The sequence below is a fragment of the Vicia villosa genome, linkage group LG3, assembly GCF_029867415.1.
Source record: "Vicia villosa cultivar HV-30 ecotype Madison, WI linkage group LG3, Vvil1.0, whole genome shotgun sequence".
Taxonomy (NCBI): domain Eukaryota; kingdom Viridiplantae; phylum Streptophyta; class Magnoliopsida; order Fabales; family Fabaceae; genus Vicia; species Vicia villosa.
In genome coordinates, this window is record NC_081182.1 from 148,726,908 (window position 1) to 148,798,996 (window position 72,089).

Here is a 72,089-nt window from a genome sequence, read left to right on the forward strand (position 1 = left end):
CTTAGGGAGACTCTATTTGGGGAGATTATCTCCTAAGAGAATGAATCTTTGATTTTTTGAAAGACTGATTTTGGAGGCTAACCCTTTCCAGGGGTTTTGACTCAGCTGGAGAAATTGTCTGTTAAAATACTGACTTTATCATGTTTTTTGGAGGCTGACCCTTTCCAGGGGTCGTGGCTCTTTTTGATTAATTGACTTTGGAGGCTAACCCTTTCCAGGGGTTTTTATTGAAATGATGGATTGATTTGGAGGCTAACCCTTTCCAGGGGTTTTGACTCTTTTGGTGAATGGCAGAAAGATTATCTAGTGGAGACTTCTTGTTTAAAGCCCAAGATGAAGGCTGACACATGCTGAGGATGATCAAACGTGGATCCTAGACTCTGCTAAGGAAGATTGATGAAGATAAGGGTGACAGAGACTGTCCATGTCTCTCATTCCAAAAGGTGTACTCAATGCAAAATTGAGACAAACTTGGCTTGTTAAAAGTCTGGTTTAAATTGGAAGAAAACTCACCAGGGTAGGCTAAAAGGTGACTAAAGACCTGTTCCTATGTTTATAAGAAACCTGATGGGTCCTTGTATACAAGCTCAAGAGGAAGCTGGAAATGCTTTTAAGAAGCCTGTGGGTCCTTGTACAAAGCCCAAGAGGAGGCTAATCGAGGGTCCTTGTTATAGCACAAGAGAAAACTATGTAGTTTTGAACTTATTTTGGCTCTAAGCAAATGGGTAAGAGGTTTCACCGGGAATAATTCCTCTTTGGGTGGATGTGTCCTATATTTTTGGATTCTAAGGTTTTTGCCAAGATGTTTCACCGGGAATAATTCATCTTGGGGGTTTGAACTACAGATCTCTAATTAGGAAAGAGCCTTCACCAGGAAGACATTCTCAATCCTAGGTCATATTCCTATAATATATATATATAGTTAAACTGTCCTAGGGTTTATACTCAAACGTAGTTCTAAACTAATATATATGCACAGTTTATATTTGACAGTAATTTAAATAAAGACTGTAAATTGAAAGCTTGTAAAGCCTAACCTGGATGGAGTGGAGGCCTTTGAAGAAGTATGTACAAAGCTTTACCAGCAATTGATGGATAATAGTTGAATATATATATGATAAACAGTTAATGGTTTTTGAAAACAGAAGAAGTGAAGATGGACAAAGGTCACATAGGTACCTGAAGAGCTTCACCGGGAATAATGCCCTTCAAATACCAGAAGAATGTTTTGAAAACAGAAAGAAGATTTTGAAAATACAGTTTTGAAAACAAGCTAAGAAGAGAAGGTGTTTGGGACTTACACTCTATTAGAGGCCCAGTACTTTATAGTACTGGTGTAAAATTAGTTTTGAAAATGATTTGAAATAATATAAGGTTTTGTTGTTTGAAAACCTTAATTATTCGATTTATTCGGAGATTGAAAACAGTTTTGAAAATTGACAGAAAGTCAACTTAATTAAGGTAAAGAAAAAAGATCTATGCCTAATTAAGACCTGAATAATTAGGGTTTTATCATAAACTTTATTTATAAAAATAATTAGGTTAAAACAAAATGAATATATGCATTTAAAGTATTTAAGAAAACACTTAAAACATACTATTTTAAACCTAATAAAAATATATGAAATAAATAATATTTTTATGATTTTTTTGATTATTCATAAAATAGATATATTAAATAACAAGTGTGTGAAAAATGAAGTGAAAATGATTTAATTTGATAGGTTAATTAATTGTGTAAAGTTGTGAAGAAATCAAATGGGAAAAGTGATAAAAAATAAGGTTTTGTCACCTAGAGGGATTGAACTCACGCCCTCCAAGTCACACACCCAAAACCAAACCACTGGGCCAGCGCGCGCATGGTGATAGCAAACTGACTCCTTTGCAACTCATATGTTATTCAAGTGTATAGAAGCAAAAAGAAAATAAAATCAAAAGGTCTGGGGCGAGGGGGATTCGAACCCCAGACCTTGGGCACGCGCAACACACAAACACTCTTTACCACTGGGCTATCACGTTTTAGTCGTTTATGAAACAGGTATCATTCAAAATAAAATAAACTCAACCCTGAATTTGAAATTTGCGCGCCACCACCATTGTCATCTTCAACCTCAAGTTCTCAGATTTTGAATTTATGAACTTGCTCATTTCTCAACCATTTGCAAAGATGTAAAGATGAAACTTATTCTAAATTCACTCATGATTCTAAATATGTAACTAACATAAATTTATATCAACTATATCTAACTAATTTACCAGAAATCGTGAAGAACCCTAAATTTTGAAAATCAAATTAAATGACTATACTGAAAGATAAATGAATGATGATAGAGGGTTTTCAATCCTCTGATGATGCTTAACAAGATAGAATCGAGCTTTATCACAAAGAGTGCTTAAATTAAAGAGGTAGAGTTCAGAAACTTACCTCTGAAAATGGAGGTCGTGAGGATGATAGAGAGCACCTGGGCTTGTATGAATGATCCCAAAAGCTTCCTTGTGGTTCAGTGATGCTAACTGAATGCTTGTTGTAACCTCAATCCTCCTGAATTGTTCTATGGACCTCCCTCGATTTGAGCTTCAAGTGAACATGGAGGGTGATGATTCTTGAGTTACAGATGAGCTGCAGCCATCTGAACAGCTTCACTACCTCCTATGGAACATGCCTGGATGCTTAGCTTGATTGGAAACCTTCTGAATTGCACTATGGACCTCCAACTGCAACTGCTCCAAAGTGAGAGCAACAATGGTGTTCCTCCACTTACAGAAGTGATCCAGGTGCTTGGATCACCTCAAATGACCTCCCTTGAGATGTTAGAATGCTTACTTTCCAAAGATGAGCTCTGGTTTGAAGAAAACGATTCTTCTTGCCAAAGAACTTTGAAAAACAATAAGCATGAGAAGAGAAAGAGAAAGCAAGGAATTGAGTTGCTTTGGTGTGTTTTTCTACTGAAGTATGCTCCCCTATTTATAGGTAAATGGTTCAGTACTGATTGAGAGAGTGAGCTTGCTTAATGAGAGAGTTTTGGTTTCTTAGCCAAGAAGAAAATTTGAAAAGATCCTAAATGCAATGATGCATTTTCGGGCTAGCTTCCCCAACCATTGATCTTGTATGATCCAAGGGAACATTTCTGATTCAGAGGAGAGTTCTAATTGGCTTAGAACAAGATTCCTTGATGATTCATCATTTGCCATAAATTCAAAAATGCAATCATTACATAATCACATGCCTTTGTTTTTGGGAATCTTCTCTAATCCTTATGCAATGATGAATTTGGATGTGTGGTATGGTTTCAGATGTATTAGAGGTCGTGTAGCATCACTTAGTGAAGCAAAATGCACAAAATTGCAAAGTTTCAAATTGTACATGACCTATAATTTCACTTCATGAGGCCAACTTTGAACAAGCATAACTCTTAGCTCAAAATGAATTTGGAGAAGGTTGAACACAATTTGGAAAGCCCTAAACATCTACTTCAAATCATTAGTTTGGAGTTTCTTCAGAATCCTTTGGCAAATTTGTGAAAAATGAGGCCAAAGTTGGAAGAAAACTAGGTTAAAACACTTAGAAAAATTTCTAAGTGTTTATGACCTAAAACTCCAAAATTTCCAAAACTCTTAAACGATTGACCTTTTGAAAAAAGTTCCTTTGTAAGATGTTGTTTTATTTTGCAAGATCTACAACTTTCATGTTGGAAGTTTTTTGAGTTGTGTAGGTGAAATTTTGAGTTCTCACCATGCCTTAAAAAACCCTAATTCCCGACTTTTTGCTCCTTGATGAATTTCTTTGGTCAAATGACTTTAATATCCATATATTGATGATATTGATCCTTGAAAGTCATGGTTTGACCAAAAATCTCAAAAGTCAATGGTGATCCCATACAGTTGACTTTTTCCAAATAAGGTGAGATTTTGGACTTTTGTGTAGAAACAAGATCTTCTCCTTAAATGAATGATGTAAAGGGATTATATTGAGGTAATAGAGACTCTTGGATCATGTCTTGAGTTTTAGATCCATGCCCTGATTAAAAGTCAACTATCTTGGGGAATTAGGTCAAAAACCCTAATTGTCGACCAGAGGACAATGATGACTGTAGACTTTGAATTGAGGTGTAATGTCCAGTGGATCTTGTCATATGAGTTATTTGAAGATGATTGATGTCTTTGAATGGTCCCCTAGGGCTTTTTAGGGTTTCCCAAAAGTGTTCCCTGATTTTAGTCCTTGATAAGGCTCCAAACCCTGGTTTGTTGATCTGAGTAATTCTGTACTTAGATGACTGGGTGTCTAATCAATCATAGGTGAAATAATGAAGCTCTTGAGTCTCATGATTGTGTTAGAGACTAATCCTCCTATTGATTGATCCTTTGCCTGAGTTTTCTTGTCTTTGAACACCCTCGATTGAATGTCAGACTGCTCTGGGTACTTACTTTGACTTGATGAAAATCCTGAAGATATGTCATCTCAGGGGGGTCAAAAATTAGGGTATGACAATTAACTCCTAGTACCATCCCATGTTTGGTTCTTTGACCTCATGCTCGTGACGCTGGACCTTTGAACCTATGTGTACCATGTTTGTATTACCATGTTTGCAATACCATGTTTGCAATACCATGTTTGCGTTACCATGTTTGCATTACCATGTTTGCTTTTCCATGTTTGAATATGTGGCATCCATGCATCCATGCATTCATACATTCATTAAAAAACCCATCTTTTTCCATAAAAACATGATTTTTCCAAAAATTTAGAGAATTTTCTTTGCAAACTTTTAAGGATTAAGTTATGGAAGGGGTAAAAAGGCATACCAAAAAGTACGGTTTCAAAGCGCCTGATGTGGAAAAACTGAGAGAGTTAGCATCTTCTGTACAAGATCCTTCCGGTTTTAGGAAAAGTTATGGAAAGCTTTTGCCTATCTTGAACACTCATGTTGATGAAGGACTTCTCAAAACTCTGGTTCAGTTCTATGATCCCGTCTACCAATGTTTCACCTTTCCAGACTATCAGTTGGTACCAACCTTGGAAGAATATGCCAATCTTTTGGGTATTCCCGTGTCTGACAAAATACCTTTCAATGGTTTGGAAGCCATTCCTAAGTCACCAGTCATTGCAGCAGGTATCCACTTGAAGAAATCTGAAGTAGAGAGTAATTGGACTACCAAAGGAAACCTCCCGGGTTTAACTTCACACTTCCTAATGAAGAAAGCCTTTGATTTCGTCGAAACTGGTAGCATGATAGCTTTTGAAGCTATACTAGCCTTGCTCATCTATGGGTTGGTTCTGTTTCCCAATGTCAACGACTTTGTTGATATCAACGCCATAAAAATCTTTTTGAATGGAAATCCTGTTCCGACTTTGCTTGGTGACATGTATTTCTCTGTCCATCATAGGAATCGCCAAGGCGGTGGAATCATTGTATGTTGTGCACCTCTGTTGTTCAAATGGATTGTTTCACACTTACCTGAGTCTCCTATCTTCACGGAAAACCGAGAAGGTTTGCGTTGGCCTCGAAGACTTATGTCTCTTACTAATAATGATATTCATTGGTATACCTTGGCTCGCTGTGGTGCAGAAACCATTGATAATTGTGGAGAGTTCGCCAACGTACCCCTCATTGGTACATAAGGAGGAATTAACTACAATCCGGTCCTAGCCCGACGACAACTCGGGTATGCAAATCAGCTAAACCCATTGGTCTCGCAGTGGAATGCTACTTTTGCCGAGAAGGGGAGGATCCTCAAAGGTTGAAGACTAGAATGGTAAGAGCTTGGTATGACGTCCGAAGGAAAGAAAAAGGTGGGGCAAGAAATTGCATTGCCATGGACGCCTACACCTATTGGGTAAAGAAAAGAGCAAGGGAGTTTCAAATGCCTTATGATTATGAAAAACCCATGTTCCCTGTGATATCTCAACTACCCAACATTCCCATTGATACTATAGAGAAATACCAAGAGACTCTAGCCAAGATGAGGTTAGAAAAAGACGCTTGGGAAGAAAAGTTTCGTAAAACTGATGTGGAAAACAGAAAGTTGAAGAAGCGAGTGAAAGATCACGAAGAAACCCTCTACTGTCAAGATGGATGGCTCATGAGTAAAGATGAGAAGATCCGTCAGAAAGACGCTGCAATCAAGAGGTACATCAAAGAAAGCAAGAAAAAGCTTGAAGGCTCAACAAGCAACGCTCCAACTCCTGACGATTGGAAGAATGTTGTTGACAAGCTAAGGACCGAAAAGGCCGAATTGAAAGCTCACTATGGGAAAGAAATCCTAAAGCTCAAGCTGCACAACGCATTTGGTTCTTCGTCTGATGAAGATGCTTAGGATTGTTTAGCTTTTTACTTATCATTTGCTTCTGTAGGAGCTATGCTCCAATGTTGTAACATTTTCCCATAATTTCAATAAAATCACAGTTTGTGTTCCAATGTTTGCAAGAAAATAATCTTTAAAATATTTGGAAAAAATCATAAACTTCTTTTTTGCATACATCATTCTGCATATCGAGTCTGTTGTCTAGAGTTTTATCTTTTGGATTTTCCTCCATTAGATCGTCAAGCTGTCGCGTCTCAAAGTTTCTCGACCGCGCTCGCAATCAGATCACTGATACAATACTCGTTCAAGCAGAAGAAGAGTAATGGAACACTCTGAACAAGAGAATATTGAGCTCCGTGGTACAGTTGCCACCCTTCAAGAAAAGTTGGAAAGTCTCACTACTCTGGTTGACTCCTTAATGGCCGCACAGAATCAGCCGCCGCCACCCAACAGTCAAGCAACAGTGACATCTGAAGCCACTACTCCAGTCTCTACAGTTGCATTCAGCATTCCATCTTTCTCCATGCCAGAAGGTTGGGGCACGCCTTTCAGCTTTGGTACGGGTTTTCGCCATAATTTCTCTGGGATTCCAACATCCACAACTGAAGCACCCGCTGCACAAAGTTCACTGTTCACTCCAAATCAGGGGGTAGTTTTTTCTCAGATCACTATGGCACTCTCTCAACCCACTATGACAGTTGCGACTCCTATGGTTCACACTGTTCCTTATGAAGGCAATGAGATTTATCATGATCAAGGTGATAGCACAAATCAGCGAAACCTTATGGAAGATCTCCAAGAGCAGTTTAACAAGATACAGCTAGAAGTTAAAGCTATTCGTGGGAAAGACTTGTTCGGGAAGAATGCCCAGGAACTATGCTTAGTTCCCAGTGTACAAATACCTGCTAAATTCAAGGTCCCAGACTTTGAGAAGTACAAAGGTAGTTCTTGTCCACAAAGCCATCTTGTGATGTATGCTAGGAAGATGTCTACTTATGCAGATAATCATCAGTTGCTCATCCATTACTTTCAAGACAGTTTGACTGGTGCCGCACTGAAGTGGTACACAGGTTTGGATAGCACTAACATTCGAACTTTCAACGACCTAGATGAGGCCTTTGTCCGACAATACAAATACAACTCGGATATGGCTCCAGACAGAGATCAGCTTCGATCCATGACTCAGAAAGATCATGAAGCTTTCAAAGAATATGCCCAACGATGGAGAGAAACTGCTGCTCAGATTAATCCACCGTTTAAAGAGAAAGAGATGACAAAGATCTTCTTGAATACTCTCAGTCCATTTTATTATGAACGCATGATTGCTAGTGCTCCAAGTGATTTCACCGAAATGGTAAACATGGGGATGCGTCTAGAAGAAGGAGTCTAAACCGGACGTCTAACTAAAGAAGGTGGATCTTCAAGCGGAACCAAAAAGTTTGGAAGTGGTTTCCCAAAGAAGAAAGAAAAAAGTGTTGACATGGTATCCCAAGGAAAGCCAAGAGCAAATGTCAATCGTCAACGACAGATTGCTGCTATCGCACCAGCCGTTAATACAGCACCGAATCCGGGATTTATTCCGCAATTTCAACAACAACGGCCTCGACAACAGGCTCAACAGTTTAACAACAATCAGAATCGTGTGCAAAGAGCTCCACAGTTTGATCCAATTCCAATGACCTACACAGAGTTGTACCATGCTTTGATTGAAAGAGGTCTGGTTCAAACTAGAGCACCACCACCAGTACCTGAGAAACTACCATGGTGGTACAAAGCTGAGATCTCGTGCCCTTATCATCAAGGAGCACCTGGCCATGATCTCGAGCATTGCATAGCTTTGAAACATGAAGTTCAGAGGTTGGTTAGGTCAAATCATCTCTCTTTCAGAAATTGGAATCCTAATGTGCAAGCAAATACGCTCCCCAATCATGGAGGGCAGGTTGTAAACATGGTGTATGAATGTCCTGGTCCATACCGAATCTATGACATCAATTTCTCAAGAGCAGATTTGGTACAAATGCACGGTACTCTCTGTCAAGGGCAGAATTTTCGCCAGCATCACTACGGTTCCTGTAGCATATGTTGTGTAGATCCTCATGGATGTTCGATTGTGAGAAGAGATCTCCAAGTTCTGTTGGATAATGGTACTGTTCAGATCTACAGAAATAGGAATGAAGATGAAGTTAACATGATAGGATGTTATCCGCATGAGCATTTAGTCTCAGATATCAACTCGGAAATGCCTAAAGTTATCGTTCCTCATTTCAACATGCCTGAGCGCATAGAAGTTACTTACAACAAACCAAGGGTTCCTGTTGCTCCTTTGATCATTTGTCTACCTGGACCTGTTCCTTATGACTCTGACAAGGTAGTTCCATACAACTATAATGCAACAATGATAAAGAATGGACAAGAAGTTCCTTTACCTACTTTTTCATCTGTCGTAAACATCGCTGATGTGAGTCGCGTAACAAGAAGTGGACGTGTGTACACTCCACTACCTCCAAAGCAACCCGTTGCTCCTGCAACCAGGCAAAGTCCAGTTGATACACCGGTGGGGAATCCTGTGGAAACTTCTATCAGTAATACAAGCACTGATGTTGGCCAATCCAGTGGAACCAATGTCAATCCAGACTTTGATGAAATTTTGAAGCTTATCAAAAGAAGTGAATACAAGATTGTGGATCAGCTTATGCAGACTCCTTCAAAGATCTCAATACTTTCATTGCTGTTGAATTCAGTGGTGTAGTAGTCAAAGCATTTGATGGATCGCGAAAATCTGTTATCGGCAAAGTCAACCTTCCCATGACAATTGGTCCACATACATTTCAAATCACCTTCCAGGTCATGGACATTCAAGCTGCTTATAGCTGTCTGTTAGGACGACCATGAATCCATGAAGCAGGGGCAGTAACTTCTACGCTCCATCAAAAGTTAAAATTTGTAACAAATGGAAAATTGGTAAGAATAAGTGGGGAACAAGCCTTGATGGTGAGCCATTTATCCAACTTCTCTTTCATGAGTGCTGATAATGAGGAAGGAACGCAGTTCCAAGGTCTCTCTTTAGAAGAAGAATCTTCCAAAAAGAAAGCATCAATCTCTTCTTACAAAGAGGCAGTAAAAGTAGTGAAAGATGGAACTACCACTGGCTGGGGGCAAGTTGTGATCCCTACCAATAATGAAACCAGAACAGGACTCGGATGTTCACCAACGTTCTCAAACTGCACCAAGAAGGATGAAACCCTTCGTCCGATCAAAGAAACATTCATTAGTGGAGGGTTCCTTAACCCGATTCCTCAAGAGGTTAATGTCCTTATTGAAGAATGTATCGAAGTAGGTCTGCCCGATCCTGAAGAAGAATGGAAATGTTATCTTAATGACTCGGGATACATATCTCAGGAAGAACCGTATGCACCGTTCTATCCTCCTTCTGAGAAAACCAGAGGCAAAGTCAAAACAAGTGCCAAAGAAACTCCGCCTATTCCTGCAGAGGTCTGGGACACCTTGGGACAACCAAGTGGCAAATATGATTATATGGTGAAATATACTGCACCTGAAAGTTCAAAGATTGCGATTGAAGACATCCAACCAACTGGATGGGGAGATTCCTTTGAATATAATAGTCAACCAGAAGAGGCCTACAAATACTCTCAATTTTCTCAGCAGCCTGAAATTACTGAAGATTTCGGCTTCAACGGATCTACCAAGATTTATAATTCCGAAGATGGTTATTATCACATAAATGCAATTTTTGAAGATGAAGGGGAAGATGGCCCCGCAGTTGACTTGGAAAGTGTCTCTGACAATGAGTCTCTTCATCCTGAGGACTGGGAATTACATCCTGAAAATTCTGAAGATTGTGACTCATCTTATGCTCTTCAAGAAGTAGAAGAAGACCGTTTCAACTCTACAAAGAACAAGGGTGACAAACCAGGACCTTCAAATCCTGCTCGACCAGCGGTCAATATCAATACTGAAGATAATTCTGAGGAGAATTTTCCTTAATACATAATACACAGAGGAGTTCGTTGCTATTGGAAAGCTGTTGACGTTCCGAATGTTGTTCGCCGCTCAAAGTAATCACCTCGCTGTTATTTTGACCTCTTGCCTGGCCCAAAGCAGAGAGATGTTTTATAGGGCTTTGCTTTTAAATGTTCAGCCCAAATAACTTTGTGTATAGGGCTTTGTTTTAAAAGTTTCCCTCTTTGTCCTGCCCAAGACAAATGAGTTTGTGTTTAGGGCTTTGTTTCAAAAATGAATCATAAATAAAGTGTCATTTTGAATTCCCTACGCTATGTGTTTTATTTTTGCTTTTTTCTGGAAATGGTAATCCTAAAAAACCCAAACAAAAAAAAACTTTTTCAAAAAAAATCTGCATACACTCTTGCATTCATAAATTTTCTAAAACAAATATAAATCATATGTGCAGATTAACTATTGATAAACCCATTGAATGCAATAACCCCATGCCCTCTCCCAACTTTGAGTTTCTTGTGTTCGAAGCCGAAGAGGAGGAAGAAGAGGAGATCCCGGACGAGATCTCTCGATTACTTAAGCACGAGGAAAGAGCCATTCTGCCTCACAAAGAGCCTTTAGAAAAGATCAACTTGGGTTCTGAAGAAGACAAAAAAGAAGTGACCATTGGATCGCTGCTTGATGCTGATATCAAGAGTAAGTTGACAGACCTTCTCAAAGAATATGTTGACGTGTTTGCCTGGTCCTACCAAGACATGCCTGGGTTGGATACCAATATTGTTCAGCATTACTTGCCATTGAAGCCAGAATGTCCGCCAGTTAAGCAGAAATTGCGAAGGACTCACCCTGATATGGCTAACAAGATCAAAACAGAAGTTCAAAAGCAACTCGACACAGGTTTTCTTCTCACCTCCGAGTATCCTCAATGGTTGGCCAACATAGTGCCAGTTCCGAAGAAAGATGGCAAAGTTAGAATGTGTGTAAACTACCGTGACTTGAGCAAGGCCAGTCCAAAAGATGACTTTCCATTACCACATATTGACATGCTGGTTGATAACACCGCTAAGTTCAACGTCTTTTCTTTCATAGACGGGTTCTCTGGTTATAATCAGATCAAGATGGCTCCCGAAGACATGGAGAAGACATCTTTCATCACCCCATGGGGTACCTTTTTCTACAAAGTGATGCCGTTTGGATTAAAGAATGCAGGCGCAACTTACCAAAGGGCAATGACTACTCTCTTTCATGACATGATGCATAAAGAAATTGAAGTTTATGTGGACGACATGATAGCCAAGTCCAGCACAGAAGAAGAACATATTGAATACCTTTTGACGTTGTTTCAACGACTAAGGAAATATCAGCTTCGCTTGAATCCTAACACATGTACTTTTGGGGTTAGATCTGGAAAACTCTTGGGTTTCATTGTCAGCCAAAGAGGTATTGAAGTAGATCCCGACAAAGTCAGAGCTATTCAAGAGATGCCTGCACCAAAAACTGAAAAGCAAGTAAGAGGATTTCTCGGACGATTGAACTATATCTCCAGATTTATCTCTCAAATGACTGCTACTTGTGGGCCAATTTTCAAGCTTCTCCGCAAAGATCAAGGGGTTGTATGGACTGAAGATTGCCAGAAAGCGTTCGACAGTATTAAGGAATACCTGTTAGAACCACCAATATTGATTCCTCCGGTTGAAGGAAGACCACTAATCATGTACCTTACCGTGTTGGAAGAATCCATGGGTTGTATGCTTGGACAACAAGATGAAACCGGTAAGAAGGAGCATGCCATCTATTACCTGAGTAAGAAATTCACAGATTGTGAGTCTCGTTACTCCATGCTCGAAAAAAAATGTTGTGCTTTGGCTTGGGCTTCAAAATGTCTCCGCCAATACATGATCAATAATGGATCCAATCAAGTACGTCTTTGAAAAGCCTGCATCAACAGGAAGGATTTCCCGATGGCAAATGCTGTTATCCGAATATGACATCGAGTACCGTGCTCAAAAAGCCGTCAAAGGAAGCATTCTCGCCGATCACTTGGCGCATCAGCCAATTAATGAATATCAATCTCTCAAGTTTGACTTTCCTGATGAAGATGTCATGATGAAAGATTGTGACGAACCGTTACCTGAAGAAGGTCCTGATCCTGGATCAAGATGGGGCCTAATTTTCGATGGAGCAGTTAACGCTTTTGGCAATGGAATTGGGACAGTTATCATCACTCCCAAGGGTACTCATATCCCATTCTCCGCCAGATTACTATTTGATTGCACCAACAACATCGCAGAATATGAAGCTTGTATCATGGATCTCGAAGAAGCCATTGACTTAAGGATCAAGATCCTCGACATATATGGAGATTCAGCCCTTGTGATCAACCAAATCAAAGACAAGTGGGAAACTTACCACCCTGGCTTGATTCCTTACAGAGATTATGCAAGACGGCTGTTGACTTTCTTCAACAAGGTTGAATTGCATCATATACCTCGAGATCATAATCGAATGGCAGACGCCTTGGCTACTCTATCTTCCATGTTCAAAGTCAATCACTGGAACGATATGCCTAAAGTCAGAATTATGCGCCTTGAAAGGCCCGCTTATGTGTTTGCAACTGAAGCAGTCATCGATGATAAACTGTGGTTCCACGACATCAAACGCTTCCTTCAAACTCAAGAGTACCCACTTGGGGCATCAAACAAAGATAAGAAAACTCTAAGGAGACTTTCTAGCAGTTTCTTCCTGAACGGAGATGTGCTATACAAAAGAAACTTCGACATGGTTTTGCTCAGATGCGTGGACAGACACGAAGCAGACATGTTAATGCATGAAGTGCATGAAGGGTCCTTTGGAACTCATTCAAATGGGCATGCAATGTCCAAAAAGATCTTAAGAGCAGGATACTATTGGTTGACAATGGAATCTGACTGTTATAAACACGTGAAGAGATGTCACAAGTGCCAGATCTACGCAGATAAGATCCATGTGCCACCGAATCTACTCAACGTTCTCTCATCTCCGTGGCCTTTTTCCATGTGGGGTATCGACATGATCGGAATGATCGAACCGAAAGCTTCAAACGGCCATCGTTTCATCTTAGTGGCAATTGATTACTTCACCAAATGCGTCGAAGCAGCATCTTACGCCAACGTTACAAGACAAGTGGTTGTGAGGTTTATCAAGAACAACATCATTTGCCGATATGGTGTTCCCAGCAAGATCATTACTGACAATGGTTCAAACTTGAACAACAAGATGATGAAAGAATTGTGTGAGGAATTCAAGATTGAGCATCATAACTCTTCTCCTTACAGACCAAAAATGAACGGCGCTGTCGAAGCCGCCAACAAGAACATTAAGAAGATTGTCCAGAAAATGGTCGTCACTTACAAAGACTGGCACGAAATGCTGCCATTTGCTTTACATGGGTACCGTACTTCAGTGCGTACTTCAACAGGGGCAACCCCTTTCTCTCTAGTATACGGCATGGAAGTTGTGCTCCCCGTAGAAGTTGAAATCCCAATATCCCATCAATGAGAGTCCTCATGGAGACTAAGTTATCAGAGGCTGAATGGTGTCAAAGCAGATACGATCAGTTGAATTTAATCGAAGAAAAATGTATGACTGCTCTATGCCATGGACAGTTGTACCAAGCAAGGATGAAACAAGCTTTCAACAAAAAGGTTCGACCTCGTGAATTTCGAGAAGGCGACCTCGTGCTTAAAAAGATCTTGTCTTTTCAACCAGATTCTAGGGGCAAATGGTCTCCTAATTACGAAGGCCCATATGTTGTCAAAAGAACATTTTCTGGCGGCGCCATGACTCTTGCAACCATGGATGGTGATGAACTCCCGCATCCTGTGAATGCTGATGCAGTCAAGAAATAATTTGTCTAAAAAAGACAAAAGAACAGCTCGGTAAGTCGAAAACCCGCAAAGGGCGACTTAGGAAAAAATGAGCGTCTCGGTGGACTGAAAACCCGAAAGGGCGGTCCAGGAAAAAATTAGAGACAATAAACAGAAAAAAATTCATCCTGGTAGATTGAAAACCTGAAAGGGCAATCTAGGCAAAAATTAGGGATTCATGACAAAGTAACTGCATCAGTCCGTACTTCGTCACCTGAGGAGTCTTTTTCATCAAAGGATCTACAATCAAATCATCGCCAATCTGAAGCAACAAGCACAGTTGGAACTCAAAGTTGTTAGGGAGAATAGTGGTTATTGCTTTCAATGTAGCCTTTTCCGCATATTTACCATTTCCAACTTTTGTAAATACTCTATGGAATCACGCCTTTAGCTGGTTACCATCCTATTAAATAAATTTGAGCCTTGTGCCCATTTGTTTGCAATTCTTGATTTCTTCTAGCTTGCAAAATGACGCTTTAATTGTGTTATTCACTTTTGAAAGAAAAAGAAAAAATAAGTTTTAAATGAATTTACTTTTCTTTTTCAAAATAAAAGCGAAACTTTCCTTTGAGTTATGAACAACAGAAGGAACATCAACAACTATCTCCATAGGATGAACCAAAGATTATCCTTCAGAACTGTTCTTTTCCTCAAAAGAGATGATGAGACAATGGTATTCTTATCCCAGGAAAGAATTCTTAAGCCAATCGCCCCTTGAGGCAGGGAAGCTCTTTTATCCCTAGTGAAGAAGATCTTTCATCTCCAATGAAGAAGTTCTTCCATCCTAGTAAGAAAGATGCTTTTCTTCCCCGAAGAAGTTGAAAGCATGCAACACCATTCATCACCCGTGTTATCTACACCGTGTTGAAGAATATTTGCCAAGTATCTGGTTGTATTGCGACGTCGGTCCTTCTCCAGTACATGCTTCTTTGTATGTCAGTATCGTCAACATGCATGCAACACTCATGACATTCATCATTCATACATATTTGCATCATTTATGCATTCTTGCATTTTTCAATGTATGCTTTAAAATCACTTGTTTAGGATATATCTATCCTCAAAAAAAAAATAAAGGGAAAAAAGAAAAAAAGAAGAAGAGGTATGGGCGTGTCATCTCTCCAAGTAGGTCGTCACCCATAAGCAAAAAGAACATATTCTTTCTCCAGTTCCCCACTGAGATCATCCCTCGTGGAAGAAGGTTTCTTTAGTTTTTCCTCTCAAAACGAAGGAGAAAATCCCCAATTGAGTTCATCCCTCATTGGGTACAAAGTCTTGTTTGACTGTTTCTTTCCAATTCATTCTTTGATAGAACCTTGTCTTTACCAAAGATTCAAGTTCCGATTCCTCAAACAGAGTCGTGAAAAATAGAACCATAAGCAATAGCCTTATCATCTGAGCAGCTTATGTCTCTTTCAAAAGACTTTTCCTCTCTAGGAAATCAATCATGAAGACCATGTGACAATCAGGGCCTTATTACTGTTCACAAGGCTGAATATCCGGTAATTTCCCTAGCAAAGTCTCCAGAATCATTTTATCACTCGGCTGATAATTGATCTTGTCTTCAGAACCGCTATCACGAGGCTGGTAGTCGGTAACCTTTTTGTTCTGGTTATATTATTAAATATGTCTATCACCATGCTGATAGTCGGTAATATTAACCGAACCTTTGAAACTCTTTTTACCATGTCAAGTCTATCACCATGCTGGTAGTCGGTAATACAGTTTCATACCTTTCACCTTCGCATTATTAACAAGTCTATCCCTGTGCTGATAGTCGGTAATGTTGATAGGTAAGCTTTTCTTACAAAGCTATCATTCCCCGGTGAAGCATACACTTGCTTTCCCGAAAAGAAAAACGGATTCTCTTCCTAAGACGGATTGAGGCATCCTTCCCGATCTTTTGTCCCCAGTGGAGTCAGTTCTTGATATCCCCTCGGTAAAAATATCCTTGCATCATTCGCAATTTTGGTATCTTAGGTCCAAAATTTGCGTCTTCTGATATTTAAGTCTCTTCCACCCTATCAAAACGAAGATTTTCAATCTTCATATCTCAGGTTGAAGAAACTTAAATAGGGGCATCTGTCATACCCCAATTTTTGACCTAAGATACCACCTCATATCATCTGCATATGCATCATTTGCATCTCTAACAAATTGCATAGCTTGTGTTTGCTACTTGTGCTCAGCAGGGTTTAATCAAGAAATCACTCATCAGTACAAGCAACAATCAGTTAGGGTTTTGTTTTCCCTTCATCTCAAAAGAACCATCTTCCTCAACAATCAACATTTGGTCCTCAAAGATTCATTTCAAACAAGCTCAGAGACTTTGAATCAACCAGATTAGGGTTTTGACTGAAGATAGCACACCCCTGACTTTTGCTCAGGATTTGACCTAATGACTTGAGACATGACCTCAATACCCCAAGTACATCATTTTGACCTAATCTATTGGCTCAAGACATCCCCTACACAGGGACTGATCAATAGTGAAATTTCAAATCATCAGATTAGGGTTTTTGAACTATCAGGGACTGAAATCAGGGATTACATTTGAGAAACCCTAAAAAGCTCTAGGGGATCACTCAAAGGTTTTAATCATCTTCAAATAATACCTATGACAATATCCAATGGAAATTGTATCTCAATTCAAGATCCACAGTCATCAATTTCATCAGGTCGACAATTAGGGTTTTTGACCTAATTCACCTGAACAACTGACTTTTTAATCAGAACATGGTGCCACAACTTAAACCATGGCTCAAGGTCCTCCAATAAATCAACATGATCCATTCATACCATTCATTTGGTGAGGATAGTTTGGTTCATTTGAAATCTCCAGAAACACGATTCGTCTGAAAAAGTCAACTGTACAAGATCACCATTGAGTTTTTGGAAATTTTGGTCAACCATGACTTTTGAAGTTTCAAATCATCAATATATGATATATGAAGTCATTTGTTCAAGGAAAATCAAGAAAATCAATCAAGAATCAAAAAGTCAAAAGTTTGACTTTCATGCTTAGAAAATTTTCTAAGTGTTTTTCAATGGTTTTTTCCAAACTTTGGAAGGGAATAACTCAAAATTTCACCTTCAAACTGAAAAAAACTTCCCACATGAAAGTTGTAGATTTTGATCCAATAAACAACTTTGTCACATAAAATGTTTTTCCAAAAGATCAACCATTTAAGAGATATGGAGCTTCAAAGTTGGTATCTTTTGAAAAATACACTTAAAATCTCACTTTCTTCAAAGTTCATGGCTCTTTTTCACCCATTTCCTTAAAGGTCTTGAAGAAACTTTCAACAAGGGTTTTGAAGTACATAACATGAGCTTTCCAAAATGTCCAAGAGCATGAAAAAAATATTGAGTGGAGCCATGGTTTTGAATTTTCTCATTAGAGGTCATTATGCATGAAATTTCAAACCATTTTCACTAAGTTTCAACACTATATGACCTATAATGCAAGTAATGATGCATCAATGCAATAATTGAGAGATATTTTCTGATTTGAAGATCAGAATGGAAGGAGATAAGAAGCTTGGAAGTTTAACCATGGTTAAGTCATTTTAACCATTTTGCATTTAATGTAAAAGATTCCATTCTATCTCTTAAGCCAAATCATCACTCTTTGATCCACTTGCAAAGGCTTTGCATTCAGAAAGCTTGGCCTATAAATAGAGGTCATTTCCACTCTTCAAATCACACCAAAACCTCACAAATCATAGGTTTTCTCTTTCTTTCTTAGAATGCAAGTTTCTTAAGTTTTAAAGAGGTAGAATTTCCAACCTCTAAACCATTGAAGTTCTGGCCAAGATGGTGGTTCCAATAACTCATAAACATCATATGTGATGTGTTTGATCCACTCACACACCCCAAAAACACCTAAATTCCAAAATCACTACCTCACTTCCATATATGCATAAAGAGAGCCTTATCATGCCAAAATCAGTTCCAGACCAATTCTGTCCAAGCTAATCATCCAAACACATTCCATATACCATATGTGAGCTATCCCAACCATCATCCATGACCTGTAACCTCTGAATCTTCAAATTCGATTCACTCTTGAAGCTATTGCAGATCGGGTACCATGACTATGCTCAGATGAATTCAGGTTGTTCCAAGCATCCTGACACCTTCCATAATCATCATTGAAGCTATCCAGATCATTACAAAGCATCTGTAACACCTCCAACTCAGAATTCAATTCTCAGTTTGGCCGTTTTTGAGGTAGGTGCACTTGAACTTCAAACTCTATCATACATGCATCATAAATGAAATATTGCTTTGCCATCTTGTTTCTGCACCATCACTGAATAATAACCCTCAATCAATTGCATCATATCATGATCTTACACAATTTCAGATTGAATCATAGAATTAGGGTTCTTCACGATTTCCAGAAAATTAATGATCTTAGAGTGAAAATAAATGAAATTAAAGATCACCATCATGTTCCTTATGAAAAATCGAGCAAGATAGGCTATTCACTTGATCAAAACAATTCAGTTTTAAGAAAATTCAAATTCAAATTGGGGTTTGTGTTCTTGGCGCCATATTTTTGAAACTGAAGTTTGGAAATTGATTCAAAATATATTTAATTCGTTGCAAGTGTTAAACAGACCACGCGCGTGGTCCAGTTGGCTAAGCTTTTGAGTAGTAACCTCCAGGTCACGAGTTCAACACTCATAAGGACCAAAACCTCTTTTTTACCACTTATTTTCTTCATTTTCTTTACAACTTCATCTAATTAATTGACCAATCAAAATTAATCATTTTTACTTCATTTTTTTTACACTCTTTATTTAATATATATTTTATGAATATCCAAAAAAATCACAAAAAAAATATTTATTTAATGTGTTTTTATTAAGTTTAAAGTGACTTGTTTTTAAATGTTTTTAATAATTTAAAAATAGTTTTTTTTTCACTTAATTTTCAAAACTTAATCACTTGTAAATATTTTGTGATCAAACCCTAATCACTTAGGTCTTAATTAAGCATAAAATTTGTTTTTATCTTAATTAAGTTGACTTTTGTCAGAATTCAAACTGTTTTAAAACAAACGATCAAAGTTTTTCAAAACAATAAACCATTTCTTTTTGGTTTTCTTTTCAAAAAACTCTTGATCAAATCTTTTTGGATTGATCAATTGATTTTTAAAACAACTGGGCCTCTCGAATATTAGAGAGTATAAGTCCCATTCCTTTTTCTTTGTACAATTTTTCTTTAAAAACTTCTTTCAAAACTTTCAAACTGTTTTCAAACGACGAAACCTCGCGCTGTTAATAAAACAATCAACCATGTTTTGTACATACACCTTTTTGTACATACCTCGATCAATTTGATTTTTAACCTCGAATAACAAATCAAAAACGAAGGTTTTCTTTAAATCTTCCCAAAAATACGATGGGCCTCCATGTAGGTATAAGTCCCGAGCCCTTTTGTAAATACTTGTTTACATAGCTTTTGAATAAACTCAATGGGCCTCTCCCCGAGTATAAGTCCCGAGCCCCGTGTATACAAACGAATCATCCTTACAGGTATATTTCCTTCATAAACTCCATTGTATACACACACCTTGTCCTATATAATTGTTCATAACTGTTCATACTTGTTCATATTTGTTCATGTACTTGTTCATATTTGTTCGTACTTGTTCATATTTGTGATCGTGTTATATATACTTGTTCAACTTAGTACAACACTAGGTTCCCCATAGCCTCCTATTGGGCTTCGTGCAAAGAATCTCCCTTAGTTTAGGTTAGGACATAGAGTATGGTTTCCCGGTGAAATCTCTCTAAGAGCTCAAACCAACTATACCATGCCTCCTATTGGGCTTCGTACAAACGACTTGTCCCTCCCATAGCCTCCTCTTGGGCTTACAATGCAAGGACCCTCGATTGTCCCTCCCATAGCCTCCTCTTGGGCTTACAATGCAAGGACCCTCGGATAGCCTCCTCTTGGGCTTCGTACAAGGACCCACGGGCTTCTTATAAGCATCCCCATAATCCAAAACAAATACCCTAGGAGATTAGACATTTATCATCTCTATGATAGGAGTATCTCATCTATATCATCACAAACAATCAATCAATCAAATTTCTTTTTTGCCTAAAGGCTGGCTAATCAATCAAACCTTTTGCCACCAGGCTGGCTGATTAATTAATGTTTTTGCCACAAGGTTGGCTTCGTCGAAACTTTTGCCACAAGGCTGGCTGATCAAAACTTTTTGTCACAAGGCTGACTTCATTGAAAGTTTTAGCCACAAGGCTGGCTAAACAAAAAATCATCTTTATCATTCTAAGCGCCATAAGTGGCACAGCCCAGGGCTTATAATGAAAAGATTTCAAACAAAATCAAACAGATGTATGTGATGATATAGATTAGATACATCGAACATTGAGATGACATTTGTCTCTTTTCCTTTGCTTCCACTAGCATAAGTGGGAACTACGATTGCTCTGACTTTCTCAACATCCCTTTGAGAATACGTAGGCACAAGGTCGTATCCTTGGCGAGCAAAACTTCTCCCTCAAACCACTCAAACCTTAGCACCCGTAGACCTCGAGCTACAAATGCTCTGATTCCCTCTAAGGGATATGTATGCAGAGGATCGCGATGATCTTTGCGAGCATAATCGAACAAACACTTAGTTTCCCACCTATTTCACAACAGAACCTCCACAATAGCATAGAATGAAAAACATAACAAAGAAGCCTATAGAGTACTATATATACGTTGGGTGCTAATACCTTCCCTTCGTATAACCAACCCTCTTACCCAAGATCTCTCCCCCACTTTTAAGGTTATTGCAGCTTTTTTCCTTTTCCTACTTTGGAAACAATAAAAAGTTTGGTCGTGACAAAAACAAAGAAAAATATTTTTCTTGAGCACTCGAGCCCAAAGAAGGCATCAGGTTTCTCATCCCAACAAACGATGATTTTTCCCCGCGACAACGCCCTCGTGAGATGCATGCTTCTTTACTCTGATTTACGCAAATGTATGCCTTATTTGTTTAGTATAGAATTGGGGGTGTTACATAGTGGTATCAGAGCACGGTCGGTTAGTTGGCCAGGTCATTTATGTCTTCCTATCCCTTTTGTATTGGATTTGTGTATCTTACACGATCGATACTGTTTGTTTGTCGGTCGTTGGATGTCTTAGGACAATGGCCGCAGGAAGGAAAGTCGACATTAATGTTGAGGCGGGGATGAGGTGGACTGATGCGATTGGACAAGTGCCGCAAGAGAATGCCGATTACGGAGGAAAGGATGAGTTATGTGCTTTTGGAGACTTCCTAAGGTGCAATCCACCGACTTTTGAAGGAAAGTATGGAACGGACAAAGCACATGCATGGATGAGAGAAATGGAAAATATTTTTCAAATCATGATTTGTACGGATGTACAGAAGGTGCAGTTGGGTACTCACATGCTGACGAAAGGAGCTGACGATTGGTGGAGTAATACTGTACGGAGATTTGAAAGAGAAGGTATTGAAGTCACTTGGACTCCTTTTCGTGATGCATTTTTGGGAAAACTATTTTCCATAAGATGTGCGTGGGAAGAAAGAAGTGAAGTTTCTAAAATTGAAACGAGGAAGAGGACAATCCAGTGAAAGACCGTATGATATCAAGAGGAAACAATCTGGTTTTGGCAAGAAGCTAAGTGGGGGAGGGACTCCTACTCCACTTAAGTGTTTCAAATATGGTGTTGAAGGTCATCGTGTCGCTGAGTGTAAGAAAGAGGTTGCTACTTGTTCCAAGTGTGGCAGGTCAGGCCACATAGCTGCTAATTGTAGAGCGGGTTCGAGGGTGACTTGCTACAACTGTGGGGAGCAAGGTCACATTAGTACCAAGTGTGACAAGCCGAAGAAGGAACAATCGAAAGGAAAAGTACTTGCGTTGTCTGGTGCTAAGACCACTACTAAGGATAAGCTAATCAGAGGTACGTGTTTTATTATTGATAATGGTGCAACGTATTCATTTATTTCTTTGGATTGTGCTAAGAGATTGAATCTTGTGTTATCTGACATGCGTAGAAGTATGGTTATTGATACACCTGCTATGAGTTTTGTTTCTACTTCTTATGTATGTTTGAATTGTCTGTTGAGTATCTTTGGTAGAGATTTTGGGAATTGATTTAATTTGTTTTCCGCTAGAACAAGTTGATGAGAATTTTGGTATGAACTGTTTGGAGTTGAAGCAAGTAATTGTAATCTTAAGAGGGATTTTGGATCTTGGTGTTTTAAGTAATTTCGGGTACAAATTCTGAAGGAACACTATTATGGTTTAGTAACAATGGTTTGTGTTTCATTATGATTGTCGAATGTCTATTGACAAATTGAGTACTTGATCACCCTTAATCTATTGTTGATAGAAGATGAGATCGTATTGGACAAGATAAATTTCCCTTACTAACTCGGTATTGTGTAAAGCGACTAAGGAGAAGTTGACGAGTCGAATTGAGGAGTTGTTGAGAAAAGTTTCATTTGTCTAAGTGTATGGTCGTAGAGCTACACTTGTTTTGTCGAATAAGAAAAAGGAATGTCCTATGAGGTAGTGTTTTGAAGATGTTTTGATTCTAAAAGTGGCGATGAACATACTGAACATTAAGGATTGTGTAATGGATGTTGAAAGAGAATAAGTTTGTGCAGAGCCTTCTGAATGTGAGTTTTGGTTGGAAGAAGTGAATTTTCTTGGATATGATATCCGAGATGAGGTGAGTTAATGCAGATATCGACAAATGGTAGTTTATACTTCAAGGTAATTTTTAGTTCATGAGAAGAATTATTCGATGTATACATTGGAGTTGTATGCCGATGTGTTTGTTTTGGAACATAAGAGACATTATTGTTTGGATCAAGAATTGAGGCGCGTAGTGACTACAACAGTTGAGAATGAAGTAAAGAAGATGGTTAGATTCTTGAGAGATTAGGATTTTGGTTTAAATTACCATCTTGGAAAAGAGAACGTTGTAGCCGATGCATTGAGTAGGAAATCATTGCATATTTCTATGTTGAGGATTCAAGAGTTGAAAATTGTTGGAACAATTTTTGAGATTTGAGTTTGGTTGTGAAGCGACGTCTTCATGTGTTTAGCTTAGTATGTTGAAGCCTATGTCTGGTGTTCTTAACGAGATTAAAGAGAGTCAGAAATTGGATTGCAATTGGTTGACGAGATGACATTGATTAATCAAGGTAAAGGTAATCACTTTCGGATTGACAAGATTAGAGTCATGAAAGGTCATGATCGAGTTTGCATTTCTGATACTTCGAAGTTGGAAAAGATAATTTTGAATGAAGGACATTGTAATGGTTTGAGTATACATCATAATGCTACTAAAATGTAACAAGATTTGATGTAAACGTTTAGTGGTAAATTATGAAGGGGGATATAGCGGAATTGTGTATTTGAGTTGGATTTCTCAGAAACCGTTTAGTTGGTGCAACAGTTATCTATTCCCGAGAGGAAGTGGGATCGTATTTCTACGGATTTTGTTCCGGGTTTGCCGAGAACGTCGAGTAATTGTGAATTGATTTGGATTATTATGGATAGACGGAAAAATGTGTTCATTTTATTCTGATAAGGATGTATTAATTGATGGAAAGACTTGCTAAGTTGTACACCGAGAGGATTATGTGTTTGTATGGTATTCCGTCAAGTATTGTTTTGGATAAAACTCCGAAGTTTTCTTTTGGATTTTGAAGAAGTTTGCGGAGTGATTTGAGATTAGAAGAGAAGGTACTTGAAGGTTGAATGAAGGATTTGTACTTGGGGTTAGTTGCTTGAAGAGAATTTTCGAGGACGAAAATCTTTTAAGTGGGGGAGAGTTGTAACAGCCCAATTTTATTAGATATTTTATTTATTAGGTTATTTGTGTGTTTTATTAATTATTTGTTTATTTAATTATTATGTGGTATTACTAATTAATTGAAATATCTAATTATATGCATAGTTGTGTTTTATGGTTTAATTAGGTTATTAGTAGTATACTAGGTATTGGGCCTAATTAATAATTGGATGGGTGGGTAATAACATAACTAAGCCCATTAAGAGAAATATAGTAAGAAGAGGAAAACTAGGGTTTTAGAGATAACACAATTTGGGGAAGAGAAGAGAAAGAAGAGAAGAGGAATAGAAGAGGATTGTGAGATTCTTGAAGATTGGAGGAGTTGAATAGAGGTAAGGGTTTGAATCCAAGTTCTTATAGGTTTATATGAATGGGTAATATTGTGTATGCTTTCTATTAATCAATTTCATGAATTTAGAAAATGATAGGGTTTATGTGAAATCAAGTGGATTTATGGTTTATTCATGTTTAATGTGTTGTATGAATGACCCATGGTTAGAAACATGTTTAGGAACCTTACATATGTGCAAAATTCGTTTTCAATTGATGTAGGGATTGTGTATGGGTTAATGGATGTTGTATGAGGGGATTAGGGGAGAAAAATGGCGAAATATGAGTTTTCACGCAGCCTGGGTCGACCTATGCAGAATCCGAGTCGACCTAAACAGTCCATAAAGCCAAAAATCTATTTTTCCTTCAGTTAGGTCGACCTAGAGGAGTTTTGAGTCGACCTAAATGAGTTTGCGTCGACTTAGAGGTTCAATTTTGAGAAGATCTTGTAAAGACCATAACTTTTGATCCGTAACTCTGTTTTATGCGCCGTTCGAAGCGTTAGGAAGCTAATGAGATTATCTATATGATAGGATAGAGTTGGTTGATGTTGAATGGTTTAATTTTAATGTTAATATATGGATAACATGTTATTAGTTATGTGTTCATTATGAATTAATGACTTGTGGCTAATATTCATAGATGTTTTAAGTGACGTGATATCCATGATATGTTGGAATGAATATATATATATATATATATAAATATATATATATATATATATACTATTTGAATGTATCTTGTTGATAATGATCATTTAAATGTGTATGCATCAATATGTGGATTGAATAATGATGATACTTGAATTGAATACTTGTGATTGATTGGTGTGTGTTGAGTGATGCATTATTTGGCATTGAAGTCATGTTGTGTATATGGTGCAATGTTGGAAAGATGTGATTTTGTAGTTTAAGAGATAGAGAGATCGTCTTAAATGCATGAGTCTTGTTTTTTTGCACACTTACACAAGCATGAGTCTTTGAAAGTGGCAATGTCGGGTAATCTCGCGAAGATTATTTGCTTGTCCCAAATATAACGCCGAATGGGATTTGAAAGCTTAACGCCGTATGGAGCTTTGAGGTGGTTATCTAGTCTATATAGGAAAGACAATCGGCATGACCGGAAATGATAACGGATGGGATCCACATGCATATCGCATTGAGTCATACTTGAGTCGCACGTGTCGGTGTGAAATGTTGTTGTTGGTGTGATTTATGTGATATGAATTGTGTGGAATGATGTTGGTGGATATGCATATAAGTGGATTTGTGATTCATTAGTTGTTGTGTTATGAATTTGATATATGTGATTGAAACATATGTGATGTAGATGTGAATTTATATGTACTAATGATATTTGTATATATGTGTGGATATGTGAATCATGTTTGATTGAGGATGATACATGGGTAAGAGAGGTGATTACATATATACTTGTAGTATTAATGATACGATTCCAATGATGTAAATATATTCTATGATGTTTTGTGAAATGGGATAGATATAAATATGCGCATTTGGTGATATATGTTCATACTTGCGATATATCGGTGAATCTTATACATGTCTATATATTTGGAAAAACATGTATATGTGATTATGTGATGATAACTTGTATATTAAGAATATGATTATGTTTGAATTCAATTGTTACTTCGTGAATGTTGTCGAAAATGATATGTACTTAGAATCCACATGTTGGTGAAACATGATTATGTACATTGTTTAGAAATCATGTATGATTATGTGGAATTGAATGAACTAGGTTGTATGGCATAAACATGAGAATCTTGATTAGTTGCATATGATGCATGTTTATGTGAAGAGTGATGAATTCTTGAAATGTATTCTTGTTGTGTTTTACATTTCCCATATTATGTTTATCTATAAGAAGTTGAATTCTCACCCTTCTGTTTGAATGTTATCCTTTGTTGGTAACGTGCAGGTTTCGTGGATAGTGATGCTTCGAAGGAGGCTTAGCTTAGAGATTTAGATCTTTGTAAGGTGTCGTGACTAAGTAGTCACTTGTGCTCTGGTCATATTGATCAGTGGTTTTCACACGTATTTTTACCGTTATTTTTAGTTATCTTGGAAGTATTTTATTTTATGTTTTATCCCATTATTCGTCATTTTATGCTTTGGTTTTGTGTTTAAGTGTTTGTAGGCTCAGATGAATGAAGTGGAGAAAATCAGTGCGAAACGTGAAGAAACTGATGAAAAAGCACATGGCCTGGCCAAACGCGTCCCCACACGCGTGTGGAGCCTATGAAAGTGCATCCTGCTGCTCAAACGCGTCCCCAAACGCGAGTGGAAGTGAAATGCTGAGGTCTGCTGACCAAACGCGTGCCCACACGCGTCCCAGCTGCCAGAATTACAAAGGAATGCCTGCCCCTGCCAGGACGCGTCCCAGGACGCGTGTCACAGCCACCAAACGCGTGTCCACACGCGTGTGCACGTAAAAGAATGGGCTTTCTTGCTGAAAAGCCCAGTTTGGCAGAAATAAAAGGAGGAGGTTGCGTTTGGACAAGGGCTGGACGAATTTGGGAGCGAAAATACATTAGAGAGGCTGGAGAATTCAAGAATGATGCAAGGAGTGAAGGATTCTATGAGCATTAGCCATTGAAGATCTGATTCCTTCATTTATCTGTAATGTCTACATTCAAAACTATGGTTTTTGTTGTTTTCATGAGTAGCTAAACCCCCTCTTTGCTAGGGGGGTGACCCTGATTCTGATTGTGATGAATTTATTCAATTGATGCAATAACTATTTTACTTTTCGTATTTGTTAATTTGTTCTTCATCCGTTAATAATGCTTTATCCGTCGGAACAACGGATTCTGAATCTGAATGAGTAGTGTAGCTGGACAGCAAATTATTTGTGGACATGATTAAGAACATATAATATATATATCACCTAGGACTAGGGATATCATATTGTAACCGGAATTTCTTGTTATTGGAATGCTTGATCATAACAGTAATTATCTATGGACATAGTAATTAGGTTGTGAGGTCAAAGATCTTTTCACTAAGGCCTTAGGATTAGATACTCTAAAGAACCGGTAATTAACTACGAAAAGCATGTTATTGTATGGAGACAGAAAAGTCATTGCATGAAGAATCATTCACCGTCCCTAGCAATCTACTCATCTCTGTTCATCGTTCTAGTATTCTGTTTATTCACTTTATTCGCAAAACCAATCAAAACAACCTTTTGAACTTTTGTTTAATTGAAACACTGATAAAACTCTATATCGTCAAGCAGTCCTTGAGATTCGATACTTGGGATTTTCCCATTACTACTACATAGGCAAAAATAGTACACTTGCTATTTTCCTATCACATATGTAACACATGGGGTTGGGTTTATATTTTATGACTTGTTGTTATAAGATATTTGTTTACTCGTACTGTATTTCGTATTTGAATACGTTATTTTGTTGATGAATGGCCTTGAGCCGAGATGTTGAGATATGGTGGATGATGTATGGGAATCATTTGACTTTACCATTTATTTGATGAGATGATTATTCCGCTGTGATTTGCATGTTGCTTTAAATCCCGTGTTATTTGGAAATGACCATTGCATGTTTAAAGATAAAATGTTTGTTTTATTTTGAATTATGTGTAACGCCCTCGTGAGATGCATGCTTCTTTATTCTGATTTACGAAAATGTATGCCTTATTTGTTTAGTATAGAATTGGGGGTGTTATAAACACTGAATCTGAGTTATGGGTTCCCAATAATTGGATAGAAAGTTGGGTTTTAATGTGAAAAACTGACATAGGATAATAGATTGATGAAATTGGATGAATACCATATGTTAATGTGTGAAAAGATGGTGTTTTAGACTTAAAATTGTAGCCTGTTATGAGTGAAAACGAGTGGAAAACGGACTGGTGCGAAATTGCATATTTTTGGAGAAATACTGGTGTTTTGCGTATGGAATTCTGGCATACGCGTATGGAATGAGGCCATACGCGTATGGGTCTGTTGATACTCGTATGGGAATTTTCAGTGTAAATTTAGTTCTGTTGATACGCGTATGGGATGACTGAAATGCGTATGACTTTGGGTGATACGCGTATGGGAGGTGCCATACGCGTATGGCTTCTATGTGTAAAAATTCTGTTTTGTGATTTTCTTCGAAAGTTCAATGATGCGTAACTTTTGATCCGTAACTCCGTTTTTAGTGCCGTTTCGAGTATGATGAACCTTATGAGATAACCTATGAGTTTAAATGATAAAATGAGGTTTAGCTTTCAATAAATTTTGAATTATGAATTTATTGCTCGATGAATGATGTATTGTACATATATATGATGAGATATGACAATACATGCTATATTTTAAACATTATTCGTATGATGATTTTAATTGATTGTGTAATGGAACTCATGAGATATTTCATGTAATGATATGAGTATGATGTGAATACTTTGTTCGTTTGATGGATGATATATTGTTGACATATGTGATGAGATGTGACAATATAAGACATGTTTGAAAACATGATTTTGTGATGATTGTCGAGAATTGTACAATGATGATTGACTTGTTTTGGAAGATGTGAATACATGTAGGTTCTTACTTTTGATGATGATGATTAGTGTAATACATGTATGTTCTGTAATGATGGTGATGATGATTGATTTGTGATGAATGATGCTGATATATATAAACATGCTTAATAATGATGATGATGATGATGATGATGAAATGAGTATAGATGATGCTACTCATAGAATGGTGATGATGAAAGTATGTTATATATATGTTTGCATGCATTCATAAACATTGATGAGGGCTGAATCCTAGATGATGAGAGGATTCAGTGAAGGGCAGAATTCCCATTGCGTGGAATTTGTGCTGGCAGGGCCGTATCTGGATGATGATAGATCGGTTGGTGGGTGATTCCCATTGATGATGTTGGTACCACATGCATAGAGTCAGTTGCATTCATATGCATGAATTTGATAACATGTCTGAATGTACTTCATTGTTATGATTGGTGTTGTGTGTTTTGTGTGATGATGGATTATCTGAATATAGATGGATTGGGTGAATAATATAACTATTGATGTGTTGTTATTTATAATGCAATAATATTTGTTAATTGCAAATGAGACTCACCCTTACACTATATTTTTCAGATTGAGGATAGCGGCTTTCGACTAGGTGAGGATTAGCTCATAAGTCAGGGTGTTAGTATAGCGTCAGGTGTCATGCTCTGATATTGTAACACTGGGGGAACGCTAGTTTAGAGTTTATGATGATACTCTATTTTTGTTTAATTTATTTGAGGATTAATACATCGATGTTGTGATGTAATTTGATGATGTTATTCCGCTGTGTCAACATCATATATTATGAATTATGAGTTATAATGAAATGTTCCTTAGTGAATGCATGACATTGACAGGATGATAATTGATTTATTTTAATTGTGGCACCCTTGTTTGCATGTTACTCTGATTTAATTATTAATTTCCGCGGGGTTTAGAAGGGTGTTACATATGGCTCCCTATGAGGCTCTATATGGGAGGAAGTGTTGATCTCCCGTGTGTTGGGCCGAAGTAGGAGAAAAGAGTATTCTTGGACTAGAGATTATACAAGAAACCACCGAGAAAGTCAAAGTGATTCAAGATAATCTTAAGAGAGCCCAAGTCAGACAGAAGAATTATGCGGACAAGCGGAGGAGACCTTTCGAATTTGATGTTGGGGACCACGTGTATTTGAAAGTCACCCCGAGATTGAGATTGGGAGGACAGTTCAAGACGCATAAGCTTAGTCCAAGATATGTGGGCCGTATCAGATTTTGAGTCGGATAGGTGAAGTGGCCTATCAGTTAGCGTTGCCACCTTCATTGTCCGGACTGCATGATGTGTTCCATGTATCTCAGCTTCGAAGATTTGTACTTGATGTTTTCCATCCTATCCTTCCGGATTCCGTATAATGGAACCAGATCTTTCTTACGATCCACAACCTTGCGGTATTTTGGAGCATGCTAGCAAGTCTCTAAGGGACAAAGAGATACCCCTCGTAAAGGTGCTATGGGACGAGACGCATCCCGAGGAAGCTACATGGGAGCTCGAGTCAGAGATGCGGGAATCCTACCCTCACTTGTTCTGGTAAGTCTTTGAATTCGAGGACGAATTCTAATTAAAGGGGGGGGGAATGTAATATCCTATTTAATTCTTTCTATAATAAATAGTAATGATATTAGTTGAGATAGAACTAAGGGGAAAATGGCTATGAAGATTTAGTTGAGGGGCATTGTAGTCCTTTCACCTATTAAATGGATTAAGGTTTTGTTTGGTCCCTCATGAAAATTCTAGTAACACACGCTCGATATCAAACTGGATGTTATGACATCCACAATTAAAGAGCACAGAAAATAATAGTAAACACCATAAAACAGTAAAGAACACAAACAATTGTTTACCCAGTTCGGTTCAAACAACCTACTCTGGGGGCTACCAAGCCAGGGATGAAGTCCACTATTCGCAGTATGAATTCAGAGCTAAACTCCCAGTTTACAACTCCTCACTTAATCACTACCCAATGACCCTTCTACCTAGGTTATACCTAGATATGGAATATCTCGATTCCACTCCCCCTCAATAACAGCAGTGATAACACATAAACAATAAACAATTACAGATAGAATACACTCTTCAAACACACACCTTGATCTGCTTAAAAGCTTCAATCAAGAGACACACACTCGTGCTTAAAAGCTTAGAGTGACGCAACTAAAACACATACTAATTCCAATGCAATCATCAAAGATAATAGCGTGGATCACAAGAGACAGTTAAAGAACATCCGTTCTTCACAATTACGATCTTCTGTCTGTGTTCCAAATTAGGATTGCAGGTCTTTTTATAAGCAGCCTTGGGCCTTGGGCTTTTTTAGAAATACATTAGGGCTAACAAAGTTAACCTAATTCACGCACCAACTGTCTGTTACAAGTTGTGCTGTCAATAGGATATTTTGGACGAAATCTGCAGCACTCAATAAAAAGTTTCCGAAACTGATTAAAAGGATAAATCAAGAAACACAATTAACAAATAATAACAACTCCTACTTGCACACATGGATGTCATGACATCGATCATGACATTCGTTACAAAACTTGTATTAGCTCCACACAAATATGCAACCTGCATAAACACAATCAACCAGGTATGTTTTACCAATAATGCAGCCAACATGCAAAACACATTCAATCTCCCCCTTTGGCAAATTTTTGGCTAAAACATCATATCACACCATACCAGAGAAACACTTGCAGTGGATAATCAAAACAAACACAAGCTAATACAAACAAACAACATACATCATCAGTATATACACAGTTCTCGGACAAAAACAGACAGTGCATAAGAGTAGCACAAGCACAAACACAGATCAACACAAAGATAAGCAATTATAATTGTTGATCACACAGAACCACCATTCTTGTTGTTCTGGGGATGGTGACATATAATACTTCTCCCCCTGTTTGGCCACAAATGTTGCCAAAGCCAAAGAAGCTGTCTCGCGCAAGGAGTTTAAATAAGTCCAAATATAAAACAAACGGAACCAAACACAGCAGAACAAAACAAACAAAAAAAAATAAAAAAAAATAAACACACTAGACTCTAGTTGCAATTATTGCTCAGAGTCAGAACCAGCTGAGGTGTCTGAAGAACTTTCTTTCTCAGAGTCATCACCAGGACTAACACTTTCTTCCTCCACTTCTTGATCATCTTTATCTTCCATCTCTTATGTATCTGCAAACTCCTCATTCTCATCCATTTCTAGAGCGCGTAGCATTTGTTCAAGAGACATTTTTCTAGCTTCCAGTTCTTTGCAAGTCTCTTTTAGTATTGTTATGACTTCTACATTACTGACTGATGCTCCAGATTTGGAAATTTCCGTTAATGTCATGACAATGTCTGGAACATGCTTTCCCTTAAACAGTTTGTAATGCAAATAGTTTTTAGCAGTCCAGCTTCTTGAATCAACTCTAAGACCTCCTTGTTTTAAAGAGCATTTGGAGCCAATTCCCTTTCAACATCTAACCTCTTTTGGAGAACATATTTACATCTGCTGACATTAGAGGCATAGTGGAAAAACACATTATCAATGGGAACTTCAGGGATGTTGGCAGCAAGCTTGCTGGTAGTAGGCTTCTTCCTTGATGGAATGTCAGGGACATTTGCTTCAACATCAGATTTAGGTTCGACAATTTCCCGCTCTTTTCTTTTCTTTGGAATGACCCTGCTCCAAGATTTTGAGGGACCAACCCTTTTGCTTTTGGTAACAACTTTGCTCTTGATAGATCCTGTAAAAGTACTCTTCTTTCTGACAGTGTCTTTGATAGGGTTGTTCACTTGAGTGCTCCCTTTTGGTGATCCTTGAACAACAACTTTGCCTTTTCTTCTTGTCATTAGCATGTTGGCTATACTCGGATTCAAGGAAGTAAGTAATTCGTCTCCAGAGTACTCATCTAAGTCTACCACATTAGTATCAGTTTCAGTATTGGCCTTAGGGTGCTCATTATTGTCGATGTCATTGATATCCTTGATGACATTGGTATTCTTAGTAACCCCTTGTTCATCCTTGTTGATTTCTAGGTCACTATCAACGGCGTGAGCAGTCTCAGCCTTACTGGTGTTATTGACGGGATCAGCCATTTTGGTTTGAAGAGGAATAGATATTTCAGGCACTTGATGATTCTCCTTCAGAATACGAGTAACAATCCTGGTAATTGCACTATCGACATCCTTGGATACTTCTTTAGTAAGTTTCTCCATGGTAGCAAATGCTGAGGATTTATTACCCTTGTTGTGAATACCCTCCTTGGGTCATTTTGCATGAGTCTTTTTAGGCTTTGTTGCCTTTACTTCGTCACTGCTAATTGTCCTTAAAGGGACAACCTTAAGAACTTTATTAGGGTTAGAGGACTCTTCAGGTATTGCTGAGTCTGAAACGGGAGATTTGTAACACCCCTCTAAATAAACCGCGGCAATTAAACATATTATTAAATCAGAGTAACATGTAGAGAGGTATCACAATTCATAAATAACAAATATACACGTCACATAAGTCATGCATCATTCGAACACCTGAAAATCATAACTCATTATCCAAACCATGTTCTACGCAGCGGAAAATACCACATCAAGTCTACATTATTACTAAATGTTTCAGACTTCAATCAAAACAGATAAATATAGAGTTACATTCAAAACCACAAACAAACGTTCCCAGTGTTACAACTACCAGAGCATGACACCTGACGCTAACTAAAAACACTGACTCATGAGCTAATCCTCACCGAGTCGAACAGCCGCTATCTTCAGTCTGAAAATGACAACATGTAAGGGTGAGTCTCGTCATAATTAACAAATTTTATAAGGTTATAAAGCAATAACACGTCACAGTTGCATCATTCACCCAATTGTTTCATAAACAGACAATCAAAATAAAACAAATAACAACCAACACATCATCAGCATTTACAATACTGGAATACCTCCAATCATGTCATAAATCATGCATATGAATGAACTGACACTATGCATGTGGTACCAACGTCATCCAATGGGTATAACCCATGACCGATCTATCATCATCCAGATACGGCCCTGCCGGCACAGATTCCACACAATGGGAATCATGCCCTTCACTGATCCAACACATCCCTTATGGATACAGTATCAACAATGCACATGAATGAATACAACATATATAACATACTTATATCATTATCATCATCATCCTCAATAATTATCATCATCATTCAAGTATGTTCATATATATTAACATCATTCAACCACAATTCTATCATCATCATGTCGAAAACATGCACATATTTGCTACAATCATCATCATCATCAAGAAATAGCAACATATGTTATCATCATTCTAAAACCAGTCAACTCATCATCACATAGATCGATTAATAAGGTTCATTTAGCCCAAAACGGCGCATCAATCGAACCAACGGTTAGAAAGTTATGCCTCTCTGAACTTTCTTAAAAATATCACAAAACATCAACAGCACGCGGCGCCATCGCGCATTCGCGGCGCGGAACGAATCGAAACAACGCCTTCGCGGCGCGTACACATGTTCGCGGCGCGGAACGATTTGGAACAACGCCTTCGCGGCGCGGTCACCTGTTCGCGGCGCGTACTGAACTCAACAAGACTTCCTGGCCTTACGCCTTCAGGTTCGCGGCGCATCCCCTATGTACGCGGCGCGAACCGCGAATCTAAAAACCCCAATCTGCAGAGAAGACAGCATTCCATGTATCCCAAACATCCCAACACATACCAGTGCGAACATAGAGAATTAGAATGCACAAACAACACCAATTACGTCTCATAATACACCAAATATTCATCAATTGAGATTATAACAACACATACATCATAGATTCAAAACACAGGGGTCAAAAATCATACAATTGACACAATCCCTAAACCTATCATATGACCCAATCGATCCGAATTCTACATCTATTCAGCATTATCAACCCCTAACCCGATAATAGATGATAATCAAGACAAGTCCCCCCTTACCTTAGGAAAATTCTGGATTCTTGGTCTCTCCCTCTACCGTTCTCCTTCACGTTCCTCGTTCCTCAGACTTCTGCTCTTTCACGCTCTTTCTTTTCCCAATTCCAATATTGTAAAATAATAATAAGTCAGTAAAAGGGTTTACAGAATCACCCCCCCTTCTTTCACTATTTCCACATATGACCCAAAAGCCAAAACCTCTTTTATTTATTATTTCCACAATTTCTTTAATAATTCTAATTATTAATTCAATAATAAAATTAAATTAATATTAAAATTATACGGGCGTTACAACCCTCCCCCACTAAAAGAGTTTTCGTCCTCGAAAACATACCTCAAGCAAAGAGCTCCGGATAGGAATCTTTCATCTGGCTCTCTAGCTCCCAGGTTACATTCCCTTCAGCTGGTCCTCCCCAAGCTACTCTGACTAAAGCTATTTCCTTGCCACGCAATTGCTTCAGTCTTCTATCTTCAATCCTCACAGGCAATGTTTCAACCGTCAAGTTGTCTTTTACCTGTACATCGTCTACTTGGATCACATGGGACGGATCTGGAATGTACTTCCTCAATTGAGACACATGAAACACGTCGTGCAATTTTGCAAGCATCGGCGGCAAAGCGACACGATATGCCAATTCTCCCACCTTTTCAGAAATTTGGAACGGTCCAATAAAACGCGGAGTCAACTTCCTTGACTTCAATGCCCGACCAATTCCTGTCATAGGAGTAACTCTCATAAACACATGATCTCCCTCTTGAAACTCAAGTGTCTTCCTTCTTTTATCATAGTAACTCTTCTGACGACTCTGAGAAGCTCTCATCTTCTCCTGAATCATCTTAATCTTCTCCGTAGTCTGTTGTACAATTTCTGGCCCAATCACAGCACCCTCACCAGATTCATACCAACACAACGGCGTCCTACATCTCCTACCATACAAAGCCTCAAACGGAGCCATACCAATGCTCGAATGATGACTATTGTTGTAAGTAAACTCGATCAAAGGCAGATAGCTATCCCAATTACCTCCTTTTTCCAGCACACAAGCACGTAACAAATCTTCTAACGACTGTATTGTCCTCTCCGTCTGTCCATCCGTCTGCGGATGATAAGCAGAGCTCAACCTCAGTTTAGTACCTAAAGCCTTCTGCAAACCTTCCCAGAACTTAGACGTAAACCTCGGATCTCTGTCTGACACGATACTTGAAGGAATACCATGAAGACTAACTATCTTCTCAATATACAACTGAGCTAGCTTCTCCATCGGATAATCCATCCTCACCGGTATAAAATGTGCCGATTTCGTCAACCTGTCTACCACGACCCAGATAGCTTCACAATTCTTGCCAGTCCTCGGCAAACCCGACACAAAATCCATTGATATGCTATCCCACTTCCACTCAGGAATAAACATCGGTTGCATAAACCCAGACGGTTTCTGATGCTCAACCTTTGACTTCTGGCAAGTCAAACAAGAATACACAAATTCAGCAATTTCCTTCTTCATTCCCGGCCACCAAAACAACTTTTTCAAATCGTGATACATCTTAGTAGCACCAGGATGAATACTCAATCCACTACGGTGTCCTTCTTCCAAAATACGCTTTCGGAGTTCATCAACATCAGGAACACAAACTCTATCACCAAACCTTAGTATACCATTCTCGTCAACTCTGAATTCACCAGTCTTGCCTTGATTTACCAAAGTCAACTTATCAATTAATCCAACATCAGCTTTCTGACCTTCTCTGATTTCTTCAAGAATACCACTAGTCAGCTTCAGCATGCCCAATATAACACTAGTAGAAGTACTTTCACACACTAAACTCAAGTCTCTGAATTGTTCAATCAAATCCAATTCCTTCACCATTAGCTTAGACATATGCAAAGTCTTCCTACTCAATGCATCAGCCACAACGTTTGCCTTACCCGGATGGTAATTCAAACCAAAATCATAATCCTTCAGGAATTCTAACCACCTTCTCTGTCTCATATTCAGCTCCTTCTGATCAAAGAGGTACTTCAAGCTCTTGTGATCACTGAATACCTCAAATCTCGAACCATACAAATAGTGTCGCCACAACTTCAAAACGAACACTACAGCTGCCAACTCCAAATCATGAGTCGGATAATTCCTCTCATGTACTTTAAGTTGTCTCGACGCATAAGCAACTACTTGCTGATTTTGCATTAACACGCCACCTAAACCCATTAGTGATGCGTCACAATAAACCACAAATGATTCTGTCGGACTTGGCAAAATCAAGATAGGAGCACTAGTCAATCTCCTCTTGAGCTCTTGGAATCCTTCTTCACACTTTGCATCCCAAATAAAGGCTTGTCCCTTCCTGGTCAGTTTAGTTAACGGCAATGCTAACTTTGCAAATCCTTCAATAAACTTCCTGTAATAACCTGCAAGACCAAGAAAACTACGAATCTCTGATACTGACTTCGGAGCTTCCCACTGAGACACGGCTTCTATCTTTGTAGGATCAACAGCAATACCATCCTTAGAAATCACATGTCCAAGAAAACTAACCTCTTCTAACCAGAATTCACACTTCGACAGTTTGGCAAAAAGTTGCTTCTCCTTCAACAGTTCTAACACAGTTCTGAGGTGTTCGGCATGTTCTTCCTCATTCTTGGAATATATCAGGATATCGTCGATAAATACCACCACAAACTTGTCGAGATAAGGATGAAATATTCTGTTCATATACTCCATAAAAACACCAGGTGCATTAGTAACTCCAAACGGCATTACAGAATACTCATAATGTCCATACCTTGTTCTAAAAGCAGTCTTCTGAATATCATCATCTTTCACACGTATCTGGTGATACCCAGACCTTAAATCAATTTTACTAAATACCCGCGCTCCAACCAACTGATCCATCAAATCATCAATCCTCGGCAATGGATACCGATTCTTGATAGTAACCTTGTTCAATTGTCTGTAATCTACGCACAGCCTCATCGAACCCTCTTTCTTCTTTACTAGTAACACAGGCGCACCCCACGGAGAAACACTAGGACGAATAAACTTCTTCTCCAGCAATTCTTCTAACTGCTTCTTCAGTTCGGCTAGCTCAGACGGCGACATACGGTACGGTGCCATCGACACTGGACTGGTTCCCGGAATCAAATCAATAGAAAACTCCACTTCTCTTTCCGGTGGTAATTCATTTACATCTTCAGGAAAAACTTCTGGGAATTCACACACCACAGGTAATTCGCTACTAGCCACCCTTTCTTTCACATTCATCATTGCGAATAACATAAATACTGTTGCACCATCTCCGATAGCCTCATTCACCTGCCTAGCTGTCACTTCCAGATTATCAGCACAACCCTCTTCAGGAAAAGTTACCGTCTTCTCAAAACAGTTGATATGAACACGGTTGAACTCCAACCAGTTCATTCCCAGGATTACATCAAGTTCCTTCAACGGAAGGCACACTAAGTCCATTCCGAATTCTCTACCAAAAATATCAATCGGACAATTCAAGCATGCAGACGAAGTAGTTACTGAACCCGACGCAGGAGTGTCAATAATCATACTTCCATTGATGTCAGATATCTCAAGATTTAACCTCGTAGCACAGTCCAAAGAAATAAAAGAATGAGTTGCTCCAGTATCAATAATCGCAACTAAAGGTGTGCCATGAATGAAACACGTACCTTTAATTAATCTGTCCTCTGGAGTAGTCTCTGACCCGGTCAAGGCAAAAACTTTTCCTCCCGATTGGTTCTTCTTTGGCTTAGGACAATTAGGACTGATGTGACCCTCTTCACCACAGTTGTAACAAGTCACCACCCTCTTCCTACAATCAGCCGCGACATGACCCACTTCCTCACACTTGAAGCACTTCTTCTGGTTCAGCTTACACTCATTCCTACGATGTCCCACCTCACCACAATTGAAACATCTGATACGAGCACTGGAATCTCCCCCACTGGGTTTCTTCCAATCAACAGGTTTACCTCTACCATATGGTTTACCTCTGTCCATAGGCTTCTTCCCCTTTCTGTCAACCAACTCGCGAGAGTGAGATGACTTCAGCTTGACGCTATCTTCCTCAAAAATTCTGCTACAATCCACCAGATCAACAAATCTCCGGATCCTCTGGTACCTGATACCCTGTTTGATCTCATCACGAAGGCCATTCTCAAACTTAACACATTTCGAGAATTCACTGGCCTCGTCGTTGTTGTAGTGCACATAGTACTTTGCCAGTTCCACAAACTTGGCAGCATACTCTGGTACAGTCATGTTACCTTGAACCAACTCCAAAAATTCTACTTCTTTTCTGCCCCTGACATCCTCAGGAAAATACCTCCTCAGAAACTCCCTTTTGAATATAGCCCAAGTAACCGCTGTACCGCCGGCATCCAGTTCAGCTTTTGTTGTCAACCACCAGTCATCAGCCTCTTCAGACAACATGTGAGTACCAAACCTCACCTTGAGATTCTCAGCACAATCTATGACTCGGAAAATCCTCTCGATCTCTTTGAGCCATTTCTGAGCACCCTCAGGATCGTGCGTGCCTTTGAACAATGGAGGATTGTTCCTCTGAAAATTCCCCAGTTGCCTATCAGCACCAATCCCTGCTCCTACAGTCCCTCCTCCAAGCACACCAGCAATCATGCCCAGAGCCTCAGCAAGAGCATCATCGTTTCTTCCTCCTCTTCCAGCCATTTGTTCTGCTTAAATGCAACAATCCAGTCAGAACAAAGTATCGACAAATAACTCGTATTAGTCGTATACACAGGAAAACTGACACTGACACTAAGACTCTGGTCACAACGACCGACTATGCTCTGATACCACTATTGTAACACCCCTCTAAATAAACCGCGGCAATTAAACATATTATTAAATCAGAGTAACATGTAGAGAGGTATCACAATTCATAAATAACAAATATACACGTCACATAAGTCATGCATCATTCGAACACCTGAAAATCATAACTCATTATCCAAACCATGTTCTACGCAGCGGAAAATACCACATCAAGTCTACATTATTACTAAATGTTTCAGACTTCAATCAAAACAGATAAATATAGAGTTACATTCAAAACCACAAACAAACGTTCCCAGTGTTACAACTACCAGAGCATGACACCTGACGCTAACTAAAAACACTGACTCATGAGCTAATCCTCACCGAGTCGAACAGCCGCTATCTTCAGTCTGAAAATGACAACATGTAAGGGTGAGTCTCGTCATAATTAACAAATGTTATAAGGTTATAAAGCAATAACACGTCACAGTTGCATCATTCACCCAATTGTTTCATAAACAGACAATCAAAATAAAACAAATAACAACCAACACATCATCAGCATTTACAATACTGGAATACCTCCAATCATGTCATAAATCATGCATATGAATGAACTGACACTATGCATGTGGTACCAACGTCATCCAATGGGTATAACCCATGACCGATCTATCATCATCCAGATACGGCCCTGCCGGCACAGATTCCACACAATGGGAATCATGCCCTTCACTGATCCAACACATCCCTTATGGATACAGTATCAACAATGCACATGAATGAATACAACATATATAACATACTTATATCATTATCATCATCATCCTCAATAATTATCATCATCATTCAAGTATGTTCATATATATTAACATCATTCAACCACAATTCTATCATCATCATGTCGAAAACATGCACATATTTGCTACAATCATCATCATCATCAAGAAATAGCAACATATGTTATCATCATTCTAAAACCAGTCAACTCATCATCACATAGATCGATTAATAAGGTTCATTTAGCCCAAAACGGCGCATCAATCGAACCAACGGTTAGAAAGTTATGCCTCTCTGAACTTTCTTAAAAATATCACAAAACATCAACAGCACGCGGCGCCATCGCGCATTCGCGGCGCGGAACGAATCGAAACAACGCCTTCGCGGCGCGTACACATGTTCGCGGCGCGGAACGATTTGGAACAACGCCTTCGCGGCGCGGTCACCTGTTCGCGGCGCGTACTGAACTCAACAAGACTTCCTGGCCTTACGCCTTCAGGTTCGCGGCGCATCCCCTATGTACGCGGCGCGAACCGCGATTCTAAAAACCCCAATCTGCAGAGAAGACAGCATTCCATGTATCCCAAACATCCCAACACATACCAGTGCGAACATAGAGAATTAGAATGCACAAACAACACCAATTACGTCTCATAATACACCAAATATTCATCAATTGAGATTATAACAACACATACATCATAGATTCAAAACACAGGGGTCAAAAATCATACAATTGACACAATCCCTAAACCTATCATATGACCCAATCGATCCGAATTCTACATCTATTCAGCATTATCAACCCCTAACCCGATAATAGATGATAATCAAGACAAGTCCCCCCTTACCTTAGGAAAATTCTGGATTCTTGGTCTCTCCCTCTACCGTTCTCCTTCACGTTCCTCGTTCCTCAGACTTCTGCTCTTTCACGCTCTTTCTTTTCCCAATTCCAATATTGTAAAATAATAATAAGTCAGTAAAAGGGTTTACAGAATCACCCCCCCTTCTTTCACTATTTCCACATATGACCCAAAAGCCAAAACCTCTTTTATTTATTATTTCCACAATTTCTTTAATAATTCTAATTATTAATTCAATAATAAAATTAAATTAATATTAAAATTATACGGGCGTTACAAGATTCATCATTCGATTGCTGAGACATTCTAAACCTTAGAGAACCAGAACTTGTTTCACACTTGTGAGAGTAGAAGAAATAGATCAATCTCAGAGAGTAGCGAGCAGTACTACTAGGAAGGTTTGCTTTAGAATATTAGGGGATCGAGGGAGCTTTATATGCACACTGAGTGAGGGAAATTTCAAGACATGGATTTTGACAAAGCCCAAATAGTATTCCCTCACGTTGGTTAATTGCTATATAATAAGTTTTGGTAACAAATACCAAACATACCCTTTTTTGTCACCTTGTCTTTAGATGTTGTTGCAACATTCTCTGTGACATTGCTCTCAGACACTCCTCTAGGGTCATTGCTCACATTTGACTTTTCCAGTTTTCTTTCCCGTTCTGTAATGTCCATCACAAGGCTTACTCTTTCTTCTAGCAGAAATCTATTGATACCTCTGTATTCCCTTACTTTTGCATACAGTTTCTCATTCATTATACATGTCTCAAAGTAGCCAGTAGAAATTTCAATTTTGGTGAGTTCTCCAAGATAGGATTCTTCATCAGTTTCATCAGACTCATCAGATTCGTGTCGATGAGTTTTTAATTCGTCTTTGATCATGGAGTAGTCAGAGGGGGTGGACAGGTGTGTCAGGCTTCCATAGATAGAAATTATCCTTAGATCTAAGTCCCTTTATGACTTCCTCATTTCCTTCGTTAGTGATGATGCAGTCATTTTTGGTAAACCTAGCATTAAATCCTTCATCACACAACTGACTGATGCTTATAGGATTTGCAGCCAGTCCTTGCACAAGTAGAACATTGTTTAGATTGGGAATACCTACTCCTCCTGTATTTCCAACACCTTGGACTTCTCTTATTTCTCCATCACCCAGGGTTACATAGTTGTTTTCTTCTAGTTTGAGATGTACTAGAGAGCTCTTTCTCCCGGTCATATGATTTGAACAACCACTGTCAAGGTACCAATCTTCTTTTGTTGGCCTCCTTAGAAAAGTGTGTGCTATTAAGGCAACATTCCTAGCTATCCCAGATTGCTTTCTGTTACAGGTATCATGGTCAAGTTTGACTTGTTGAGTTTGGTTCGGATATCCAAATAGTCTGAAACATAATGGCTTTATGTGACCAAATCTTCCACAGTGATGACACCTCCATTTCTGGAACCTTTTCTTTGAGAGCCTCCTTCTTCTGTTTTCTTGATGTTGTGACATTTTTATTGACATCGGGTTAGTCACACACTTTTTGGATTCTATCCTCCTGATTCTAGAGATTAATTCATCTTTATCCACAAATCCCACTCCAGACATGTCTCCTGATCTTTGTCCAGATTCCAGAACTTCTTCTATTGTATCAGATCCATTGTTCAGCATTTTGAATGACTTGGTCATTTGATCAAGTTTATGGTTCAGCATGCTTACTTCACTACTGAGGGAGTCTATGGTTGCAAGATGTTTAATCTTTTCAGATTCTAGATCTCTTAAGATCACCTATTGCTTATCCACTTGTTTGCAGACTTCAGCATTCTCCCTACACAACTTCTTGTACGAGGCAGCTAGTTCATCAAAGGTTAGCTCATCATCACTAGAATCATAATCAGATTCATAGATTCTTGTTGAAACTGTGACACGTTTTGCAGTTTCCTTTTCTGAATCTGAGTCTTCTTCAGACCAAGTAACAGTCAATCCTTTCTTTTGCTCCTTGTGGTAGGTAGGACATTCAGCTCTAATGTGTCCGAATCCTTCACATCCATGACATTGAACCCCTTTTCCTATATAGGGCTTCTCCTCAGCTTTGAACCTTTTACTTGAGTCATATGTCTGAATGATGTCATAGGAAGTGTTCCTGACATCGGGTCTGTAGTTCTGATCAACCCTTTTAATAAGTCTGTTGAATTTCTTTCCAAGCATGGCTATGGAGTCTGATAAATTCTCATCACTTACACCATTGCTTTCTTTTGCATCATCACCTGTGTTGGTGACAAATGCAATGCTTTTGTTCTTCTTTTCAACAGGCTCACAGATGCTTGACTCAAATGTTTGGAGAGAACCAAGAAGTTCGTCCAGCTTCATGTTGCTGATGTCTTGAGCTTCCTCGATGGAAGTTACCTTCATATCAAATCGCTTAGGCAGTGATCTGAGGATCTTCCTTACCAGTTTCTCTTCAGTCATTTTCTCACCTAATGCTGCAGAGTTGATTGAAATCTCACGGACATTCATGTAAAACTCATGAATGATTTCTTCCTCTTTCATATTGAGATTTTCAAACTTAGTGGTAAGTATTTGAAGTCTCGACATCTTTACCTTTGACGTACCTTCATGTGCTGTTTTGAGAATATCCCAAGCTTCTTTAGCCAGCTCACAGTGTTGCACAAGTATGAAGACGTTCTTGTCGATACCATTGAATATTGAACTTAGGGCCTTGGAATTGCCCAACGCTAACTCTTCTTAAGATTTGATCCATTGAGTTTCAGGAATTAGAATAGTGGTTCCATCTTCCAGAATTTTCTCAGGATGTTTCCATCCACTTTCAACAGCTCTCCAGTCCTTGCTGTCCACTGACTTAATGACTGCTACCATACGAGGTTTCCAGTAGTCATAGTTAGAGCCATCCAGGATAAGTGGTCTGTTTCCAAACACTAACAGTTCCTTCTCCATAGTACCAGAATTTTGTTATCCCTAGATCTCACCCAGATGTAAACAGGCAGGGTGCCTGCTCTGATGCCAATTGAAAATTCTAGTAACACACGCTCGATGTCAAACTAGATGTTATGACATCCACAATTAAGCAACACAGACAATAATTGTAAACAACATAAAATAGTAAAGAACACACATAATTGTTTATCCAGTTCAGTTCAAACAACCTACTCTGGGGGCTACCAAGCCAGGGATGAAGTCCACTATTAGTAGTATCAATTCAGAGCTAAACTCCCAGTTTACAACTCCTCACTTGATCATTGCCCAATGACTTTTGTACCTAGGTTCTACCTAGATATAGAATATCTCCATTCCACTCCCCCTCAATCACAGCAGTGATAACACATACACAATAAACAATTACAGATAGAAGACACTCTTCAAACACATACCTTGATCTTCTTAAAAGCTTAGAGTAACACAACTAAAACACATACTAATTCCAACGCAATCATCAAAGATAGTAGCGTAGATCACAAGAGACAGTTACAGAACAGTCGTTCTTCACAATTACGATCTTCTGTCTGCGTTCCAAATTAGGATTACAGGTCTTTTTTAAGCATTCTTGGGCCTTGGGATTTTTTAGAAATACATTAGGGGTAACAAAATTAACCTAATTCACACGCCAATTGTCTGTTACAACTTGTGCTATCAATAGGATATTCTGGACGAAATCTGCAGCACTCAATAAAAAGTTTCCTAAACTGATTAAAAGGATAAATCAGGAAACATAATTCACAAATAATAACAGCTTCTGCAGTCACACATGGATGTCATGACATCGATCATGACATTCATTACAAAACCTGTATTAGCTCCACACAAATATGCAACCTACATAAACACAGTCGACCAGGTATGTTTTACCAATAATGCAGCCAACATGCAAAACACCTCCACCTCACTTTTGTCCCAAAACCAGAATTTGTGAAGAATAGAAGTGGAGGAGAGGAAGAAGCGTGGAAGGAGAAAGAAAAGGGAGGAGACCAACCAAGCCAACCATTTCATGCACCCTGATCAAGCTCAATCCACCATTAATCTCTAATTTTCGCAGCCCTTCTTCAACCTGAGGTGAGTCCATTAGATAGAAAATGGGGTTTTAATCCATTTGGGGATTTTGGGGTTTAAGGGTTTTAAGATAGAATGCCTAAATCCTTGCTAATAACATGTTTTAATGTTGCTTATTACTTGTTTATAGCGTATATGGGCTGGATATGCCCTTAATTCGTGCATGCAGGTGGATTCAAGGGGTTAAGGTACTCAATAGCAGCACTGGTGAGCTCTGTGTTTTTCTGCATATGGGATGGTTCGCTAAGCGGGCTAAGGCCACTTAGCGGATGCTGTTTGTGATTTACAGAAAATCGCGAGTCCGCTAAGCTGACATAAGCCGCTAAGCGGAAGAACATTTGAGTTTCGCCACTGGAAAGCCTGTTAGCAGTCCGCTAAGCGGACGATGCTGTGCAGAATTTTATCTTTTCTTTCCCTGAGTGAAATTTTGGTTTCTGAGCACAACCAAACTCCTCCTCGACTTATACTATGTATCGGTAGGCCGTATGTGATGCTTATTATCCTTCAATTTTAGAATTCCATGCAACTACTCAAATATGTGAATTATGCATGATTAGAATCAATTAATCTCATTACACTTAATTGCTACATTACGTTTAAATATGAATGCTATGTTGTGATGAGATATGAACATTTTGTTAATGCCCGTTGTTTCAGTTACACATTTGGGATTTTGTGTGCTTGTGTGTTTTGGCGCTTCTATGCGTGTGTATGCTTGAATCGAAGTAGACCAGCTGCTAGTTTATTTTTATGACTTGGGCTTCGTGATCAAAGAGTTGTCCCGGGCTTCGTGATCAATGGGACAGCCCCGATCTTATGATCCTTGGGCTCTCACCTGAACTACCGTTGCAGTTTGCTTGTGAGGGTTTGGAGGCATTTTACTCACTTGGCGTTAACACACTCGCGTGCTCGGTATGGTGGCGTTATGTGGCTAAGTAGGCATACGCATGACAGGTAAACCATCTCTAGTGATGCCATGTAGGCTACTTCATTAGGTTCCTACACGGATGGGCTCATGCGTTGAGATGGCATGTTGCACTTGGCGTTAACACCACGTGCATAAAGGTGATTAATGGGACGGTGTCGCCTCTTAGGCAAGGTCATCTCTCGGCCATGTAGGCTTGTGCGAACCCATCTAATCACTCTTGCAGGGTGCTTGTGCAAGTCTCTTGACAAATAGGCATGGGTGAACCCACCGAGGGTGTGTTTGTAACCTAGTAGTGGTATTAACGTACTTCTGGATTCCCCATACATGGGTATGGGTTTCGCATACTTGTTTGTTGTTTACTTGTGCACGGTGAGTCCTCTGGTGGATGATACTTGATACTTGTTCCATACTTGTACCTGACGTGAGGATAACCCCGAACCCAAGGTGGATTCGTTTGTTATGCATGTACCCTTTAGATCCGAGTGAATTAATAGGATAGGCGAACTCGCTGAGATTTAGTAATCTCATCCCATTCCAATTCTATCTTTTTCAGGTGGTTCGAGGCAAGATCATGGCAAAGGCAAGGCGGACTAGTCCTTTGACTTTATTGCTAGACGTTATCTTCTGTTCATCTATCATGCTTTTATAGTATCCTTGTTGGATAATGTACTATTTTGGATGTATTATCATTTTGGCCATGATACATTCGGCTTTTGTACCTTGTACTTATGATGTACTATTATCTTTCCACTGCGACGTTATGTATTCGTTGCCTTTATGAAACCATATTTAATACTTTATGCATATTATTCTAGACATATATGTGTGGGGTGTTACAAAACTAATTGTAATTCTCTTCTATCAAGCCTCACCCTTTATGAAATATTCATCGTACAATTTTAAATTTTAAAATTTAGTTATTTATTATACTGAATTTCATAAACAAAGGACAATGTCCTTGACATAATTTATTGAAATACTCATGTTTATAATGAATGTGTGATGATTAATATGTTTTGTCGCATTTATAAGCTACTTGTAGTGATATTATTATTTGTTTCATATTTTAGGACCAATATAATGTCAAAGGACAAAGTCCTTCCCATACCTAATTTTTATGATGATAGACACTGCAAACTTTTATGCACGCACATGTATTTCCACTTTCCATCATTATAGTACACTCCGTTGCACTAAGGAGGAAAAACCAGATTCGCAGTCGTGGTGGTCTAAACCATGAAGAAAACAAAGCAAAAGTGGAAGTGTTCATGTTGTAGGGAGGAGGATATTGGTTGTTGTGATTGTAATGTAGTGAAGTAGGGAAGATGATGAAGTTGTATTTATAGGCAAGTGAAATCACATCGGTATCGGGGAAAGTGCCCCACTTCTATTTCAATTGTTATAACATATTGATATTTCTAAACAAGTGTCATGTATTCTATCATCGAGAGTGTTCTAATTTTTTGTATAAAGCTTGTACAATTCAATAATATCACCTTTATCTAAATATACTTTTAAGCCAATACAATTCAATATTTTTAACACGTTACATCTATATTTTACTAAATTATGAACATATATTTACATTAAATATAGGCTTAAATGCACCTTTGGACCTTGTAAGTTAGCGAGTTTTTGATTTTCGTCCCTGTAATTTTTTTTTTGTTGGAATGGGTCCCTATATCTTACTTTTTGCTTGCGGTTTAGTCCCTAAAGCCAAAATCTGCCGGAAAATCTGCAAGTTTTCCTGCGAATTTTCTTGCAGATTTTGATTTTAGGGACTAAAATAAACGTAAAAGTGAAATATAGGGACTCAGACCCAGAAAAAAAACTTACAGGGACGAAAATCAATAACTCGCTAACTTACAGGGACCAAAGGTGCATTTAAACCTTAAATATATTATGTTTTATAATATTTTTATTTTAAAATATATATTGTTCTTGAAAAACATTATTTGATTGTCTCTCTGATGTGGATCAGGCAAGACCTCAATAGTTCTATATTTAAGGGTATCTTAGAAAAAGTATAAAGATCTACCATTGTTTTAGGGTATTATTATTTGTTTCATATTTTAGGACCAACACAATGTCCGAGGACAAAGTCCTTCACATACCTGTTTTTGATAATGATAGATGTAACAACCCATAAATTTTTATTTATTAATTTAATTAAGTTTTAAATTAAATTATTGGAGTTAACATTTTTTTGGAAATTATTTGGAAAATAATGAAATATTAGTCATTGGGCTTATTGTAGTGGTTAGCAAAAGGGAGGTGTTAACTATGTAAGCCTATTAAGACATTTTCTATTTTTCATAGGGAAATTGGAAGAGAAGGAAGTTAGAATCAAGAGAGCAAAAGTCTGACAAAAGAGATGCGTGAAAGCAAGAAGAACCAAAGAGGAAGAGGACCTTCGAAGATTCGACTCTGAGGTAAGGGGGATTCTTCGGGTTAGTAATTCTTATGCAATTACGGGTAGTAGAATTGATTAGGATTGTGATTTAGTTCAATCGAATGTGTTGGGTTTTGGGGAATTTGTTAGGTTTTGATGAACATTCATAGTTTTGTATGATTTTGATGAATTTGGATGATAACCATGATGTATGTTGTTAATTGATGTTTAAAACTTACTAGAGTTGTGTTATATTGTGTAAATTGGTGCTGTTTGTATGTGATAACCGTGTGGAGACGAAATTGATCGAATTGGAATGATGGCTGTTGTCGAAATCTATGAGATTGCTGTTGCAGGTACGTCGGAACCAGTTATTGTGTGGGAGGAACCGGGTCCCCCTTATAAAAAGCAGAGGCGTGGGAATTCTGGGTGCTGGGAACCGGTTCCCAGCTAGTGACAACCCGGTTTCCCATAATAAAAACCAGAGGCGAGTTTTGAGACGAAGCTAGGAACCGGGTTCCACATAGGGAGGAACCGGGTTCCACTGTGTGTTTTGGAAAATTATATATTTTTTATTTATTTTAAAAACCCATAACTTTTGATCTGAGTGTCTGATTTATGTGTCGTTTGGGGAGTTGTGAAGCAGATTAATAGCCCTACATGATGAATGGGTGAAATGGACGGGGATCCGAGTTTATATTTTGCTTAGATTATTTGTTGGGTGATGTTCAACATGAATATGTGTAATATATTTGAATGAGTGCTGAGACATGTGCATACTTATTGGTGATGAATTGGTGATTGGTAACTGTAGCGGTAAAAATGTGACTCGACGCGCTTCGCGCGCTCGCAGTACAACAGAGTCGCCACCGAACTTTATTTATTCCAAGAAGGAAAGGGAAAATATCGATAAAACCCACAAAGAGAAAGGAAATGGATAAGATGGTCGTTCGTAACCAAATTTGGGTTCGGGAGTCGGTTAAGCAAGGGGAAGGTATTAGCACCCCTCACTTCCATCGTACTCGATGGGACCCATTTAGTTAGTTTAGTGTTTGAGTGTTAGTGTTTTTGTTTGCGTTCTTTTGCTTATTGATCGAGAAAAGGTAAAAGAAAGAATTTTTCAGGTTTTTTTATTATTATGAAGAAAAAGAAAAGGTTTTTAATTATTATGCTCGCCAAGACGTTTGTATCTTGTGCCTACGTATTCCCTAGTGCAATGGTAAAGTCAGAGCAATCGTAGTTCGGGCGAAGAACCACGAAATGTTTGTTGATTGATTTTAGCGGGAGGTACTCGATCGCTTTCAAATGGAAATACTACGCGCACATGGATATGAGATCACTACAAGAATGGATGACTAAATCAAGATAAGACATGATTTTGGCCATCATCGCATTCGAGTGGAAGATATTCGATCTTCACATGTGGAAGTATGTTCGTATTGAAATTGAATAAGTGTCTCGTTTATGAGAAAAGTTTTGAAAGCCATAAGGCAAAAAAGGTTGAATGAAATTGAAGTTGTGTTTTAAAGAATGTTTTTACGGACATTTAGCAAAGGATTGAGCATAGGTGTTCACCTAGCGCGTCTTTACCCAAGGTATTGAACAGGAGCTAGCCCCGTTGTCACTTGTTGTCCAAGTTAATTAATTTGTTTCAAAAGATCAAGGTATTCAAGAGGTGTGCACTTCTTGTCACAAAATCTTTCGGTTTGATTAATGTATTTTAATTCAAAAGATCAAGGTATTCAAGAGGTGTGCACCCCTTGTCACTCAATCTCTTGGTTTGATTGATGTATTTTGATTCAAAGGATCAAGGTATTCAAGAGGTGTGCACTTCTTGTCACAGGATCACTTTGATTAATTAAGAAAGAATTTTTAATGCTTTAATCCAAAAGAATCGAGGTATTCAAGAGGCGTTCGCCCCTTGTCACACGATCTTTCGGTATGATTGAAAAGATTTTTGTAAAGAAGAAACTCGACGTTGGATCGAGAAGTTTATTGTGAAATGACTTGGCGTTGGACTAAAGTTTATTGATTTTTGGATTGAGATTAGTCTAATATTTTTTGTATTTTATAATAAAAATAGAATCTAAATATATAAACATATTTTTGTATTTTTGAATAGGGAATTAAAACAATCATATAACTAAAATTGAAAAAAAAGAAAATGATAAAGTAAACGGGGTTGGGAAATAATGACATGGGGGTATGGACGCTGCCAGGGTGTTGAAGAAGGAAAATCGCTGGGTTTGTTTTAACTACAAGGCCCAAATGAATCAACAAGCTATCAGCTAGGGGGTGCATCGCAAGTAGATGCGTTATGATGTTAGAAAATCGGGATGGGCCTCAATCAATTAGCCCAAAGCAAATAAAAGTGAAAAAACCCTAAAACTATATGATGTCAACCCGCCTCCTTTTCTCTTTTCACGGTATCTCTGTTTCTATTCTCTAAACAGCAATGTATCTCTTTCATCTCTCAAACCAAAATGAACAAAACACTCTCAGAAATCTCACACGTTCTACGCTCTCTTGCTCTCTCGATCGTCTCTACCTCTCGCTCTCGCAGCTCTCTTGCGCATTCATGATGACCACAGAAATTCAGTTTCTCTCTCGATCTCTCTCTTTCAGTCGATCTCTCTGTTCTAATCTCTCAATCAATTCAGCCATGGTTGCTTCAAATCAAAACAGGACACACAAGCAAATAGCATTATACCCTTATCCCCGCAAAAACCCTAAAGCCCCAATTCAATGGTTCAGAGTTTTACAAAGGTACACAAGCAAATAGAAAGAAAATCGAAATAGAATCAAGGGAAAAGATGCAAACACAGGTATGTTCTTCTTGCTTCAACGTCTGCTTCTGATTTCGTCTTTGTATGCGAATTTATATGAAGTGTGCGTGAGTGTTATTTGAAAATGAACGGAAGGATATGTTGTTGTTGTTCGTAGAATCAACTCTGTGGTGGTGTGAGTTCGTGAGGGTGAAGTTAGGAAGAGTGGAGGTTTCGGTTGTTCAAAAGGTTTATTATGTGTGTATCAGTGAAGGTTTTTTTTGTAGTTTGGGAGGTGTGAGATGTATGGGGGTTTGCAACGTTATTGATGAGTGAAAGGTTAATGGAGTGATTCCATGTCGGTTCTGTTTCTGCAAATTTCTTTTGGCTGAGTTCTATAGGTTTGATGAAGTGAGATAGAGATCTGTGTGCTTTTGTGTGCAGGTTTTGAAGAGTGTATTTGGAGGCTGATGGTTAGGTTTAGGTGAAGAATGGTGGTAGAGTTTGAGGTAGGTTTCTGTGTTGGCTATTTCAGTGCAAATTTTGGCGGGATGTATTTGGCATGGCATGGCAGCAAAGAGTTTGGAGTTTTATGGACAGATGAGCAGGGTTTTGTGCAGAGCAGCAAGGGCGCAGGTTTTTGGACCTTGTTATTGGAATTTTGGAGACGTGGGAACAAACCTCTCTTTTTTGGCAGCAAGAATTTTGTTGTGAATTGCCTCAAAGTGGTCCCAACCTTTTTCTATTTTTTGATTTAAAATACGAAAAATGCAATATAATAATAATAATAATAATAATAATAATAATAATAATAATAATAATAATAATAATAATAATGATAATGAAAGAAGAAAAAAGATTAGTAACAAACTAATATACAAAATAAAAAAAGGCAATGGTTAGTAATAACCAAATTAAAGAATATACAAATAAAAAAGAAGATATTAAAATTGATTTTAACTTTAATAATAATTCAAATTTAAAAATTTAAATTAAAATTAGAATCAAATCAAAATTAATATTAAAAGAAAGAAATTAAATTATGATGACTAAAAGAATTAAAATAAAAGAAATAATGATGAGTGCATATGAAATATGAATGCGACATGGTCAAATGAATGAAAATGCGTGGGTCAAAAATTGGGGTGCGACAGATGCCCCTATTTAAGTTTCTTTCATCGAAGATGTGAAGAGACTTAAATACAAAGTACCCAATTTTTGTCCTTCATATGCAAATGAAATGCAATGCAGGGACTCTTTTTTGTTATTTTTAATGCAATATGATATGAGACAGACTCGATTCTCTGTGGGGAATATGGCATCCACGAATAACAATGGACAAAAACAAGGACCAATATCAACTAGTGTACTGATGAAGGCAAAGGAGAATATCGATTTTGACTTCAATTAATGTATTGAAGGAAATGAGATCTATTATCAGTTAATGTACTGACAAAAGAAGAAAAGGACACACGACTCCAGTTAATGTACTGAAGAAGGAAGAAGGATGATATCATCAGTTAATGTACTGGATATGTGAAACAAATCGACCTGCATCAATTAATGTACTGATGAGGGAAACAAGAGTGAATTGCTATCAGCTAATGTACTGACGAAAGGAAATCCTATACCAGTTAATGTACTGATAAGGCAAGAAGAAAGAGGCCGACGTCGGTTAATGTACTGACGAAGAGAAGCCCTATACCAGCTAATGTACTGATAAGGATGAGACAACCATGATCAATCATCGGCTAATGTACTGACGAGAGAAAACAGGAGACATCTGATATTAGCTAATGTACTAACGACGGGAAATGAAAGTGCATATTTTCAGTTAATGTACTGATAATAGCAACAAGTGGTGAATGACATCAGTTAATGTACTGATGAATAAAAATAAATTGACATTATCAGCTAATGTACTGATGAATATAAGACGGGACCGCTTCGGTAAATGCCAAGTGAGTTGGACTTTGATCTCAAGGTAAGATGTTTGATAACAACGAGACCTCGAAAGAATGTAAATGAGCATGAATTTGGTTTTTATGCATGACAATGAATTTTCTATGCATGATGAATGATCAATGTAATGCAATTTGTTATGAAAGCAGAGGTAAACTCTTTTGTGAAGGAAGATTGGAACTCTGATTCCTCAACACAAGAACACTGTCAACATGGTCTTGTAATACTGGTGATCCTTTTGAGAAGGACTGATAAACTGCTTGGGGATCGTTGGAGAAGAATGCCCCTGATTGGCTGATTGTTACCTGATTGTTGCTTCAGTTCTTGAAATGAATGTTGGTAATACTTTCCCCAGTATAAGTCTTGAATAATAGGATCTTGAAGTAACGCGCCCCCTGATAGGATCACTGATCAAGTCTGTTTGAACTTCCTTGAAAGATGAGTACTTGCTTGCAAATAAAATGTTCATTCAAAAATGGTAATTTTAATGCAATGCTCAAAGCATATTTTGAAATCAAAGTCATTTATTGGAATGATGCTATTGATGTAAAGAAAATGAATCAAAGGTCCAACCACAATGGTCTAGACATTCAAAGCGATGGATAAAGCAGAGGGTATGGTAAAACAAACAATTTGCAAAAAACATTTAGGAGTCAGGTTAACGCAACCTTGTTGTAGTATGCTTTCAAAATAAACCTAGCTTCAATTAGGTCTTTTGAAGGTTGTAACGTGGCTTGGTTCACGGTTTCAGAAACAAAGGATATAGGCTCAAAATCATTTGTACCCACCCCATTCTCCGCGATGAACTTCAATCCTATGCTCAGTTAATTTATGCATTCAGGTTCCAAGAGGCTTTGGAATTGCACCTATGATAGTGATGATGGTTTAAAGATCAAGGGAATCTTTGGGATGGCAGTCACTTCTTCCTTTTGATAGTCACAACATTTTATTGTTGTTCATGGAATTTATTGACTTATCCCTTTTTTTTATCCCTAATTTTTGCCTAAACTGTTTCATTTGAGATTACAGCCAGCGGGATGCCCCAGTTTTGCCTAAGTCTCCTTCGTAGGTTTTGACTTAGCGGGCTCTTTTTTTTTGAAATATTTTTTGTATTTGAAAGATACTGACTGCCTTGAAAATGATTAATGATAACCATCTTGGTCACTTTTGATCGAAACCCTTATTGAAAGGTGTACTTAATGATTATCTTGAATTTGAATGCACAGGTCAATTAACTGAGAACTACCCTGCCCCAGGTGAAAATTGCGGGTTTTTTCGTTTAAAAAGAAACTCCAACTTCGAAGGCTCAGAGGGGTTGACAAGGGATTAACTTCCTTATTTCTCCAGTGTTTGGGGATTGAAACAATGCCTGTACGTCATCAGCAAAGTTTTATTTGAAAGCATACAATTCAACAATTTGGGTATTTCGTTGTCATCATCCTCCCCCTAATCTTTGCATAAAACACAAGTTTGATAAAGAAAATGAACAAGAGATATATTTTTTTTTGTTTTTTTTAGAAAGATAAAACATAAAGATAAACACAGTGGATGTAAATGAATTGATTCAAATATGCAATGCTCATTTCATTAAATTTAACATTTTGAAACAAACAACATTCAATGCAGCACAAAATACCAACAAGGAAATTGCAAACAGTAAGGAAACATGGCCTAGTGAAATAATCAGTGACGAGGATGATCTGTCATGTCTGATATATTGGCTCTTCAATTGGATAAATTCCACTCTTAGCAAATCTTGGCCTCGTTGAAGTTCTTCCATAGTCTTCAGATTCATGCCTCCAGTTCAATGTGTTGAGGAACCAACTTAACGGTAGACATACCACTTGAGGATGAAGACGGACGGAATGAGTCTTTTATTGACAGCTTGAATGCATGAATGCAGATGCATGAAAATTTTTATTTTTACATGCAAGAATGATGCAATGTCATGTAATATGGAATGCAACACGATGCTATACAAAGATTGAATTAAAATGATAAATGTAAATGGATAACAGAACCTACTGAGGAAAGCTTCTTATAATAAGACAGTTCTATGTTCTTTTACCCAAGAATCCCCTCACAAGGTTAGCTCTAAGGTTTTTGATAGTAGAGATGTCTACATCACCATAGATGGAACGGTTTCTAAAGGTCCTTGGAGTTAGCGACGAAATCAGATTTCTGCCATGCGATGGGTGAACCATCTTATGACAAATTTCATGACTAAGTCTCCTCCAAGTGGGGTTCTCGTATTAGCCATTCAAGGTGTTCACCTTGGGGACTAGCACTACACAACCACCTCCTAACTTATGTTTTTCTCTTGTTTTTCAAAGCTCGGGTTGAGAGCTTCACTCAAATATCATTCCCATACCCACAATTGAATATATACAGAAATAAATAAAAAGCAGTAAAGCAAGAGTAAAGAAACATAAATAATACGAGAATAAAATATAAAGAGCATAAGAATAAGCATAAAGAATATATGAACAAACAAAAGTAAACACTCAAGCATAAAACAAGCTAAACTAGGGTTGACTCTCTTAGGATAATCCCCAGCAGAGTCGCCACTTTCTGTAGCGGTAAAAATGTGACTCGACGCGCTTCGCGCGCTCGCAGTACAACAGAGTCGCCACCGAACTTTATTTATTCCAAGAAGGAAAGGGAAAATATCGATAAAACCCACAAAGAGAAAGGAAATGGATAAGATGGTCGTTCGTAACCAAATTTGGGTTCGGGAGTCGGTTAAGCAAGGGGAAGGTATTAGCACCCCTCACTTCCATCGTACTCGATGGGACCCATTTAGTTAGTTTAGTGTTTGAGTGTTAGTGTTTTTGTTTGCGTTCTTTAGCTTATTGATCGAGAAAAGGTAAAAGAAAGAATTTTTAAGGTTTTTTTATTATTATGAAGAAAAAGAAAAGGTTTTTAATTATTATGCTCGCCAAGACGTTTGTATCTTGTGCCTACGTATTCCCTAGTGCAATGGGAAAGTCAGAGCAATCGTAGTTCGGGCGAAGAACCACGAAATGTTTGTTGATTGATTTTAGCGGGAGGTACTCGATCGCTTTCAAATGGAAATACTACGCGCACATGGATATGAGATCACTACAAGAATGGATGACTAAATCAAGATAAGACATGATTTTGGCCATCATCGCATTCGAGTGGAAGATATTCGATCTTCACATGTGGAAGTATGTTCGTATTGAAATTGAATAAGTGTCTCGTTTATGAGAAAAGTTTTGAAAGCCATAAGGCAAAAAAGGTTGAATGAAATTGAAGTTGTGTTTTAAAGAATGTTTTTACGGACATTTAGCAAAGGATTGAGCATAGGTGTTCACCTAGCGCGTCTTTACCCAAGGTATTGAACAGGAGCTAGCCCCGTTGTCACTTGTTGTCCAAGTTAATTAATTTGTTTCAAAAGATCAAGGTATTCAAGAGGTGTGCACTTCTTGTCACAAAATCTTTCGGTTTGATTAATGTATTTTAATTCAAAAGATCAAGGTATTCAAGAGGTGTGCACCCCTTGTCACTCAATCTCTTGGTTTGATTGATGTATTTTGATTCAAAGGATCAAGGTATTCAAGAGGTGTGCACTTCTTGTCACAGGATCACTTTGATTAATTAAGAAAGAATTTTTAATGCTTTAATCCAAAAGAATCGAGGTATTCAAGAGGCGTTCGCCCCTTGTCACACGATCTTTCGGTATGATTGAAAAGATTTTTGTAAAGAAGAAACTCGACGTTGGATCGAGAAGTTTATTGTGAAATGACTTGGCGTTGGACTAAAGTTTATTGATTTTTGGATTGAGATTAGTCTAATATTTTTTGTATTTTATAATAAAAATAGAATCTAAATATATAAACATATTTTTGTATTTTTGAATAGGGAATTAAAACAATCATATAACTAAAATTGAAAAAAAAGAAAATGATAAAGTAAACGGGGTTGGGAAATAATGACATGGGGGTATGGACGCTGCCAGGGTGTTGAAGAAGGAAAATCGCTGGGTTTGTTTTAACTACAAGGTCCAAATGAATCAACAAGCTATCAGCTAGGGGGTGCATCGCAAGTAGATGCGTTATGATGTTAGAAAATCGGGATGGGCCTCAATCAATTAGCCCAAAGCAAATAAAAGTGAAAAAACCCTAAAACTATATGATGTCAACCCGCCTCCTTTTCTCTTTTCACGGTATCTCTGTTTCTATTCTCTAAACAGCAATGTATCTCTTTCATCTCTCAAACCAAAATGAACAAAACACTCTCAGAAATCTCACACGTTCTACGCTCTCTTGCTCTCTCGATCGTCTCTACCTCTCGCTCTCGCAGCTCTCTTGCGCATTCATGATGACCACAGAAATTCAGTTTCTCTCTCGATCTCTCTCTTTCAGTCGATCTCTCTGTTCTAATCTCTCAATCAATTCAGCCATGGTTGCTTCAAATCAAAACAGGACACACAAGCAAATAGCATTATACCCTTATCCCCACAAAAACCCTAAAGCCCCAATTCAATGGTTCAGAGTTTTACAAAGGTACACAAGCAAATAGAAAGAAAATCGAAATAGAATCAAGGGAAAAGATGCAAACACAGGTATGTTCTTCTTGCTTCAACGTCTGCTTCTGATTTCGTCTTTGTATGCGAATTTATATGAAGTGTGCGTGAGTGTTATTTGAAAATGAACGGAAGGATATGTTGTTGTTGTTCGTAGAATCAACTCTGTGGTGGTGTGAGTTCGTGAGGGTGAAGTTAGGAAGAGTGGAGGTTTCGGTTGTTCAAAAGGTTTATTATGTGTGTATCAGTGAAGGTTTTTTTTGTAGTTTGGGAGGTGTGAGATGTATGGGGGTTTGCAACGTTATTGATGAGTGAAAGGTTAATGGAGTGATTCCATGTCGGTTCTGTTTCTGCAAATTTCTTTTGGCTGAGTTCTATAGGTTTGATGAAGTGAGATAGAGATCTGTGTGCTTTTGTGTGCAGGTTTTGAAGAGTGTATTTGGAGGCTGATGGTTAGGTTTAGGTGAAGAATGGTGGTAGAGTTTGAGGTAGGTTTCTGTGTTGGCTATTTCAGTGCAAATTTTGGCGGGATGTATTTGGCATGGCATGGCAGCAAAGAGTTTGGAGTTTTATGGACAGATGAGCAGGGTTTTGTGCAGAGCAGCAAGGGCGCAGGTTTTTGGACCTTGTTATTGGAATTTTGGAGACGTGGGAACAAACCTCTCTTTTTTGGCAGCAAGAATTTTGTTGTGAATTGCCTCAAAGTGGTCCCAACCTTTTTCTATTTTTTGATTTAAAATACGAAAAATGCAATATAATAATAATAATAATAATAATAATAATAATAATAATAATAATAATAATAATAATGATAATGAAAGAAGAAAAAAGATTAGTAACAAACTAATATACAAAATAAAAAAAGGCAATGGTTAGTAATAACCAAATTAAAGAATATACAAATAAAAAAGAAGATATTAAAATTGATTTTAACTTTAATAATAATTCAAATTTAAAAATTTAAATTAAAATTAGAATCAAATCAAAATTAATATTAAAAGAAAGAAATTAAATTATGATGACTAAAAGAATTAAAATAAAAGAAATAATGATGAGTGCATATGAAATATGAATGCGACATGGTCAAATGAATGAAAATGCGTGGGTCAAAAATTGGGGTGCGACAGATGCCCCTATTTAAGTTTCTTTCATCGAAGATGTGAAGAGACTTAAATACAAAGTACCCAATTTTTGTCCTTCATATGCAAATGAAATGCAATGCAGGGACTCTTTTTTGTTATTTTTAATGCAATATGATATGAGACAGACTCGATTCTCTGTGGGGAATATGGCATCCACGAATAACAATGGACAAAAACAAGGACCAATATCAACTAGTGTACTGATGAAGGCAAAGGAGAATATCGATTTTGACTTCAATTAATGTATTGAAGGAAATGAGATCTATTATCAGTTAATGTACTGACAAAAGAAGAAAAGGACACACGACTCCAGTTAATGTACTGAAGAAGGAAGAAGGATGATATCATCAGTTAATGTACTGGATATGTGAAACAAATCGACCTGCATCAATTAATGTACTGATGAGGGAAACAAGAGTGAATTGCTATCAGCTAATGTACTGACGAAAGGAAATCCTATACCAGTTAATGTACTGATAAGGCAAGAAGAAAGAGGCCGACGTCGGTTAATGTACTGACGAAGAGAAGCCCTATACCAGCTAATGTACTGATAAGGATGAGACAACCATGATCAATCATCGGCTAATGTACTGACGAGAGAAAACAGGAGACATCTGATATTAGCTAATGTACTAACGACGGGAAATGAAAGTGCATATTTTCAGTTAATGTACTGATAATAGCAACAAGTGGTGAATGACATCAGTTAATGTACTGATGAATAAAAATAAATTGACATTATCAGCTAATGTACTGATGAATATAAGACGGGACCGCTTCGGTAAATGCCAAGTGAGTTGGACTTTGATCTCAAGGTAAGATGTTTGATAACAACGAGACCTCGAAAGAATGTAAATGAGCATGAATTTGGTTTTTATGCATGACAATGAATTTTCTATGCATGATGAATGATCAATGTAATGCAATTTGTTATGAAAGCAGAGGTAAACTCTTTTGTGAAGGAAGATTGGAACTCTGATTCCTCAACACAAGAACACTGTCAACATGGTCTTGTAATACTGGTGATCCTTTTGAGAAGGACTGATAAACTGCTTGGGGATCGTTGGAGAAGAATGCCCCTGATTGGCTGATTGTTACCTGATTGTTGCTTCAGTTCTTGAAATGAATGTTGGTAATACTTTCCCCAGTATAAGTCTTGAATAATAGGATCTTGAAGTAACGCGCCCCTGATAGGATCACTGATCAAGTCTGTTTGAACTTCCTTGAAAGATGAGTACTTGCTTGCAAATAAAATGTTCATTCAAAAATGGTAATTTTAATGCAATGCTCAAAGCATATTTTGAAATCAAAGTCATTTATTGGAATGATGCTATTGATGTAAAGAAAATGAATCAAAGGTCCAACCACAATGGTCTAGACATTCAAAGCGATGGATAAAGCAGAGGGTATGGTAAAACAAACAATTTGCAAAAAACATTTAGGAGTCAGGTTAACGCAACCTTGTTGTAGTATGCTTTCAAAATAAACCTAGCTTCAATTAGGTCTTTTGAAGGTTGTAACGTGGCTTGGTTCACGGTTTCAGAAACAAAGGATATAGGCTCAAAATCATTTGTACCCACCCCATTCTCCGCGATGAACTTCAATCCTATGCTCAGTTAATTTATGCATTCAGGTTCCAAGAGGCTTTGGAATTGCACCTATGATAGTGATGATGGTTTAAAGATCAAGGGAATCTTTGGGATGGCAGTCACTTCTTCCTTTTGATAGTCACAACATTTTATTGTTGTTCATGGAATTTATTGACTTATCCCTTTTTTTTATCCCTAATTTTTTCCTAAACTGTTTCATTTGAGATTACAGCCAGCGGGATGCCCCAGTTTTGCCTAAGTCTCCTTCGTAGGTTTTGACTTAGCGGGCTCTTTTTTTTTTGAAATATTTTTTGTATTTGAAAGATACTGACTGCCTTGAAAATGATTAATGATAACCATCTTGGTCACTTTTGATCGAAACCCTTATTGAAAGGTGTACTTAATGATTATCTTGAATTTGAATGCACAGGTCAATTAACTGAGAACTACCCTGCCCCAGGTGAAAATTGCGGGTTTTTTCGTTTAAAAAGAAACTCCAACTTCGAAGGCTCAGAGGGGTTGACAAGGGATTAACTTCCTTATTTCTCCAGTGTTTGGGGATTGAAACAATGCCTGTACGTCATCAGCAAAGTTTTATTTGAAAGCATACAATTCAACAATTTGGGTATTTCGTTGTCATCATCCTCCCCCTAATCTTTGCATAAAACACAAGTTTGATAAAGAAAATGAACAAGAGATATATTTTTTTTTGTTTTTTTTAGAAAGATAAAACATAAAGATAAACACAGTGGATGTAAATGAATTGATTCAAATATGCAATGCTCATTTCATTAAATTTAACATTTTGAAACAAACAACATTCAATGCAGCACAAAATACCAACAAGGAAATTGCAAACAGTAAGGAAACATGGCCTAGTGAAATAATCAGTGACGAGGATGATCTGTCATGTCTGATATATTGGCTCTTCAATTGGATAAATTCCACTCTTAGCAAATCTTGGCCTCGTTGAAGTTCTTCCATAGTCTTCAGATTCATGCCTCCAGTTCAATGTGTTGAGGAACCAACTTAACGGTAGACATACCACTTGAGGATGAAGACGGACGGAATGAGTCTTTTATTGACAGCTTGAATGCATGAATGCAGATGCATGAAAATTTTTATTTTTACATGCAAGAATGATGCAATGTCATGTAATATGGAATGCAACACGATGCTATACAAAGATTGAATTAAAATGATAAATGTAAATGGATAACAGAACCTACTGAGGAAAGCTTCTTATAATAAGACAGTTCTATGTTCTTTTACCCAAGAATCCCCTCACAAGGTTAGCTCTAAGGTTTTTGATAGTAGAGATGTCTACATCACCATAGATGGAACGGTTTCTAAAGGTCCTTGGAGTTAGCGACGAAATCAGATTTCTGCCATGCGATGGGTGAACCATCTTATGACAAATTTCATGACTAAGTCTCCTCCAAGTGGGGTTCTCGTATTAGCCATTCAAGGTGTTCACCTTGGGGACTAGCACAACACAACCACCTCCTAACTTATGTTTTTCTCTTGTTTTTCAAAGCTCGGGTTGAGAGCTTCACTCAAATATCATTCCCATACCCACAATTGAATATATACAGAAATAAATAAAAAGCAGTAAAGCAAGAGTAAAGAAACATAAATAATACGAGAATAAAATATAAAGAGCATAAGAATAAGCATAAAGAATATATGAACAAACAAAAGTAAACACTCAAGCATAAAACAAGCTAAACTAGGGTTGACTCTCTTAGGATAATCCCCAGCAGAGTCGCCACTTTCTGTAGCGGTAAAAATGTGACTCGACGCGCTTCGCGCGCTCGCAGTACAACAGAGTCGCCACCGAACTTTATTTATTCCAAGAAGGAAAGGGAAAATATCGATAAAACCCACAAAGAGAAAGGAAATGGATAAGATGGTCGTTCGTAACCAAATTTGGGTTCGGGAGTCGGTTAAGCAAGGGGAAGGTATTAGCACCCCTCACTTCCATCGTACTCGATGGGACCCATTTAGTTAGTTTAGTGTTTGAGTGTTAGTGTTTTTGTTTGCGTTCTTTTGCTTATTGATCGAGAAAAGGTAAAAGAAAGAATTTTTAAGGTTTTTTTATTATTATGAAGAAAAAGAAAAGGTTTTTAATTATTATGCTCGCCAAGACGTTTGTATCTTGTGCCTACGTATTCCCTAGTGCAATGGGAAAGTCAGAGCAATCGTAGTTCGGGCGAAGAACCACGAAATGTTTGTTGATTGATTTTAGCGGGAGGTACTCGATCGCTTTCAAATGGAAATACTACGCGCACATGGATATGAGATCACTACAAGAATGGATGACTAAATCAAGATAAGACATGATTTTGGCCATCATCGCATTCGAGTGGAAGATATTCGATCTTCACATGTGGAAGTATGTTCGTATTGAAATTGAATAAGTGTCTCGTTTATGAGAAAAGTTTTGAAAGCCATAAGGCAAAAAAGGTTGAATGAAATTGAAGTTGTGTTTTAAAGAATGTTTTTACGGACATTTAGCAAAGGATTGAGCATAGGTGTTCACCTAGCGCGTCTTTACCCAAGGTATTGAACAGGAGCTAGCCCCGTTGTCACTTGTTGTCCAAGTTAATTAATTTGTTTCAAAAGATCAAGGTATTCAAGAGGTGTGCACTTCTTGTCACAAAATCTTTCGGTTTGATTAATGTATTTTAATTCAAAAGATCAAGGTATTCAAGAGGTGTGCACCCCTTGTCACTCAATCTCTTGGTTTGATTGATGTATTTTGATTCAAAGGATCAAGGTATTCAAGAGGTGTGCACTTCTTGTCACAGGATCACTTTGATTAATTAAGAAAGAATTTTTAATGCTTTAATCCAAAAGAATCGAGGTATTCAAGAGGCGTTCGCCCCTTGTCACACGATCTTTCGGTATGATTGAAAAGATTTTTGTAAAGAAGAAACTCGACGTTGGATCGAGAAGTTTATTGTGAAATGACTTGGCGTTGGACTAAAGTTTATTGATTTTTGGATTGAGATTAGTCTAATATTTTTTGTATTTTATAATAAAAATAGAATCTAAATATATAAACATATTTTTGTATTTTTGAATAGGGAATTAAAACAATCATATAACTAAAATTGAAAAAAAAGAAAATGATAAAGTAAACGGGGTTGGGAAATAATGACATGGGGGTATGGACGCTGCTAGGGTGTTGAAGAAGGAAAATCGCTGGGTTTGTTTTAACTACAAGGCCCAAATGAATCAACAAGCTATCAGCTAGGGGGTGCATCGCAAGTAGATGCGTTATGATGTTAGAAAATCGGGATGGGCCTCAATCAATTAGCCCAAAGCAAATAAAAGTGAAAAAACCCTAAAACTATATGATGTCAACCCGCCTCCTTTTCTCTTTTCACGGTATCTCTGTTTCTATTCTCTAAACAGCAATGTATCTCTTTCATCTCTCAAACCAAAATGAACAAAACACTCTCAGAAATCTCTCACGTTCTACGCTCTCTTGCTCTCTCGATCGTCTCTACCTCTCGCTCTCGCAGCTCTCTTGCGCATTCATGATGACCACAGAAATTCAGTTTCTCTCTCGATCTCTCTCTTTCAGTCGATCTCTCTGTTCTAATCTCTCAATCAATTCAGCCATGGTTGCTTCAAATCAAAACAGGACACACAAGCAAATAGCATTATACCCTTATCCCCACAAAAACCCTAAAGCCCCAATTCAATGGTTCAGAGTTTTACAAAGGTACACAAGCAAATAGAAAGAAAATCGAAATAGAATCAAGGGAAAAGATGCAAACACAGGTATGTTCTTCTTGCTTCAACGTCTGCTTCTGATTTCGTCTTTGTATGCGAATTTATATGAAGTGTGCGTGAGTGTTATTTGAAAATGAACGGAAGGATATGTTGTTGTTGTTCGTAGAATCAACTCTGTGGTGGTGTGAGTTCGTGAGGGTGAAGTTAGGAAGAGTGGAGGTTTCGGTTGTTCAAAAGGTTTATTATGTGTGTATCAGTGAAGGTTTTTTTTGTAGTTTGGGAGGTGTGAGATGTATGGGGGTTTGCAACGTTATTGATGAGTGAAAGGTTAATGGAGTGATTCCATGTCGGTTCTGTTTCTGCAAATTTCTTTTGGCTGAGTTCTATAGGTTTGATGAAGTGAGATAGAGATCTGTGTGCTTTTGTGTGCAGGTTTTGAAGAGTGTATTTGGAGGCTGATGGTTAGGTTTAGGTGAAGAATGGTGGTAGAGTTTGAGGTAGGTTTCTGTGTTGGCTATTTCAGTGCAAATTTTGGCGGGATGTATTTGGCATGGCATGGCAGCAAAGAGTTTGGAGTTTTATGGACAGATGAGCAGGGTTTTGTGCAGAGCAGCAAGGGCGCAGGTTTTTGGACCTTGTTATTGGAATTTTGGAGACGTGGGAACAAACCTCTCTTTTTTGGCAGCAAGAATTTTGTTGTGAATTGCCTCAAAGTGGTCCCAACCTTTTTCTATTTTTTGATTTAAAATACGAAAAATGCAATATAATAATAATAATAATAATAATAATAATAATAATAATAATAATAATAATAATAATAATAATAATAATAATGATAATGAAAGAAGAAAAAAGATTAGTAACAAACTAATATACAAAATAAAAAAAGGCAATGGTTAGTAATAACCAAATTAAAGAATATACAAATAAAAAAGAAGATATTAAAATTGATTTTAACTTTAATAATAATTCAAATTTAAAAATTTAAATTAAAATTAGAATCAAATCAAAATTAATATTAAAAGAAAGAAATTAAATTATGATGACTAAAAGAATTAAAATAAAAGAAATAATGATGAGTGCATATGAAATATGAATGCGACATGGTCAAATGAATGAAAATGCGTGGGTCAAAAATTGGGGTGCGACAGTAACGAGACGATGTAATACATCGGATCGGTGATGTTGTAAACATGTTATACGTTGCATTCATTCACATACATTTTGGTGATGGATCCCGGTGACGTTGTGGATCAAAATGGTGGGCATAATTTCCATAGTGAAGAATTTGTGCCGGTTGGACTGTATCTTGATGATGAAAAGATCAGTTGGATGGGTTTAACCCATGTCTGGTACCACATGCATAGGGACAGTCCATTCATGTGCATAATAACATGATATAACTAAATGAATGTGTAATGTGATAGGTGATACGTGTGAATTGGTGCTTGCTTAGTTGTAGTAAATTTGAATACATGTATGGTTGGGTGAATGATAATTGCTATGATATTGTATTGCCTATGACTGTATAATACTTACTAATTTCGAATGAAACTCACCCTTACATGTTGACATTTTCAGATTAAGGAGTAGCGACATCTTGATTTGGTGAGGATAGCTCGTAGGCTAGTCCGTAGTTCGTCTCGAGTCATGCTCTGATTTGTAACACTGGAAACGATAGTCTTAGAGTTACTTGTGATACACTATTTTGCCGTTTTTGGATTATGTACCGTTGATTTATGTTGGTGATGTTTTATAATACATTTGAATGAGTTTCTGCTGTGCTGAATATGACTTTTGTTATTTGTGGATTATTCCTAATAAAGCATGACAAACGACTGACAGTTTTCTTTATTTTGTTAATTGTAACATCCTTGTTGTATGATTACTCTAATTATTATTGTATTTTCCGCGGGGGTTTAGAAGGGTGTTACAATAGTGGTATCAGAGCATAGTCGGTTGTTAGAGTCAGAGTCTTAGTGTCAGTATTTCCTTGTATGCGACTAGTGTAAGGTAGACACTGTCGATACTTTTGTTCTAAGGAGATTATTTTGTGAATTAGCAGAACAATGGCTGAAAGAGGTGGAAGGAATGATGATGTTATTGTAGAGGCTCTAGGCATGATTGCTGGTGTACTGGTAGGGAATGCCAGTGGAGCTGGGATTGGTGCTGACAGGCAGTTGAACAACTTTCAAGTGAACAACCCTCCATTGTTCAAGGGCACGCATGATCCTGAAGGTGCTCAGAAGTGGCTTAAGGAGATCGAGAGGATTTTCAGAGTCATCGACTGTGCTGAGAATCTGAAAGTGAGGTATGGTACTCACATATTGTGCGAAGAGGCTGATGACTGGTGGATGGCTACTAGAGTTGAACTAGATGCTGATGGTGTAGCCATTTCTTGGGCTGTGTTTAAGAGATAGTTTCTGAGGAGGTATTTTCCTGAAGACGTTCGAGGGAGGAAAGAAATTGAATTTTTGGAGCTGACTCAAGGTAACATGACGGTGCCAGAGTATGCTTTGAAATTTGTTGAGTTGGCGAAGTACTACGTTCACTACAACAATGATGAAGGTAGTGAATTCTTAAAGTGCATCAAGTTTGAGAATGGTCTTCGTGATGAGATCAAGCAAGGAATCAGGTACCAGAGAATTCGGCGATTTGTCGACTTGGTGGACTGTAGTAGGATCTTCGAAGAGGATAACCTTAAGCTGAAGTCATCTAACTCTCGTGAGTTGGTTGACAAGAAAGGTAAGAAGCCTATGGATAGAGGTAAGCCATATGGTAGAGGAAACCCAAAAGATGGTGATTGGAAAAGGCCTAGTGGGGGATATTCTGGTGCTCCCGTTAGGTGCTACAACTATGGTGAGCCTGGGCATAGAAGGAACGAGTGTAAGAATGGGGAGAAGAAATGCTTCAAGTGTGGTAAGGAAGGTCATATTGCTTGTGAATGCAGAATGAGGACTGTGACTTGCTACAACTGTGGTGAAGAAGGCCATATTAGTCCGCAGTGCACCAAGCTAAAGAAGGGTCAGTCTGAAGGAAAGGTTTTTGCCTTGTCGGGATCAGAGACTACTCCAGAGGATAGACTGATTAAAGGTACGTGTTTCATAAATGACACACCTTTGATTGTGATTATTGATACTGGTGCGACTCACTAATTTATTTCATTGGATTGTGCTAAGAGGTTAAATTTAGAGATATCTTGCATAAATGGAAGTATGGTTATTGACACTCCTGCGTCGGGTTCAGTGACCACTTCATCTGCATGTTTGAACTGTCCTATTGATATATTTGGTAGAAAATTTGGAATGGACTTAGTGTGCCTTCCGTTGGAACAACTTGACGTTATTTTGGGAATGAACTGGTTGCAATTCAATCAAGTTCATATCAATTGTTTTACAAAGACGGTGATCTTTCCTGAAGAAGTCAGTGTCGAGGGTTTAGCAATAATTTCGAGACAGGCGGGGGAGGCGGTTAAGGACGGAGCAGCCGTGTTTATGTTATTTGCATCGATGGAGATGAAAGGAAAGGCAATGAGTAGTGAGTTACCGGTGGTATGTGATTTTCCAGAGGTTTTTCCGGAAGATGTTAGAGAGTTGCCACCTGAGAGAGAAGTGGAATTTGCTATTGAGTTGATTCTTGGAACTAGTCCTGTGTCGATGGCACCTTATAGAATGTCGGCATCTGAATTGACTGAATTGAAGAGTCAATTAGAAGAATTTCTAGAGAAGGAATTTATTCATCCGAGTGTGTCACTGTGGGATGCACCGGTATTATTGGTGAAGAAGAAGGAAGGATCTATGAGGTTGTATGTAGACTACAGACAACTGATTAAAGTTACTATCAAGAATCGGTACCCATTGCCGAGGATTGATGATTTGATGGATCAGTTGGTCGGGGCGAGTGTGTTTAGTAAAATTGATTTAAGATCTGGGTATCATCAGATTCGAGTGAAGAAGGATGATATTCAGAAGACTGCATTCATAACAAGGTATGGTCATTACGAATACACTGTGATGCCGTTTGGAGTTACTAACGCACCTGGTGTTTTTATGGAATATATGAATAGGATTTTTCATCCTTATCTTGATAAGTTCGTCATGGTGTCCATTGATGACATACTGATATATTCCAAAAGCGAAGAAGAACATGCCGAGCATCTCAGAATTGTATTGGAGTTGTTAAAACAAAAGAAGCTTTATGCCAAATTGTCGAAGTGTGATTTCTGGTTAAGCGAAGTAAGTTTTCTTGGCCATGTGATTTCCAAGGATGGTATTATCGTAGATCCGACGAAGGTAGAAGCTGTGTCTTAGTGGGAAGCTCCGAAGTCTGTTTTCGAAATTCGTAGTTTTCTGGGCCTTCCAGGTTACTATCGGAAGTTTATAGAAGAATTTTCGAAGTTAGTTTTACCTTTGACGAAGTTGACTAGAAAGGGGCAAGCGTTTATTTGGGACTTAAAGTGCGAAGAAGGATTTCAAGAATTAAAGAAGAAGTTAACTAGTGCTCCCATTCTGATTTTGCCGAATCCGACGGAATCTTTTGTAGTGTATTGTGATGCGTCGTTAATGGGATTAGGTGGTGTATTAATGCAAAATCAATAGGTAGTCTCTTATGCGTCGAGACAACTCAAAGTGCCTGAGAAGAATTAACCGACTCACAACTTAGAGTTGGCAGTAGTGGTATTTGTGTTGAAACTGTGGAGGCATTATCTGTATGGTTCAAGGTTTGAAGTGTTTAGTGACCATAAGAGCCTGAAGTATCTCTTCGATCAGAAAGAACTTAATATGAGGCAGAGAAGGTGGCTAGAATTCCTTAAAGACTATGATTTTGGTTTGAACTACCATCCTGGTAAGGAAAACGTGGTTGATGATGCTTTGAGTAGGAAGTCCTTACATATGTCTATGCCATGGTACGAGAATTAGATTTGATTGAACAATTTTGAGATTTAAGTTTAGTATGTGAATGTACTCCTAATAGCATTAAATTGGGTATGCTAAAGTTGACAAGTGAGATTCTTGATGAGATTAAAGAAGGACAGAAGACTGATGTTGAGCTGGTTGACAGATTGTCTTTGATTAACCAAGGAAAAGGAGGTGAATTCAGGATTGACGAGAATGGCATAATGAGATTTGGCGACCGCGTTTGTGTTCCCGATGTTGTCGAACTGAGGAAGAGTATTTTGGAAGAAGGACATCGTAGCGGATTGAGTATTCATCCCGGTGCTACCAAGATGTATCATGATTTGAAGATGTTATTCTGGTGGCCTGGAATGAAAAAGGAAATAGCTGAATTTGTCTATTCTTGTTTGACTTTCCAGAAGTTAAAGATCGAACATCAAAAGCCGTATGGAGCTATGAAACCGTTGTTTATTCCTGAACGGAAGTGGGATAGTATATCTATGGACTTTGTTTCTGGTTTACCGAGAACAGCTAAGAACTATGAATCCATTTGGGTTATTGTAGATAGACTGACGAAGACTGCTCACTTCGTACCGATGAGAATGGATTATTCTATGGAAAGGTTGGCTCAGTTGTATATTGACAAAATAGTGAGTCTACATGGTATTCCTTCAAGTATCGTGTCAGATAGAGATCCAAGGTTTACATCTATATTCTGGGAAGGTTTACAGAAGGCTTTGGGTACTAAGTTGAGGTTGAGTTCTGCTTATAATCTACAGACTGATGGTCAAACTGAAAGGACGATTCAATCATTGGAAGATCTGTTGTGTGCCTGTGTATTGGAAAAAGGTGGTGCATGGGATAGTTATTTGTCGTTGATTGAATTTACATACAACAATAGCTACCATTCGAGTATTGGTATGGCTCCATTTGAAGCTTTGTATGGTAGGAGGTGTAGGACACCATTGTGTTGGTATGAATCTGGTGAAAGTGCGGTGATTGGACCAGATTTTGTTCAAGAGACGACAAAAAAATATTAGGATGATTCAGGAGAAGATGAAAGCTTCTCAGAGTCGTCAGAAAAGCTATCATGATAAGAGGCGGACGACACTTGAATTTCAAGAGGGAGATCGTGTGTTTCTGAGGGTGACTCCTACGACGGTTGTCGGTCGAGCACTAAAGTCAAGGAAGTTGACGTCGCGTTTTATTGGTCCGTTTCAAATTACAAAAAGAGTAGGAGAGGTGGCCTATCGTATTGCTTTACCATCAACACTTGCAAAACTACATGACGTATTCCATGTGTCTCAATTGAGGAAATAAAATGCGGATCCGTCTCATGTAATCCAATTGGACGATGTGCAAGTGAGAGATAATTTGACAGTTGAAGCTTTGCCTATGAGGATCGGAAGTTAAAGCAACTGCGCGGTAAGGAAATAGCTTTGGTCCGAGTGGCTTGGTGAGGAGCAGCAGGTGGGAATGTTACGTGGGAGCTGAAGAGTCAGATGAAAGACTCTTATCCTGAACTTTTTGTTTGAGGTATGTTGTCGAGGAAGAAAACTCTTTTAGTGGAGGAGAGTTGTAACACCCCATAAATTCTTATTTATTAATTTAATTAAGTTTTAAATTAAATTATTGGAGTTAACATTTTATTGGAAATTATTTGGAAAATAATGAAATATTAGTCATTGGGCTTATTGTAGTGGTTGGAAAAAGGGAGGTGTTAACTATGTAAGCCTATTAAGACATTTTCTATTTTTCATAAAAATAAGGGAAATTGGAAGAGAAGGAAGTTAGAATCAAGAGAGCAAAAGTCTGACAAAAGAGATACGTGAAAGCAAGAAGAACCAAAGAGGAAGAGGACATTCGAAGATTCGACTCTGAGGTAAGGGGGATTCTTCGGGTTAGTAATTCTTATGCAATTACGGGTAGTAGAATTGATTAGGATTGTGATTTAGTTCAATCGAATGTGTTGGGTTTTGGGGAATTTGTTAAGTTTTGATGAACATTCATAGTTTTGTATGATTTTGATGAATTTGGATGATAACCATGATGTATGTTGTTAATTGATGTTTAAAACTTACTAGAGTTGTGTTATATTGTGTAAATTGGTGCTGTTTGTATGTGATAACCGTGTGGAGACGAAATTGATCGAATTGGAATGATGGCTGTTGTCGAAATCTATGAGATTGCTGTTGCAGGTACGTCGGAACCAGTTATTGTGTGGGAGGAACCGGGTCCCCCTTATAAAAAGCAGAGGCGTGGGAATTCTGGGTGCTGGGAACCGGTTCCCAGCTAGTGACAACCCGGTTTCCCATAATAAAAACCAGAGGCGAGTTTTGAGACGAAGCTAGGAACCGGGTTCCACATAGGGAGGAACCGGGTTCCACTGTGTGTTTTGGAAAATTATATATTTTTTATTTATTTTAAAAACCCATAACTTTTGATCTGAGTGTCTGATTTATGTGTCGTTTGGGGAGTTGTGAAGCAGATTAATAGCCCTACATGATGAATGGGTGAAATGGACGGGGATCCGAGTTTATATTTTGCTTAGATTATTTGTTGGGTGATGTTCAACATGAATATGTGTAATATATTTGAATGAGTGCTGAGACATGTGCATACTTATTGGTGATGAATTGGTGATTGGTAACGAGACGATGTAATACATCGGATCGGTAATGTTGTAAACATGTTATACGTTGCATTCA